Below are 72,089 nucleotides of genomic sequence, written 5' to 3' on the forward strand. Positions count from 1 at the left end.
GCGCTATGCGACAAACACAATGATACAGCGCAAACATGATAGCCGAAAGCCAGATGCTGCAATTCATCTTCGAGAAATAAAAAAAAAATGTCTGTTTGAAAATTCTATCTAAAAGATATCTGAAATTATGTTCCGTGACAATGGAACAGAATTGTAAACCAATGCCGTACACAACTACCCGTTAGCAGACGATACCAGGACCAATCCACACTAAGCGTGGGGACGACGGTGACTTCGCTCGATTTCGCAGGAAATAATGTTCTTGGAACATTTCTTGCATATTGTTATACAAACCTGAAACTCGCATTTCAAAACCTGGAGTAGCGCAGGTCGGCTGTAAGCATCAAGTTGCCTTCACGTAGCGAGCGCGCGCGCGGCGTCGCAGCGGTGTCTCCCAGCTGACGTCAGACCCGAAGGGGGGCTACTCAAACATCTCGGGGCCTTATAGGAAGCAGTCATGCCTGTACAACGAACAATGAAAAGCCCGCACATAGGCTCCGCGATGGCAAGCGGCCATATGACCTACCCGTGTGTATAGCGTAAAGTCCGGTGAGGAGGGCGCTTCTGGTGGCCGTGCTCGAGGACTGTGTGTAGTGTTGGGCCAGCGCCAGTCCATCGGCGGCCAGCGAATCGAGGTTGGGCGTCAGCAGCTGCCGTGAACCGTGGTGGCCCACGTCCGCCCAGCCCTGCGAGGCCGACGGCATCGCTCAAGTGGAACTACAAAAACGGTGGTGTACTGCCAGCCTGCTCTTAAGAGTGTAGAGCTGCTAAGAACGTAGAAAAAGAAAGCTTACGGCACCGATGTCCTAGCTGCAGCTCGGTAGCCAGGGGCCACATCCACAATGTTATCTCTTTTGAACGCGATTATTAGCAATAAGTTTCCGGTACCAAGAAGATTGTCATATAATTTGTGCGCCTTAACTGAGAGCAAGAAGCAATCGTCAGTTAGGATATAATGTCAAGGAAATACAGAAGTGTTGTCGCATACTAAATTGGCATTTCGCTCGCCTCCTGTCTGGGCTATGTGCCAGATGCACGCTGGACGGAAGAGCTGGGTCATGCCGCGGCCGAGCATAACGTGGCTGAGCAAGTTGCGGTGCGAGCCACAATCCTCCGGCGCGCTTCGGGTGGTACTTCGTGATTTAGTTGCATTGAGCTACGTCAGTGTCGTCAGCGGAGTGGACCAACAATTCAGCAAAAAGTGCGGGAAGTTAGGCCGGTTAGGCTAGACGGTTGAACGCTATTGCTACAGGAGTGCAGAAAGGAGAGCGACACAGACGCTGGCTATCAAGTGGTGGTTTATTCGTAGTGAAATATGTATGTGCAGTCTGTTTCACACTTCAGGGAAATCTCGGAGCGCATTGCATCGCGATGCCGCGCGCGCTGGTGTCGGTTGCCGGAAGTAGCTCGCGCAGGCGCAGATGATAGAGGCCCGTTATCTTGCACCGCATCGACTGCTACGCTGGGCGCGCTGGCCGCATCGTCGGGAAGTGTGCTACTGTCAAGGGAAGTTCATCGTTACGGCGGGCACTGAGCCGATAATGTTAACTAAACGTTGTGCGACGCCAACCTCTGAGCCTTCATTGGCAAAAATGGGGTTCTACACACTTCTTTTGACAGCCCGCTTCGTTTGTTCTTTCGAAAGGCCGAGGTACTGAGTGCGTGCACGCATATTTCTTCACTGCGTGTGCTACCGTAATACGCAGCGACAAGAAGGAGACACAAAAATGTGCGCACAACGTTTAATTAACATTAGAGGCTCAGTGCCCGCAGTAACGATGAACTGCCCTTCACACTTCCCGACGATGCGGCCAGCGCCCGCCGCCGTAGCAGTCGACGTGGTTCAAGATAACGTGCCTCGACCGTCTGCGCCTGCGCGAGCTACTTCCGGCACCCGACTCCAGCGCTCGCCGCATCGCGATGCAATGCGCTCCGAGATTTGCCCTAAGTGTGAAACAGACTGTATGTACATACATGAAAATAGGCGGGAAGGTGTTTAATCCACACATTTCTTCTCTATAAATAAAGCACCAATTGATAGCTTCAACGTTCTCCATCTTCCTGTGGTGCTGTAGCTATAGCGCTATTTTTATTGCGATAGCAATTATATGAACACTTCAACCGGATTTCTGCCGTCGGCGTCGCCGTCGCCGTGAGGTTCCCTATAGATAAAATCTTCGCCGCGCGTCGTATGCCCGAGCGGAAGCGTGCGGGGACGCGCGCTATCACTGAGAGCGAACGCACTCATCTCCCACGCGCAAGCAAGGAAGCAGAAAGCCAGCGCCGGAGGGAGCGGGGGGGGGGGGGCACTTCTACTCTGCCAACAACCGCGCTCGTCGCTCGTCCGCATCGTCTCTTATCTCCACACGGCTCTGACCTTTATGCGCCGTGCATTCGCCGCTCAGTTTCCGTTGAAGCGATAGACCGCACGTATACTTCGCCCGCTGCGGCGTATGCTTGCTGCCAGCGTTTTGACAGTCGTTGTCTGCAGTCATTCAGTGTGATCTATTCGTGTTTGTTTGTGCGCGCTCACACCACGCTTGTTCATTCAGTTAGTAATAGTCGGGCGACATTTTCCAACGCACGCTACACATGCAATGCTGCCCGGATCGGCAGTGCAGCGCTACAGGTGTGTCCCTTCGCACGCGCTGCCCACGGGAAGCGCTTCTCATCAACACCACCGTTTCACACGCGCCTTCTCGTGCTCATCGAGTCTCTCTTCATGTCGGTCTACTTACGCCGCAGCACACCTGCTTACTTAATCAGCTCATGTTTACTACAATTCAAAAAAAATTAAATTATGGGGTTTTACGTGCCAAAACCAGTTCTGATTATGAGGCACGCCGTAGTGGGGGACTCCGGAAATTTGGACCACCTGGGGTTCTTTAACGTGCACCTAAATCTAAGTACACGGGTGTTTTCGCATTTCGCCCCCATCGAAATGCGGCCGCCGTGACCGGGATTCGATCCCGCGACCTCGGGCTCAGCAGCCCAACACCATAGCCACTGAGCAACCACGGCGGGTACTACAATTCATATTGCTACCAAAGCCGCTCACCTTACTTCGTATGACATTGCTGTGTTGCTACGCATTCATTGCGTCGCCCTTAGGGCGAAACTGTGACATTTTTTTTAGTATGTTGATGCATGCATCAATCCAGTTTGTCACGTGAATTCGTTTTTGGAAAACTGCCTTTGCCAACAGTTTGGCGCTTTCCCCTTGCTGGCGCATGTTGCCGCGTGAACGGTCTCTGTGAGGAGTCCGACAGTGCGCAAAGCAAGGAACAGTGAACATGAACGCAACACTTTTTTCCGGATCACAACAGTAGGCGCGCTTGCTCTCTTTGTTGCTGCATACTGCACTTGCCGCGCCTGCACTGCTACACCTGTGCGTTTGACTACCTACTGATTTTATTGCCATTTGATCAACAGCAATGTTATAAACGAATCAGCACAGGAGGGCAACCAAAACAACAAAGCACAAAAGGTAAGACATTCCTTTATGTTACAGCGCGCATGTACAGCTGCAACTGAAAAAGATTACCACAAGTACGCAACGCTCTTCTTCCCGTGCACACTGGTATCTAAAGTACCACATGATTCATGTTTCAAAGAGCTCGTTTTCGGCATGCTAGGGAACAACAGCGTCACGTACCACAATTTATCTTATCGGGTGATCGGTCACTTGCGCTAATCTTTTTCCGCTGCAGCTTCTTCTTCTTTCTGGGGTTTTACGTGCCAAAACCAGTTCTGATTATGAGGCACGCCGTAGTGGAGGTCTCCGGATTAATTTTGACCACCTGGGAATCTCTAACGTGCACTACAATGTAAGCACACGGGCGTTTTTGCATTTCGCCTCCATCGAAATGCGGCCGCTGCGGCCGGGATTCGATCCCGCGATCTCGTGCTCAGCAGCGCAACGCTTTAGCTGGCTGAGCCACCGCGGCGGGTCCGCGGCAGCTGTACATCATTTCCTTGTCTTGTCGAACTATAGGCATATCACTAATGAACCTATTTGCCATTTCCTTGATGAAGTATGCTTCCTACAATTCCTCATGTCATAAAAGCAACAAAAACAGGCCGCTACGTAACAGAGAGCCACCGAACATGAAAGGTCGACAGAGACCCAGTTAGGATAGCATGTGGTAGCACATTGCCAATCTTGCAAATGTGAACCCCCCAAGGCTATAAAAGAAATCATAATACGAAGCAAAAGCAGGACTTCCGTGGCCAGAGCATTGTTCGAGGCTTACGTTATCAAGGAAATGAGAAACCGGAGCATTACTGCTAGTTCTGCAGTTTTATTTACAAAGAAGATGCGGTTGATGTGCTCTGCAATTTAAAGAATGGCTTCCTATCGTGCTTGTTTTGCTTCCCCTTCAGTGTGAATTCTTGTATACCAGTTGTTCCTACGAAGACTGCCGAAATTCCTAATCGATCACTCAAGATAAAAATGCGGTTTTCACAAGCCTGATTACCGGCAAAGGCGGACATCTGGAACAAATGAAGTGTTCTAATTTTCTCAATAATTAGTTAACCATTTCACCGACGATTACGATACTCCCTAATACAAAATTTTAGCGCAGTTCTATACACGTTTTCATTTCGCGGTACATTGGCTGGCGCGGACAATGTCTCGTGCGACACGTTGCAAACTGAACAAAGTATGGAGCGACTGCCTCACTGATCAGGGGCGCGATCGGAGATCTTGTTCGAAACGCATTCTGTTCAGTTGCTGAACGTCACAACGTAGCAGTATGCAAAATTTGTGCTAAAGGGAGGGAGAGAGCAGCCCATCGGCAAGCGGTGAACCATTCGGTAGCTGCAGCCACCGTTTGGATCTAATCTAATCCACCAGACGTGTCATGCGAAGCCGGTCTTGTAGCGAGCGGATGACCGCTTGAAGGGTTCGAACTTCACATCTCTCGTCGCGTTCTGCTCCTAGCAGACGACGTGCTCGTAATCAAAATGATTGACAGGAGCGTGTCGTCATTTTTACGTCACCAAAAACAACGAGCTCCACAGACGTTTGTCGTCCGGGGAGTTCACCGCTTGCCGATTGGCTGCTCTCTCCCTCCTGTTGTCACAAATTTTGCATACTGCCACATTGTGACGTTGCAGCAACTGAACAGAACGCCAAACGAACAAAGATTTTAGAGCACTTTTTTTTAGAGCACTCCTATCTCCTAGGGTATCTCCTATCTCCACGCTATCTCCTGGGGCAGATCATGCCCCAGGAGATAGCGAGAAGCAGCGCGTGGGTAACGCGTGGGCGCGATTCACAGCAGCCGCCGCAGACAGACCTCCAAGAAGACGCGCGCTACTCTGGTGCCATCAGTAGCCATCGTGGCCGCAGTGAGCGTCTTGCGCGGCACTACGCTTCTCATGCTTTCGCCATACCCTCCTCTTTCACTCATGCTTCTGCTGCACCCTCCTCCTCCGCTTTCCTGCTCGCGCTCTTCGCTCTCGCCGTTTTTACAGCGAAGCTGTATATGGTTAGGGCATGTCCGTTGTCCGCGAACAAAAACTATCATCAGCAATGGCTCGAGCGTCGTCGTGTTCCACAATTCGTTGGCGCCCCTCGTGCCACTGCTCACGCGTTCGTCGTCTCCTTCTTCCACAGCTGGCTCCGTTGTGCAAAAAACTGTCATCATCGCATCTGTTTCCATCGCATCAAAGCTAATCGAAACACGCTTTAGCTACCACCTGTGTCCTTGAAACGACATCTGCTCGAACGTATTTCCCCGTATAGCACACACGCGCATGCACGTGTGTGCTATAGAAGGTAGATACGCTGCACAGCACGTCGCCCCCCCTGGTCGATCGACAGTACTACGCATCAGGAACGACCTTTTTAGAGCACTTGAAAACATCCGGTCCACAATGCAGTGAAGAGGGGTGGCACATAGAAACTGGAGTTAGCAGACGACGCTGGATGGGTTGCAAACATGTCGAACGTGGCGGAGGTTATAGAAGTCGGTCTTATTGCAAAGAGACGATAACACATTTGCAGGAAACGATGGTTGCTGGCGGGGGTTGTGACGCTTCGAGTTGGCAGAGGCACAGTAGTGCGCGCAATGAGATACAACGACCTTCACAGATGTGGGCGTAGGGTTGAAGCATGGTAAGCGAACAACGGGCTGAATTCAGGGGCTTGGTAGGACTTCGGTACAACGGGAGTATGGTCCAAAGTTATTTGTTAAAAGGCCGGCTCTTGAAGGAAGGCGAGCTTAACGATGAAAGGAGAGGTAGGTTTACCAGGGCCAAGGTAGCAACGTGGTTTTCGATTAAGGGCTTGAAGCTTCGAAAGGGAAGGCTGTGGACCCGCCACTACCTGCCAGTAGTTACAGTAGGCCCCGGAGGCTGGAGCATGACATTGCGGTCGTCCAAATTGCCGAAGCCATTCTTTTTCTTGGGACGCAGGCTGTCGATGGGAAAGCGAACGCTGCTTCCGGCCGGCGCACCGCCTTTGTCAGTCTTCTTGACGCGAGCCTTGAGGTTGCCTCACTTGCGGTCCAGCTTGTAGCCGAAGACGGTCGGGAAGCGCTTGAACGAGTTGGTCATATCGGCCAGGGTAGCGGCGGATGGACCTCGCGCGGCGAGGACTACGACGAGGGCTGCTGCAGTCTTGACGGAGAAAAGCCGGTAGGGCGCGCTTTCGTCGCACTCATGGCATGTTTTCCTCGGCGCAACAAGTATACTCTATAATCGTCGTTTTATGAGTCTGCAGCAACCTGACGAGCTTGCTGCGGCGCCGGCGGTTGCGGTTGCTGCTGGCGTCCCACCAGGCTGGAACAGAAGGCCAGACTTCACGTGACGGCGCGCAGATGACCAGAGGAGCGGTCAGAGGAGTTTCTTTCATTGTGTCCTTGGGCCTGCACATGAACAGCAGGTTCTGCATGTCCGTCTTACTCTTGGTCTAGGTGCCACGATGGCTTCCGCTGGTAAATTGGCGCGGCGGTACACGGTAGGTCATGTCAGTACCGGTGGAGTTGGACACTTTTTGTGGTTTTGTAGTTGTCAAGCTTGTAGTCTGTAGGCACATCTGGCGGTGGCGGACTCTGCGGTGTCGTTGGCGGGAAATAGTGTGGTCGGTCGATGAATGCGAGCCCTCTGGTGGGAGACGTCAGCGCTTTCATGTAGCGGCAGTCCCCATGGCTGCGAATTTTTATTTCATCATTCTGCGTGCCTGAAAAAAGAAATGGGTCGCTGGACGCTGTGCATATGCTGGTCTTGGGGGCTACGGTTTCGAGACCTGATTTGGCGGTCATGGTCGGTCTCCACGTTGTGGTGGCGGTCGAGCGATGAGCAAGAGTGGTGTCGATTCGGTTCGCTGTTTTGTATTTGACCACCTTGCTCAAGGCTGAACAGCTTGGTTAGTAGGCCTGAATAACAGCGGTTTTATGAGGAACGACGCCGAGAGCAGCGGTGGGAATCTGACCCTCGGCGCCGCGCCGCCGGCTCGAGAAAAAGAACGTGCTCGCCACGTGAAGAGTAAGCGTCTACGTCGCGCCGCCGACCCATCGGTGCGGGAAGAGCGCACCCGCGCCACGGAATATCGTCATCGCAGCGACTCGGGGACCCGAGAAGAGGAACGTGCCCGAGATGCGTGCGGCGCGCTAGAGACGGCGCAGAGCCGACGACGCTGGCCGCAACGAATGCACACAAGGATTTTACGGCGCCTACGCGAGGTTGAGGCGAGACTTTCTCGACTGTAACTTCGGATCGAGTTGTACAGTTTGCGATCGGCTATGGTTCGACAACGACCTCTCGGAACTCAGCGGGATACGGTCTGTGGACGTGTTGACTCGGTGCTTTCTCGGCGAGGAGGATGTTGCGAGGGTTTAAGTGTGCAGTACGTGCAAGGACGCTCTCGTAAAGGGTAACGTGTCTCGTTTGAGCCCTACGAACGGGTACCTGTATTCTGCCTGGCCTCCGCACTTAACTAGAAAGAGTGGCGTGTTGTGCCGACGTGTGTGGCGTAAAGACCACCGGCGGGACGGTCCTTTCCAATCTGTACGTTCGACCTGCCTCATCCAAGCGCAACGTAGAGGACTTTATGAACGACCACTTTGTATGGCTGCTCTATCCGGCCGACGACGATCAAACTCCAGTCCTTGTCATTGGCGACTTGTCGTTGGCGTGGACGTGTCGCGGCCTGGTGGCAATTGGCTGCCCTCGTTTATGCTCGAACGGTTAGGGATATTGTGCTACACCTATCTCAAGGTGCCAGTGACCATCAGGCCCTCGTGTTCGGACTTAATCTTCGCCGAGAACCAGTCCATCGTCGTCACCGAACCCTTGGCCGTCTACCACCGGGACCACAAAGCAATAGCTTGCGTGAAAAAATAAAGAACACCGAAACATTTATGTATATCTGTATATTTAGATAAACCTTCTATACAGACCTTGACAGAGTGCCCATGAATTCTCTTAATCCCCCGCTTCGTGTTCGCTCTTTCCTCCTTTGCTGCACTCGGTTCTGCCGACGCTCGCGGGAGGAACGGGCGCCCTAACATGCTTAACATTCGAATTAGTTACGTGCCTGCTGAAAATGTAAAGCTTTCAGCTACTGACGATACCATCTTGTACGTTTTGAAATCGCGCCAAAGGTTCTTCCCCTGCACTACGAGAAATTTTATCACTTTTTCGCAGGGAAACTGAAGCCGCTTGAGGAGCGCAGGCAAACACGTCTACGAGAAACTTCAGCTGGCTGTTGACATCTTCTGGCGTGTCCCGGTCTGCGCCACTTGAGACGAACCGTTTTTCTTATTTCGACATGCTGATTAAAGCACGTGGCGTGCTTTTCGTTTATGTCGGCAGCACAGAACACTGGCTATCAGATATCATTCGCAAGCTAGGCGTTAAATTAAGCGGCCACAAAGGGCACGATTATCAATTTAGCAGAAGCGGCAGGCACGAGCGCTAGAAAAGAAGAAAAAACAAGAAAAAGTACAACATACGACTTTATACGTTATCTACCAGAAAAAAAGAAAACGCCCAGATACCACGGGCGCTACCAGGCAAATGTATTATCGGTAGCCGCGCAACTGCGTAAATAATTAGATTTAGTATATTTAACTAATTAGCGAGAAATTTGGAACGCTTAACCTGCTTTGAGATGTCCGCCATTCCCGCTAAGTGAGTGTGCAAAAATTGCATTTTTATTTTGAGCGCTCTCCTTTAGCATGTTAGGCAGTCTTTGCAGACACATGGAGTATATTGGCAATGTTGAAGTGGCAATAAAATCAGACGGTAGCTGCGATGTGTTGTTGTCTGTCTTCTTAGTGGCGCCCCTTCCGCGACCAACATGTTCGATTATGAACTTCACCCACTACCCGAACGCCATATCGAATTGGAAGCCATTTTTAGAAGAAAGCCTGTGGCGGCCATCTTTTTTTCTAAATTATTGATGTTTCTTGTTTTGGCCTGACTCCTGATGATGCTTCAGGAGGTGTATTGTAGATGGACGGCTTTACGAGAAGCATTCGACCATAGTAGGCCCGAGAAAAAAAAGTGGGATGATTCTGGCCCTGAGGGTGCATTTAAGCGAGATGGCAAATCATATACATACACTTGCAACAAATGTGAGCCTGCTATTGCAAGCTTAAGCTAGGTTGCTGGTGATCTTTCGCCGCACGTTTTCTGAGTGTTCGCATTTGTCCATAGCCATCAGCTTCTTGGTCGTGTGATTTTTCTTGTATTATCTTGATTTAGTCGTGAAGTATTCACACGATATGGATGCAATATTCGAGACGCACTACCCACCAAGTCATCGGCGACAATAATGACGATGTGAGGTCTCTGCGAAGCACGGGCTGTCGCTCCGAATGCCACAAACGCGAGCAGGCCTGGAAGATGCATTTCACTGAACCGAAGACAGGAGAGAGGAAAAACGTCAATGTTAGCGATGCATTCAATAAGCAGTGGGAATGAAATATAGACACAACAGTGAGGTTCAGTGTATAAGGCTTGATATTCTGAGAAAAAAAAAGAAAAAAAGAATAGATCTCCGCCTTTAGAACAAGTGTATTTACGGATGTTGTATAAAATGCAATATTATAAGTAACATTGCAAGTTTATTGTCTCATGACCCATCAGTAGAAATTTCAAATTTCTTAAGGTACTTTCTAAGATATTCCAATGATAAAGCTTCTTTAGTAAATTAACTGGTACCATCAAGCAATAAAGAATAACCAATGGGCCGACAACAGTTGTTACAATGGTATATGATATCACGGCTGCCTGTACAGAGGAGTAATGATCATGCCAAGGACAGTTGTCAAGGCAACCTCCTGAGACCTGTGTATCACGGCATTCGGCTCCGTAAAGAAGTGTTTCACTATTCTATCAACTTCAGTTTCCCTGTTTCACTCTTAGATAAATTTCAACCTATTCTGGGACGATACGTACAGAAAAAAATTGTCGCAGTTTCACCCGAAAGGCGAAGCATCAATTGTAATAGCAAATTAGTAGAGAGCTATATGGAGTAAGGATAGTATTTTTATCAGCTGTATAAACTTGGACATGCAGCAGCACCAGCAACGCGCAGAACTGTTGTCCACGCCGTCGGCGTTTTGCCCGTGTTCTCACCGAACGCGGAAGGAGGAAGCCAAGCCAAGCCAATCAACTTGCATGAGCGCAATTCAGCTCCGTGTTTCTTTTGAAATTTACGACGAGGCAGGGACTCAGGACCCAGAGGAACCTCCAAAACAGCCACCGGAAGTCTAGAGGCAGCTAACGAGACTATCTGTGCCCCCAAGGGGGCATGGAGAATCGACCAGGCGCTCTGGATATCACCACCAGCGATGCGGCAGGTAGCAGCCATGTTGGGCCTACAATCCCTGACCCAACATCGACGACTCAGTGGCCCCCGCTCACGCCGCGTTCCTGGGCTGACGCTGTCGAAATGACTCAACTGCAAAGGCAAGCAGAAAACCCTTTTTCTATTCTCGCTGATGACTCCAACGACCCTGCCGATTGGGACATGGAACAGCAAACGCGGAGGCAAGGAAAACGGCCGCGACCGCGGGACGCTGATAAGCACGTGCGCGATCGGCACTGGAAGCGTGGCTTTGCAGAGGACGCTCTGCAATGCGGCTCAGATTCGGATCAAGAAATTGAGATTACCAGCCAAACGCGCACTGAAAAGGACCCTGCGCAGGCCAAGAAAGCCACAGAAACAGCGAACCTTTATCCGAATGAAGTTTTGCAGGACACCACCACTATAATAGTTAGACCTAAGACCGCAGCGTCTATTTTGTCGATTCCAGACACAGTGCTAAACGCCTGGCTCAAAGAACGCCTCCGTAGTGAAACGCCGGCCACCATCCGCAAACAGCTTCGCGCAAACGTCATTGCCGTGGATATTCCTGCAGATGTAGAAACGCAACCATTTCTAAAGATAGAGAAACTCGGCCCTGTTCCAGTGCAAGCCTACGTCACTCCTCCGAGAGACGCGATCAAAGGCGTCATATATGGCGTAAGCACAGAATTTACTGACGAAGACATTCGAGCTATAATTCGCCCCCTGCAAGGTGGGCCAAAAATTTTGAATGCCTACCGACTTGGTAAAACAAAGCAGACTGTTCTCGTGGTGTTTGCCGGAAATAAGCTCCCGCGTCACGTACGCATGGAGTATATTGCGCATCAAGTCCAACCTTTTCGCCCGACACCTATCTTGTGTTCGCACTGTCAAAGGATTGGTCACAAGGCGAACATTTGCCCACATGAAGCACGATGTGGCAGATGCGGAGGAACACACACTGCAGGCGAAATCTGCACCGCTACGAAACCACGCTGTCTACATTGCCAAGGTGAACATGTTACGGGCGATCCCAGCTGCCCACACTACAAACGCGAACTACTCATTTGTCGCAAACAAGCTGTGCAGCCGTCACTCACACGCCGCCAGGCAATTGCCAGAACTAAGACTGAGACACACGCTAACAAATCTACGTCATTCGAAGTCGCGGAACCCAAGAAAAAAGATAATACAGACGTTCAGAAATTACCAAAGGAAGTTCTTGATGCGCAGGCACACTCGAAAGTGCGCCAAAACGCCTCTACAAGGCAACCTTTGCCCAAAGGCACCTTGACACAGCTGAGAAGGAAAGATACCGAGGTCAAATGCCAGGGCACGACTAATTCACCACAGATAAAGAAAACTTTCGTCCAAGAGAACCGTATGAAAGAGCTGCAAAACACGGGGCTGCACAATAATTTGCCCACTGCCAGCTTATCACAGCTAGTGAGAGATGTTAGCGAAGCTAAGCAACAACGCGAAGCTGGATTACGCGACTCATTCGATATTCAATGGCGGCGGTTCGAAGTACTGCTGGAGCGGATGCAGAGCGCTATCATGACTATGCAGCAAACGATGGGCCAACTGGCAGCTCGTATTCTTGCACTAGAGAGACAGACACAACCTCGCATGTCTACTGTAGCGAGACTCGAAGAACAGGAGGTGAACCAGGGTTAGCGGCTTCTCGGTAATCATAGCACAAGCTCAAAAATGAATCAGCCCTATGATATAATCCATCACCCAACGCATTTGTTGCAGTGGAACTGTCGGAACTTCACTCTCGCACATGCAGAACTCTCCTTACGTCTACAACGTAACCGAATTCCAGTGATCCTCCTTCAAGAAATGGACGCCCCACCAACACTGCAGTTGACTGGCTACAACAAATACCTCCAACCTTGTATACCACGCAAGCTGAAGGGCCGCCACATGGGCTCAGACCTCACCGCTAGAGGCTTAGCTGGCGTGTTCGTCGACAAACGCCTTCCGCAAGTTCAGATCGACACTCAAGATTTGTGCACACCCCACCGCGAGATCGTTCTAGTTGCTATGACATTAGAAAATTTCCGACTTACAGTTGCTTCAGTTTATATACGACCTGGTTGTCAGCCCGGAGACGACATGAGTTGGGTGTCGAGTCTAAAGCAGAGATGTCCTACTAGACATATCATTATAGCTGGCGATTTCAACGCGCCACATACCCAGTGGGGCTACCGAATAGACACACCACGCGGCCGAGCACTTATAGATGCTATGGAGAAAAGCGACTTCAACATCGCCAATGTCCTTGGAGTCTACACGAGAGCAGCGCTACATGCAGGTCAGCAAGACAGCACGCCAGATTTGACGTGGATGTCGCAAGACTTGCGCTTACGTTGGCAACGACAAGAAAATAGAGACGGGTCTGACCATCATCCGATTCTACTTAGCATAGAGAATATCAGTCGAACCTGCGCAAAGACTAGAACGACTTACACGACAAACTGGGACCGTTTCCGCAAGTTGTACGTGGATGGCACGGGTTCCTTCCTGGACAGACTAAAAATAGCAAAGCAGAGGGCTACAAAGGCGACGCGCACGCGTTGGAAAGATCCTGCTCCGGACTTGCACATGCTGAACCTCATAGCTTCGAGGCTTAGGGCACAACAGCAAGCCAAACGTCACCCAAAAAATGTTGCATTTCGCATCATTCATAATCGTGCAAAGGCTGCAGCCCGAAGGTACGCGAAGGAGCTACGCCGTTCGCGATGGCATCGTACATGCAGTGGACTAAACCATCGTACTAATCCTTCTCGTTTATGGCACCTGGCATCTATGCTTGATCAACCCGCCCAAGCAAAACAGCCCGCGCGCAGCATTGCCCTCAAACAGGGACTATCAGAGCAAGATTTCGCCACTCAACTCGTTACCCAGTTTTTCCCTCTCGCCGTTCAAACTGCAACAGTCAACGGATCAACTGTGGAGGGCCAGCAGAATACCGATGCAACGCATATGCTTGATCATCCATTCACTATTGCCGAACTACGGTACGCACTCATGAAAGTGAATTGCAGAAGTTCACCTGGACCTGATGGTTTGACATATACGACTCTCCGCAATCTCCCAGATGAAGGAATGTCAGACCTCCTCGACCTTATTAATGAAGTATGGGAAACCGGAATTGTACCGGAAGGGTGGAAGGATTCCCTGGTCATTCCTATCCCCAAACCAGGCAAGCCAGCTACGATAGCAACGAACCTTCGCCCTATTTCCTTAACATCACATTTGGGCAAAGTCATGGAAAAAATGGTGGCCGAAAGACTTCACTGGTTCCTCGAAGTTGAACGAAAGCTCCATCACACACAAACAGGCTTCCGTGCTCGCTTGTCGGCGCAAGACAGCCTCCTTATGATACATGAAGATCTAACCTCTGAGCGCTTGCAAGGCCCTCGAATACTAGCCACTGTTGATATACATAAGGCGTTTGACAACGTAGGAGTAGATGCTATGTTGCAAGAAATGCACGCAGTAGGACTAGAAGGTCGCATAGTGACATACATCATGTCACTATTGACAAACCGCACTCTTCGAGTCAAGATAGGAGATCGATTCTCGCCGCTTCATTACATCACACATGGCCTTCCGCAAGGCTCAGTTTTGTCCCCTGTGCTGTTTAATATAGCCATGCACCGTCTCCCGTATCACCTCGCAAAGATAGACAGGTTGCATCACTCAATATACGCCGACGACATCACAGTATGGACCACGGGAGGGTCACTTGGTGAGCAGCAAGATGCCATCCAAGCAGCTCTAGATGCAATACAGTGTCATCTTTCGGCACTCAGACTCTCTCCTTCCCCGTCAAAATCACAGTATATTGTGCTTGGTCCAAAGAAGATGAGGGAAGAAGCAGTAGCCTTAATGAATGTGCCGCAAATACAAGGAAGCCCGATCGAAAAAGTACAGGACCTCAGAATTCTTGGACTCACTATATCGGACACAGGAAACCACACGGCGTGGCTTCAGCAGACACTGAGCCGCTGCCGAGCAACACAAGGGCTCCTCCGAAGACTCACAAGTCGTAAGTGGGGCCTCAGAGAAGATACCCTGGTTATAATGACGAAAAATCTCATCACATCGAGAATTCTGTACGGCTTCCCTTACACACGAACCACGGTAACGATGCGTCGTCGCCTCGAAGCAGCTCATCGTCAAAGTATACGTATAGCGTATGGTTTGCCGAAGCATACCCCAACCCATGTGCTTTACTCAGAGGCACAAATTAACACACTTGAAGAACTAAGGGAGGACGCAAGATGTGCCCAGGTGCTGAGGCTAGCCGCTACGTCTTCAGGCCGAAGAATACTCGCCCAGGTCGGTCGGAAGCCACAAGCTCCTCTTCTCCCGACACCTTCGGCGCCGTGGCTGCCCGTGATGTCCGCCATTGTTCACCCCCTTCCAAGCAACGTGGGAGTAAATGAAATAAGTCGGAGGCGTTACCATCACCGCAGAGCCATCCTCAACGATAGTACAGCTCCATGCATTTACACAGATGCTGCTGTTTCACATAATCACGTCAGTACTGCCTGGACGAACAGCGACGGCAGCAACACAGCAACAACTACTCATAGCACACAATTAAGTACGACCGGTGCAGAACTACAAGCGATTCTAGAGGTTGCTCAGGCAGCCAGATATGGCCGCCTCAAGCATCACCGCCCTCTACACATTTACACGGATTCGCAAGACGCCATACGTGAACTTAACAAGATTGACGCACACCCACTGGCAACCGCCATCCACGAAGAAGCAACACTTCTGCGGCACAAGGGAACTGAGCTGCACATTTATTGGACACCGAGTCATATGGGCGCAGGAGGGAATGAGCGAGCGGATGCGCTCGCGCGGGGAGCATATTTACCCACCCCCTATTCTCCTTGCCCCGTTTCCGTCACAGCTCGATCGGCAGAAGATGTCGACGCTGTCGATGCTCACCTGCAGCTCCGACAGCATAGAAAGCTTGCTCTACAAGCGCTTCTGCCCGAAGGCCATGACCCCCTCCCTCCTGGGCTTCCACGCCGGGAACGCGTGGCACTCCGCCGTCTACGCACCGGCACGGCAGTCACGCCTGCGTTCAAAGCCCAATACATCGACAAGTCGCTTGACCCCACCTGCGGAACTTGCACCACGGGTGCGCCAGCCACAGCCCACCACTTGCTATGGACATGTCCTGGCCTGTCATCACTGCGAAGAATCTGCCTTGCTGGGCTGCAGAGCTCAGTCGCCACTCTCAATGACTGGATCCTTCCTAGAGGGACCCCTCAACACCGCAAAGCTATATATGACAGCTTGCTCACCTACCTTATAAGAAGCGAAACCATTAACTTAATCTAGGCACCTCACCGGAAAGACCACTGGGGTTGCCTTTTCATACAAGTACAATTTTCTATTTTTTTATGACTGAATAAACGTATTTCTCTCTCTCTCTCTCTCGTTTAAGGGAAGCCAAATAAGAAACATCTTTAAAAGCAAGCACAAATGCGAATTTTGGCGCACTATGATACTTAGGGCAAAGAATACGTACTAGCAATCACAAAGGTGAACTCCCGTTTCATGTGCAAAGAAGTTCATATAACCAAAATAAAATTATGCTGTGCCAGACTGCAAGAAACACAAGAATTGTCAGCAACTAAAGTTCCATTATCACTAGGGTTCCTGTGCGACTCACGGCCATAAAAGGTGCATCTAACAGACTATTTTCGCACTGTTTTACGTCGCCCCAATCAAACCTAGTTTTTATACCCTTCATTTTAGCCCAGCGATGAAGTACCTCAGCGAGGAGTGTTAACCTGAGTTTTTACTGCTGGAAATTTTTTAAATTTGTTTCTCAAAAAGTGCTAAAATATTTGCAATGTGCGGAATTTGTTGCCGGAAGAATGTGTTTCAGTGTCTGATAATCATGCTTTTTTTTCGCGCCTGTGTTTGTGACAATGCATTACTGCCTTAACTTTTTTTAAGTTTTCTATTTCTATTAAGCTTGAAAATGTTGACTCATTGTATGTTCCACCTTGATGTTTCTGTGCATTGTGCATTTATTCTTTATTTCTGTGAATGATTTAACATATACTTATCTACCTGCCCCCCCCCCTCCCCCCCCCCCTGCGATATGCCTTCGAGGCGACGCAGGTATTCTGTAAATAAAATAAATAAATGTAGAGACTGCTCATTCGTGGTACTATATAGCAAGTCATTGCACTCTTGGTTGTCATCCAACCTTACATTGGCTAAAGCACAAAAGGCTTCTACTACTTATGGATAGCTATCCCTCCCTTGCACCCATCGGCTCCGGCTTATGCTTCTAAGTTTTCCAATCTCATCTCACCTAATCCTCTGTCACGTAAAGCAGTGGGGTTGGCAGTCGCCTCGGAGTAAGACATACCATACCTTGGCATTTCTCCGCCTTGCTAAATAAACTATAACACACATGTCGGATCTGCAACATATACATACGCTAAATGAGCATGTCAGCACACACTAAATGCCCATATTTTAAAACGTTTGGAACTTCATCGTGTTGAGCTACGTTCGTATCTTCAAAGGGCATCGGAAATTTGTTCCTTCGCAATGTCGAATAAGTTATAGATTTTGTAATCAGGACATATACATCTTCATGACACAGATATATGCATATACATGCCTAGAAATATCAAGTTATTTCCAGAAAGCGGTTAACAGAATTCAATGCAGGGCATAGTGTACAGCATAAATTTTGACGGGACATCTTTCATGTTCGTATTTATTGTTTTGCCACTAAGTTGTTGATTCATTGTTGATTCTGTAGATAAATTACAGGCTTTATCGCGTGAAATTGCAGTGAAACATTTCAAGAACATTTCTTTCGCAAGCCCCCGCAGGGGCGTCTGCGAAAGCAGGCGTTTGGTGTGTTGCGACACCACGGATCCGAGCACATGGGGGTTGGACCCTCCCGCGTGTAGCCGTGCGCGGCTTAGCCGTGTCTGGGGAAAGGGGGATCCTGGGGGTTGAGCCGAGGCCGGGTGTTTGGACCTTTAAGGCCCCCCGGCGGAGGCAACACACCTCTTCGGCCTCTGCTTCACATAGACGGCACCCCTGGGCTGACCCACCCAGGGGAAATGTGCAGTTGCCTTTTCCTGTCCTCCTTTTTAATCTTCGTCTTTCTCTCTCACTTTCAATCTATCCTGTCTTCTGTTCACTTCCATTACTTCCAATTTCCCAGGCAGCTAGGGTTAACCTTGTGTGGGTACCCAACCTCGGATACTCCATATTTGGTTATAGTGGTGACGTACAGCTGGTGTCTGCAGGTCTTGTGTTTACAGGCCCTCCAGCGTCCCCTTGTTGGACTCCATGGTGGGTGGCTGGCGTTGCTGCCGAAAAATCCATATATACTTATGGCAAGTTCATTCCCCCCACTATCCGATCGCCGTCTGAAACGAGGGCGCACCGATGAAGTCTTCCAGTTTTTTGGTCGCCAAAGAGAAACTTTTCCCCGATTCCATGTGATTCACTCAGAAAAAAACAGACATCTGTACGAGCAATCTCACCTTTCCTTGTGTCAAAGACTTTGACTGATATTTTTGGACCAGGCTATAAAGCATCCAGGATGGCGAGCGGTGATCTCCTCTTGGAGCTCCGAGACCAGAAACAGTACGAAAAACTGCCCAATCTAGTATCATTTGGAGATGCGCAATTAACAGTAACCCCGCACCGTACAATGAATACCACCCGTGGCGTTGTCTCAGATGACGATCTGTTGCAGCTGAGTGAGGCTGAACTCCTGGAGGGTTTCAGTGAGCAGAATGTCATCAATGTAAAACGGATTAAAATGAGGCGAGACGGCAAAGAACTCCAGACCAGGCATCTGATACTTACTTTCAACTCAAGTGTTCTGCCCGAGTCTATCGAGGCCGGGTACATCAAGCTTCGTGTTAGGCCATACGTGCCAAATCCTCTTCGATGTTTCAAATGCCAGCGGTTCGGCCATAGTTCCCAGAACTGCAGAGGCCGCCAAACTTGTGCGAAATGCAGTAGTCATGAACACTCCTCTGAGTCATGTGAAACCTCTCTACATTGTGTGAACTGTGATGGGGAGCACGCCGCATACTCGCGGTCGTGCCCATCCTGGAAAAAAGAAAAGGAAATAGTGACAATTAAGGTAAAAGAAAACATAACTTTCAAGGAGGCACGCAGGCGGGTATTGCACCTGCCGAAAACCAGCTTTGCCGAAGTGGCGCGTCAGGGGGCAGCGCCACAGCGGCTTCCGGCGGCTGTCCGGCTCACACACAGTGAGCTGCCAGCGACGCCATCCGCCCCCTCGGCGGCTGCAGCTAGCGCTGCTCCGCCACCCCAGCAGAAGGGGCCATCAACCACCGGGCTAGTGGCCTCCAAGGCCTTGTCCCTCGAGACGAGGCCTTCACCGCGAACAAACCGCTCTCAAGAGCGGGTGTCCAGCGCTCCGCAAGAGCCAATGGACACATCTTCCAGCCAGACGGCGCTGCCAGCGCCAAAGGAGCGGCGAGAATCTCTCGACCGCTCCAAAAAAGAAAAAGCCCGCATCACAGGGCCCGACAAGGGCTCTGTAAGTTAAATTAGTCTCTTTTTTAAACACACAGCACAAAAAAAACACTTCCAACATGAATACACAAATACTACAATGGAACGTCAGAGGACTCCTACACAACCTCGATGACGTCAAAGAAATCCTACACAGGTTTAATCCTAAGGTGCTGTGTGTTCAAGAGACACACCTTAACCCTACACAATCAAACTTTCTCCGGCAATACGCCATTTTTCGTAAAGACCGCGATGACACAGTCGTGTCTTCCGGTGGTGTGGCTATTGTAGTCGATAGAGGTATTGCCTGCCGGGAATTAAAACTTCGTACGCCCCTAGAGGCAGTTGCTGTCCGAGGGGTGTTGTTTGACAAGCTGATCACTATCAGCTCTATATACATCCCTCCCAATTATCAACTACATAAAACTGAATTTCAAAACTACATAAATGAACTTCCGGAGCCATACATAGTTCTCGGAGATTTCAATGCACATAACACCTTGTGGGGAGACTCGCGTTGTGATGGAAGAGGTCGCCTAATTGAAAACTTTCTTTTTTCCTCGGGAGCATGTTTACTTAATAAGAAAGAGCCAACGTACTACAGCGTGGCGCATAATTCATACTCCTCCATAGATTTGAGTATCGTGTCGAGTACACTAATTCCGTACCTGCAGTGGTCCGTTCTGAAGAACCCCTTTGGGAGCGACCACTTTCCAATTATACGAAGCTTAACAAAACAAGATGGTTGCTCGCCACATGTTCCCCGATGGAAGGTTAGCTCTGCTAACTGGCAACTTTTTAAAGAAATAACATATTTAGGCCGGGATGACATTGCCTCTCTTAACATAGACGATGCTGTGGCGTATATAACACGTTTTATCACTGACGCTGCAGAAAGGTGCATACAACAAACTAATGGACTAGCTAATAAGCGTCGCCTGCCTTGGTGGAACGAGGAATGCCAAAAAGCACGTAAAAAGCGAAACAAGGCCTCGGGATTGTTTCGCAACTCCCCAACAGCCGAAAACTTGATTAATTTTAAACAAGCAAAATCGCAGGGCAGGAGAACGCGCAGACGTGCTAAAAGAGAGAGCTGGGAAAAGTACATCTCCAGCATAAACTCGTATACAGATGAAACGAAAGTCTGGAATAGGGCAAATAAATTAATAGGTCGGGAATCACATCCCCTACCCTTAGTAAATAGCCAAGGTGATAGCCTGGAAGACCAGGCGGATAGTCTAGGCAAACACTTCGAACATGTATCGAGTGAATCGCACTATACACAATCTTTCCTGAAGTTGAAAGAACGCGAAGAGCGGCACCCCTTAGTCGCAAAGGTTCATCAAATGAGGCTTACAACCGACCATTCAGCTTAGCCGAACTTAAAGCATCTCTCGCTTGTTGCAACAACTCAGCGCCAGGTGGCGACCGTATCATCTACGAAATGATTAGGTACTTACACCCCGAAACACTGACAACACTCCTCTCTCTCTTTAATGCCATGTGGGCGGCTGGATATATTCCTTCCTTGTGGAAAGAAGCCATAGTCATCCCGATTCTTAAACAAGGCAAGGACCCGTCTTTAGCTAGCAGCTACAGGCCAATAGCGCTAACAAGCTCCCTGTGCAAGTTGTATGAAAAAATTATAAACCGGCGCCTAATCTGTTTCCTAGAAAATGACAAAATACTAGACCCCTTCCAGTGTGGCTTCCGAGAAGGTAGGTCAACAATAGACCACCTTGTTCGCATCGAGGCAAACATCAGAGATGCGTTTATACACAAACAGTTTTTACTTTCGGTCTTTCTAGATCTAGAGAAAGCGTACGACACGACATGGCGCTTCGGAATTCTGCGAGATCTTTCTGCGATGGGGGTCCGCGGAAATATGTTAAACACAGTCGAAAGCTACTTGTCTAACCGCACGTTTCGCGTAAGAGTGGGCAAGGTTTAATCTAGAACATTCACCCAGGAGGCTGGCGTGCCACAAGGGGGTGTGCTTAGTTGCACACTCTTTATTGTAAAAATAAAGATCCTAAAATAAAGATCATACAGTTATTCCACGCAGCATGTTTTATTCTGTGTATGTCGATGATGTACAGATAGGTTTCAAATCATGCAACATTGCTATCTGCGAACGACAGGTACAGCTTGGATTAAACAAACTGTCTAAATGGGCTGATGTAAATGGATTTAAAATAAATGCAAAGAAAAGTACGTGCATACTTTTCTCAAACAAAAGAGGCATGACACCAGTGCCAAATCTCACGATTAATCAAGAGGAACTATCCGTGAGCAGTGAACATAAATTCCTGGGAATAATTCTAGACTAAAGCTTACCTTTATCCCCCATCTTAAATATTTGAAGGCAAGGTGTCTGAAGACGATGAACCTTTTAAAAATTTTGTCGCGCGCAACATGGGGTAGTGACCGAAAATGCCTACTGATCTTGTACAACAGTCTTGTCCGCTCACGCCTTGATTACGGAGCTGTAATTTATAATTCCGCAACGCCAAGTGCATTAAAAATTCTAGACCCCGTTCATCATCTGGGCATCCGCCTCGCGACCGGTGCTTTTCGAACAAATCCGATCCACAGCCTCTACGTAGAGTCGAATCAGTGGTCACTTCATCTGCAGCGTTCATATAATAGTTTTACATATTTTCTTAGAGTACACGCGAACATTGAACATCCCTCTTATTCAACCATAAACGACATGACCACTGCCACACTCTTCCAAAATCGACCGGCATCGAGAAAACCGTTCTCTTTGCGTGTGCGGAATCTTAGTGAGGAAAGGGGTGTTCCGTTGCTTGAACACTGTCTTATGGCTCTAGCGAAACTGTTACCGCCGTGGCAGTGGCAGCTCATAGAGTGTGACACATCATTCGTGGAGGTCACTAAGCACGCACCAGAGGCACATATCAAAATGCATTTCCTTGAACTCCAGTCCAAGTACACATGCACAGAGTTTTATACAGACGCTTATAAGTCACGTGACGGAGTGTCGTATGCAGCCGTCGGCCCATCCTTCTCGGAATCCGGTGTACTCCACCCGGAAGCAAGTATCTTTACGGCTGAGGCCTATGCGCTATTGTCAGCTGTGAGGCATATCAGGAAATCTAAACTTCAAAAATCAATCATATTTACAGACTCTCTAAGTGTCGTAAACGCTTTAAAGTCACCCTGTAAACAGAAAAACCCTATACTCATTGAGCTCTATTGCGTACTGTGTAGAGCGTATGTATATAACCAGCATATCATTATATGCTGGGTGCCTGGCCTTGGAAGCATTGAGGGTAATGTGCTAGCTGACCGAATGGCTACGTCAATAACATCGAACGCTACTAATCCTACAGCTGCTGTTTCTGCAACAGATTTGAAACATTTCTTCCGTAAGAAATTGCGAAGCCATTGGCAACGTCTGTGGGATGCACAAACAAATAATAAGCTTCACTTGATTAAGCCACAGTTAGGTTTCTGGCCCTCCGCAACGAGAACACGGCGAACTGATGTCCTGTTCTGCCGTCTCAGAATAGGTCATACATTTGGCACCCATAGTTTTTTGTTGACCGGGGATGAACCACCAACCTGTGGTAGATGTGGTGAGAGGCTAACCGTCCTCCACGTTCTCCTGGAGTGTTGGGATGCCGAAGCAGATAGAAAAAAAACATTTCCCTTTAGCTTACCGCTATCATGTCCCTCTGCATCCCGGTATGTTTCTTGGTGAGGAACCGCTGTTTAGCACTAAAGCAGTCCTCGCTTTCTTAAATGACGTGGTACTGCATGTTATAAGCCCAATAAATTCATAGCGCATCCTCTCTCCAGAGGATGCTGCTGTGATGGTAGTTTTGTATAAGCACATGCCTCCAGGCCCTTGTGGTTCAAGGGCTCTGTTTAGGCAGTAGTGCTTCTTTCCAACTACTACATCTTAAATATTTTAAACATCGTGTCATTCTTTCTCAGTGCATTCTTCATTTCATAGTACACCTCATTAGTCATTGCCATGATTTTAGTGCATGTATATTTTACGCATTTTACAGCGATTATTTTTAGGCCCCTTTACAGCCACACTTCATCTACTTCTCGGAATTCATCGCTCCACTGCACACTCACAAACACTGGCATGGCGCTCTTTGGCAATAACTGGCCCTTGCGCCATAAAACACCACACATCATCACTGGCCCGGCGCTCTTTGGCCATTATTGGCCCTTGCGCCGTTAAACCCCGTATATCATCATCATTTCTTTCGCAAGCAAAGTTCTATTTTTTGTAACAGTGAAAAGAATTTGGGAAATACAGTACAGGAGATGCAATACTCACCTAAAGACAGCAAGATTGTCACTGTAGTGACCAGGCAGTCAGAAAACTAAGCCTAACAGTCAGCTTCCAGGTCGTGACTTTATCTGTTAACTTCAGGGTGCTGACATATTTTCTATTTATGCTTGTCTTTTTTTATGTTCGGGAAGTCTATGAATGACAAGAAATATACAGTAATGGGCCTTTTGTGAGCCTGTTGTTCTGCGTGGTCACAGACGTGGGACAGACGTAAAGCACTCAAAAGCTACAAAAGTATTTTTGAACTCTTCTCTGAGATCACCAAACGTTCTTTACGTCAAATACACGTTTTGTTTAATAGTAGAAAAAAACAGTGGGAATTTAAATGTCGTTGGAGCTGAAAGAACACTTTGAAAATTCTTCATTAATTTTGACATTCTATTTGCACTGGAATAAAGTCGTAGTGACGTATGTGCTTCAGTGATATTCTTCAAGATGGTTGACACTCAGAATTTAGAAAAAAAAAACAAGACAGGACTTGAATGTCATAACATTAAAATATTGGCGTGCAAAACGCCACTAGAATTTCATATCAAAGTGAACATCTAATAAAATGATCATAAAATAAATGCATGCGAGTATATATAGACACGTGCGTTGATGCGATGCGCTTCAATTTCAGTCAGCAAAGAAGCAATGCGTTTGCATCTAATGTTTTGTGTGCTGCATTTGTCAATATCTATGCCCACGGAGGGCGGCTACAATGGAGATGTTGACAGATACAAGACAGATTACGACGACTACGACACTACAGAGGCTGTAGCTCTACCTACCAAAAAAGGAACCACGCGAAGGTTAAACCACCGTAGAAAAAATAAAAAGGAAAAGGAATATACTGATATACTACAGGTAAAGATCGTTCCTATTGTTCTTCCTAATTATTGTGCCACGCTATCAGATCAGTAATGTTACAGATATCTAACACCAAACTCAACTACGCATGTTTTTAAACAGCCATTTATATATTATCCTTATATCATATATTGTAGAAACTCGTATACCTGATAACGATATATATTATTTCTACAGCCTCGTGCAATTAAACAATCATTTCTGTTGTCTCACATGAAAAATTGTGATTTTCAAGAATGTCACATAACCTTTATTAAAATTAAAAAAGGGCTGACAGATGGAGTAGCACACGTGGTGTACTCGGAAGGTTAGATTGAACGGGTTAGTCAGTCTATGCCTTTACACCAGCGTTAGTAGAGTGACGTCAATATACTAACGCGGTAAAAGTAACCTACCGAGGATGAGGAGGCCACCTTTGACGAAGATAGGTCCTCCTATCAAAACCTTGACCAGCTTTTCTGAGGTACCTTCTCCCTGTTTATAACCTTTACTAGGCGCTCGTCAGCATTCTTAATATATCCGCTGCGTTTTTGTAGGCATTATCCACATTTTCTCCACTGTTGCTTCTAAAGATATTGTTATAATAATTGTAAACTTATTTTTATTTCCGTCATAAATGTTTTATTGACGAATTGGATAAAAGTATGTAGGGCGCCTATATTAGTAGATTGGATGAAATGGTAAAAAACAGGTGGAACTTGGGATTCAAGATTTGGTTCTTCTCTTCATAAGATCAATATCTCTTTAGCACAGTTTCAAGTTTTTATCTTTGGTAGCCTTCACGGCCCTAAATTTTTACTGTAATCGACAAAAATGCTTCTGTTAGAGGCAAGGCTTTTACTGTAATATCAAACTGCTGGTATCGCTAGGCCTACAAACCTGTAGTAGGGCGGTCTGGTAGTTATTTAGAAAAGTCATCAACTCCTAAGATTCTCATAGTTCAGTGGCATGACTCTCCATACTTTCACAAATGCTTAATCTAAAATATTCACGCCACATAAAAAGCATGATGGACGATATTGGGCGATCAACATTTGTTATAATGCAAATTATCATAGGCCGTCATTCAGCTGCAGTTATGTGAGATTTACGGCAATGTTGGTACGACTACACTTGTTCGAAGACATAGTCTGCCTGTTCGCAAGGTGTCGTAAAATAATCATTATTGACTAAAATTATTTTTAAACTCAATAGGGAGCTGCTATGGGCTGATAAACGTAATAATTGGCTAGGGCTTGAACACACAACTTTTATGCAGGGGAAACAATTTAAAGTTTGTGGTATAATTTCAGGGAACTAAAACAGCTTCGTTCAACATTGTGCTGTGATTTTGCAAGGCCGAAGAAGTGTGCAGTTTGTTTTTTAATCTAATGCTCGTTTTCTTCTTGCACTAATACTTCATTGACCGGACCTTGTATTCTGAAAATGAGACTGTACGCTTTATTCTACTACTTTCACTCGCCGAAGAAAGTGTTGGAAAGCAGTGTTTGAACAAGTACGTCAAACCTGACGTACTAGTCAACATCAAACCTGACGTTCAAGTCAACGGCATCTCCGTGACAAAAATTCACTCACCCGTGTAGTTTACGCTCTACCGGAAAGTTGGAAAAGCACATCGGGTCATTATAATAAAGTAACCAGCTCGCAATGTACTAAAAAACGTAAGTGCAGCAAACCCGATTCAAATATTACTGAAATAAAACTGATATCTAAAACTGTAAGGTCCGCCAGCACTTCAGAAGACACTGCCAGTTCCCGGGTCGAAACTATCGCAGCGAACAAGTTGTACAGGAATGCCGACTGGAAAAGCTTGGCAGAATTATGATTTGCGGTTATGAGAAGCAAGAACGAATCTAGGAGGTGGGCGTAGATATCCTGACCTCCCTTGGAATTTTATGTCTTGGCAACACCAGTCATTTCATTAAGTGAGTTGGCTATATTTTATGCCCTTTTACTAGGCATTGACGGTAAATAATTTATATTTATTGAAATAACGCCGGAACTGCCGTACAAGTTCAATTTCATATTCTTAGACCACCATAGTTTTCAGCCCACGGCGTTGGAGAACGGTTTCACGATGTTCATGGTGGCAACACTGTATAGGCTGCATGTAGCATGCAGCTTATGTCGCTATGTAGATTATGTCAAACGTTTAAATTAGTTAATGATACTGTTTTCATTTACGCTGCACGTGTATCACGCAGTTCTTACCAATGTATTAGAATGCATTTCCTTCTTTGGTATGTCTGTCGCAACTCCCTGCCCTTTCCAACTGCACAGGGGGGATTGTCGAGCGGTTTATCGCTTTTATTGCAGCCCCCTCCGTCAATTCTAAATGCATTAATTGAAAATAAACCAATATTATAAATATTAAAATGGTAATATCGTAACATAACGGAGCACAATACCAAACACATGGAAAGAGAGAAAGCAACTATTCGCAATACATACATTGTAGTTACCACGCTAGTTACCCTGACTTGAGCTTCCCAAGCAGGGAATAGCGTATGAATGCGTGTATATTAATGCGCCATTGAGCCAACATTTCTAGTTAGAAGGAGAAGAAAAAAATTTGCTGCCCCCCCCCCCCCCCCCCCTCTTTGTTCAGTGGCCAGTGTCGAAGTGTTCGTTTTTCTCAGTTTTTTTTTTTTTGAGGCGAACATGAAACTTTTTAAACTCCACGCCCTCCAACTACCAACCAACATGCACTTTCGACCATATTTAATTAACAATATCTGGCAATATCGCGCTGTTTTAGACAGTTGCGCGTTGTTGTGAAGTCAGAGGGTCCGAGCGGCCACGAAAGTTCCACGTTTGATCCGTGCCAGGTGCCGGAAGAAGGAGAGATCCAGAGAGATCAAAAAAAGGTATTGTTTACAACGGTACATCGTATTTTACATCGTATTTTACATTGTTGGAGCCGTCTACATGCTAACGTCTTTGCATGTGCTCGTGTTTTGCATCTCCGAGCATTCACAAGACTCAAGTCCCGCTTTTTATCCTTTTTTCTTCCCTCTTTCACTCGACGAGGGAATACACTTTAGTTCTTATTAGCCAATGACAATCTTCGACACGTTTTCAATATCCCGTCATGATGTGTACCCGTTCCGCCGGGCTCCACCTCTAATGTTGCCTGATCTCCCCCACACAGAAGGCAAAGGGAACTAAATGTTGATGTGGTTCCCATGGGAATTCTCGACGCTGGCCCCTTGTAAGATTTAGTCGCCTCTCTGTGACAGTCACTTTGACAGGTTAAGGAGACTGGCCTTCGCGGAAGCCATCGTTTCCAGGGAGGGCGGCGGCTGTTGTCGTCTCGGAAAGGGGCTCCTGGTTTGCGCGTCACCGTCGGCGCGGGGCCTCGTCGAAGTTCGGGCGGGCGCTGGTGCTTCAAGGAAACACATCAAGAGCGACGTTGCCGTTTTAGCGACGCTCTAGACCGATGAGCCATTTAAGCACGTGTCATCAGTTCCAGGTGATAGTGACGCTCCCCGGCCGCGAGAAACGACAAGCGTGAACAGCACTCCATAGCGGCACGTCTGTCGCTGAGGCCTCCTTTGTCCCGAAGGACCACCAGGCACAACAGCAACCCTGCCGCCAGATGATGCATCGGGAGATCGAGTTGTTTGATTTATCTCGGCCGGTTTGATGCCTGCTTTGCTAAAAGCCATGAGGCCGCAGCTTCCAGGAATGATGTTCCAGCCAATGAAATCTTTATACGTAACCTCTTACTGGACTGCAGAAATGCAAGATGACAAGCTCCAGGGAGCGACATTTGTCAGCTCACACAATGTCGCGCCACTGCAAGCCACTCTCATCGCCAGACTCTACCAATTGCAATAATCTCACAACACCCTATCACAAGAAAACCCTAAAACGCTAGGTGCGCGTTGATCCTGACAAGTACCAAGAAACTTCCGATTATGTGTCTTCGCACACAGACACCAACTGGGTTTATGTAATGAAGCTAAGTAATTGTCAATTAAAGCTTTCATATATCAGGAAGGCGAAGGGAGAACTGACCTTCAGTAATTCATAATCCGTAACACTTAGCACACGAGAGCTACATAAACATTACGCAATGCAGAAAATGCCAAATAAACAAACGGAAAACCATCTACGACTTACCACGTACCCCAATTGGCTCAGAAGGCCTGACTTATTCTGCATTTCCTCTAGCGCAAATCTAAATTGTGCTTTCTTAATGCTATGCTCCATCTGAGCAGGTGGCCGTATTTATTTGACATACCCTAACGTTATTCGTTGAAGAGAAAATAAATCTATCGCTAAAGGGCGATCCGCGCAACCAAGTTCTAAGGCGTGGTCCTCTCCACGTGCGTGCGGGAACAACCATCCGATGCTTTCCAAAATCAGCTGAAGTAGACTGGAGAATAACCAATATCTAACCTGATACAGCGTTATCTTTAGATATTGCGAAATCCGAAAAGAAAACCTTATCCTAACGAAAGCTCACGCCAAGTTTCTAAAACTACTCGCAATCAAAACTACACTGATGCTCTTTATCTTCCGCCTACATCTCCGAAAGAAAATGAAGAAACGGAAACACCGACGTCTTCCTTTCTCGAGCGTTCAGCTGTCGCGTTTCCAAGAAGGCAAACATCAAATTAACTCCCAAAAACATGTGCCTCTACCACAATGCGGAGAGACAAACTTTTCTCGTTACTTAACCAAGGTTCTTCAAAAAAAAAAAAAAAACGTCGCTCAAAACATATCCTCGAACAAATGAAAGATAATGAAAGCAAAACTACAAAACGTTCCTCCAAAAAGCATTGCTGTCAAACAAAATGGGACTCGTTATTAGCGCGCGTAAAAGTCATGGCTCATCAACTTGTGCAACTTGCGCAACTTGCGTTTGACCTTTCATACCGTATGCAACCCTAACACTGTTTGCATTCCAAGTCTATACCTGTCGACGCGTAAACCTTCCACATGAAATTGTCTGTCTAGCGTGAGTCTCAAAGGCTTACAACATAACAAAACAAATTGAGGTATTTGTTACGCCTGTCAAATGTTCAGCTCGCTACCAATCTCCCGCCAAGTCAATGCAAAAAAAGAAAACAACTTGCAACGCGTCTTCCAGATTTCATTCGGGGGCCTAAAACGCACCCGGTTCTTTCAGGCGAGTGTGAGAGGGTCGCGTATTTCGGAGTTATCGCAAGGTCCGGTCGCGCAGAAGGCAAAGGCCACTAATGCGCCTCACGCACCTCGTGGCTGCGACTCTAGAACAGCAGCCTCCAAGTTCTGGGAGGGGGATACATTCACAGACCCGCGCGAGCACTGTCCCCTTCTTTCCTATGCAGTCGCCTTACTTTGCCCCCGCGGGTGATCAGCTACTGTGGCGACATACCGGGCTCTTCCCTTTGCCCCTCTGCTTACAATGCGCTGTACGGGATGCGGTTAGGCGACATTTACCACGCCTGAATCTTCGCGAAACTCTCTTTGATGCTGCTCTGTATGACAACTGGACTCCGCCGAAGAGAGGCCACTCTGCTTTATCGCTTATGGCTAGGGGTGGCATTCACGAAATCTTATGCATTTCTCATTGGAATGGCCGACAACGCACTTTGCAATACCAGTCTCTGCGAGGAGATGCTAAAACACATTTTATGCGACTGTCCTGAATATAATGTTGAGAGGCAGTCCCTGTCGTCTGTTGTAGCGCACCATGACAATATACCAATGTCAATTGAAACGATTTTCACATGTCGTCGACAGAAGACGTCGCAGCTGAAGGCGACGAAAGGACTGCTTAAGTTTTTGAAAGAAACGGGGTTGAACCAGTGGCTGTGACATTGATGTCACGTACCACGCAAGAATGACGAACTGTAACTGACGATGTGTGTGCTGTGCTATGTGCTCTCTCTTTCTCATCCCCATCTTTCATTCTCCCCCATCCCGCTCCCAAGTGTTGGGTAGGAAACCGGTTGTGCTAAACTGGTTAACCTCCCTGCCTTTCCTTCTCCACTCGTTCTCAACTTCAGTTTCCTTCTCCTTTTCGCGACCTCCATCACGCCGATCCTCGATCTCAGCAAACGTCTAAGCTTGGGATTTATCCTCCTTCGCCTTTTCACAGCCTCTGACTGGATCTTGACCTTCGCTTATTAGCTCCTGTAGTCTTTTCGCTTCGCAGGTTTGGTTCTAGACGCTTCGACAGCGTCCCCTTTTCTCATTATGCGCCTATGCCTTTTCTGTTTGGCATGCTTCGTAGATCCTGCGGCATCGGCACACGCACTTAAAAATTCGTTGCCCTCTCGGGTTTCGCAGTGTGACTGCCATTATAATAGGGCATGACCGTAGTTACCCTTTCAGCAAGTTAGCTCGTCATGTAGTCTCTCATCAGCTGGCCTTGCTCCATTAGTGCCATCGACAGCGTACAAAACTTGTCGCTGGCCTACGAAGTCGGCCTTTGCTTCAAAAACAGCCTCACTAAATGGCGACAGAAGTTTTTGTTCGCGCTTTTCACTGTCTCCGTTAACTACTGGTATCACAGCCCTCTCAGCGCTGTCTGAACAAGCTTTGTTACTGCCATCTTGGCTTTCGCAGTTGGCCACAAATTCTAAGGCGGGAAAACCCCCGTTCTCTTCGGTGGCCACATTCATCTCACTTCCGGCTACTAACACATCTGACTAGTCAATGCTTGCAGCTGCCTCTGGAATCGTATCTTGGTCCTTTGATCGCTGTTCAATAGGGTACACTCCTATCAGTTTCTGAGTTTCCTAACGTGTTTTTGTCTTGAAAGCTCCTTTACTGGAGAAAGAGGTCTCCCTGTTCCTCCTTAGAGAAAAACTATTCTTGTTCCTCTTTGGAGAAATCACTCGTCTTTCCTTCAGCATTTGCTCTGACCTATTGGAAAATAAATAGGGGAACTTATCGGGCAGGCCGGCTGAAATTGCCGCCGCCATATGCAGCTGACCTAAAGAGCCTACTGTTACTCAAGCGGGCAAACCCCCGTTATCTTTGCTTTGTGTATGCGTCCCTTGCATCACACCCTTTTCAAAGCTTTTTACACTAGCCATGTCAGTGTTAACGGTACCATCTACAGGGCTGGCTTTTTCTCTATCATTTTGGCTTTCGAAGTCGGCCTTCCATGCCACACCAAAGCACCCGAACAAGGCCCTCTTAGGCCTGTCGTAGACGCGGGCTTTCTCATCGGACAAGCAATACATGAAACACGCAACGACACTACAAGTGAGCAGTGCTCCTAATCGCTCGGCCCACGAGTACCGACTGACACTCTCTTTCTCACAAACTCCTTCAAAACCGGCGAGGAAATTAACTATACCTTCGTCTGTCCTGAAAGTGTGGAGCTGGCATCGTGCTGTCCGCCATCTGAGCATCTGACTTCCCCTAACAAGCTATTTCATCCTCAGAACGTGCCGTTGCGCTGCCTCTTGATCGCGCCTCTTGCACTCTTCTGCTTTCTGCTTTCTTTCGACGATGGTTTCCCAAGCCTCGTTAGCTTGCTCGACCGTCACATCTGCTGTCTTCGTGACGACGAGAACTGCATCTTTCGTTTTGGTGAAGTCGGCCGAAAGGCCTAATTCCTGGTAAATGTAAAAGAGGAACTGCACTCTGAATTTCTCCATAGCGTTCTCGTTTGCCTTCCAAATTCCCCCTTCCTTGAAACTACACTTCGCTATTTAAAGAAGGTGAATTTCCAAAACCGTGCCCGCCAGAAAACTCAACGTTACTTTCCTAGCAACTACGTACTTTTACTACAGAATGTTCTGGCGACATGAATAGCAAACTCAGACACTACCTAGCCCGTCCTTATTGCTATCAGATAGGGAGATTACAGAATTCCTCGCTCTTCCCTCCTTCCTAAAGAAACAATTTTCCTGGCCTCACCGGCCTTCTCCAAACTCCCCTCCTCATTCTGCAAACGCTCTAATTGTTGCATTTTGCGTTTCGCAAAGCAGGCCGTAATGCCCATACTGCTCACAAACTTCGAGGAGTTCTTGGATTTGTGTTATACGTGTTTACAGTGCACCCTGTGTTTCTTCCCCCAAGTAACTCAGCACCCGAGACCCTATATTCTTGGTCTGCGAGACAAAATGACTAACAATACCAAACACGACTACCAACTACCTGTGCTAATGAGTCTGGCGAAAACTTGGCTTAAGCTTCGCCTTTAAGAGTAGAACGCGATAGCCTTATCGGGACCCGTTCGCATTGCATCGTTCACATACGGCAAGTAGGCTTGATTTTCTGCAACGCTGAACGTGGGAAAGCCAGCATAAAAAGAACAAGCTTACACCGATCCCCTTAAAGTCGGCTACACTTTTAAAGTGAACGTTTTTCCCGGGGCAGTGTAAATGGTCATATTATTACCTTTTTATTATTTTATTAATTGTTTGCTATTGTCCCGACGTGCGCAGGTCTGGTAGAAATGTTTGAGTTTCCTCGTAGCAAAATTCTGTTTTCTCGTACATTCAAATTACAATCCGACGCCAATTGGTAAACAATCCGACGGCGAATCCAACGCCGAATGGTTGAGTCATACTTTAGCATTTTTCTGACGGCTTTCACTGTGATAAATTCAATTTTTGTTCACCAAATACTTGCACCACGTGAGGAACCTGCGCGGTCAATGTGGTTGGATGTTTTTCTCCGCCATCCGCGATCACACGCCTGTTGCCGACGCCGGATTTTCTGCGACACGAGGCCTTAAACGCTATCGTGTTAAAGGAGAAGCAAAGACTTAGCACTCACCACACCGATGTAGCCAACGCCGGTGAATCCCATGAGCCGCCAGCCACTGTTGCGAAGTCCGAGGGTCAGAGCGGCCACAAAGGTTCCATGTCTGGTGCCATGCCAGGTGCCAGGAGAAGAAGAGATTCAGAGAGATCAGAAAATAATTTTATATCTAACTGTACATGATATTTTACACGAAGGGCTTCATGATTCTTCGAGCCGTGGCAGAGGTACCGTGGCAGAGGCAAGGGCTCTCCTGGTTTGCGCATCACCATCGGCGCCGGGCCTCGTTGTAGTTCGGGCGGGTGCTGGTGCTTCACGGAAACATACCGTGATGTTTCAGCGAGGGAGCGACATTGCCGTTTTAGCGACATACAAGGCCGATGACCCATTGCAGCCTGGGGTCTGATTGCTCGTCCATCAATCCCAGGTGACGGCGAAGCTCCCCAGCCGCGAGAAATGACAAGCGTGAACAGCACTCCACAGTCGCACGTCTGTCAATGAGGCCTCGCTTGTCCCAAAGGACCGAAGGTATGAAGTGGTTTGTGTCTCTGAGGCTCTGGGTCTTATACCATGGAAATTTAACATATTATAAGAAGTTTGTTAGCGGTGTCCTTCAATAACGCTACGAGTTCAAGGAACGGCGAAGCAGCGTGTGGCACCGTCTCGAAAGACGCCAGCGACCAGCAGCGCGAGCAGAGCGAGTCGAGAATTGGCGATGCTGCTGGACGGAGGCGCGTCTTAAAGATCAATCGCCCCCGCAGAGAAAGAGCGACAATGGCGACCTGAGAGGTTAGAGGCGGAGGGTCGTGGTAGGGCATGAGATGCGCCACGTGAACGAGGTCAAGTTCACGCCGGCGCATGTCATCAGATGGACAAAGTTGTTCGATGAGAAAATTCACCGGGAACGTTCGCTCCAAGACGCGGCAAAGCCTTTCGCACTTTGGGACGCATTTCGAGGAAAGCCTGGGAGTCTGCCAAGGAACAGCCGGCCATACAAGAGAAACAGGGGCATAAGGAGGATTTGGAAGTCAGTTGGCGCGGCCGTCTTCGGGCGCTGTTGTTCTTGTGACGTAAAGGTGGGCGCGAGCTCGCGGCACTCTTCGGCTTGTCGGTCAGTTTCGTACACAGGTGGGCACTCGGAAGCGTCAGGATGGTATGGAAGGAAAGTGTCAATGTATGCAAAGGCTCTGGTCCATAGAGGATGAACAAAGGTGAAAATCCCGTTGTAGCTTGTATGGCGGTGTTGTATGCGAACGTTACAAAAGGAAGTACGCGCTCCCAGTTACCATGATTAGATGCCACGTACATCGCGAGCATATCAGCGAGTGTGCGGTTAAGCCAATAAGTGAGCGCGTTGGCTTCTGGATGGTATGCCCTGCTCATTGGATGAAAATGTGGCATTCCGAAAGTAGAGCTTCGACGACGTCGGAGAGGAAGGCGCAACCTCTATCACTGAGGAGTTCTCGAGGTGCGCCATGTCGAATGATGGAGCGATGTAGGACGAAATGGGCTATATCACGCGCGTAGCATTCGATATAGCAGCAATTTAGGCGTAGCGTGTCAGATGGTCCACAGCAATTATGATCCACCGATTGCCATCCTGCGTGTAGAGAAGTGGACCGAAGAGGTCAATGCCGACGCGATCTAAGGGTTTGGCAGGGCTCGGATGCGACTGCAAGGCGCCAGATGCACGTAAAAGTGGTAATTTGCAACGCTTACAATCAAGGCAGCACTGAACAAATTTTTGTACAAAAGTGTACATTACCTGCCAGTAGTAGCGATGAGAAATGCGTTCGTATGTCCTAAATAATCCAGCGTGCCACATTGCGCATCGTCCTGAAAAGAGGCACAGATTATCTTAAGCTGAGGGGAATGACCAGTAGTCATCTACGGCTTTCGGAAGCGTAGTTGTGTCGGTGGAGCAGCTGAACACGAATGGCGAAGTGAACAGCTTGGCGTCGGAGGGATCGCGATACAAAGGTGGTCGATGATCCAGAAATATATCCAAAAGGAGAAGCAATCTGCTGTTCACGGCGTTGTTCGGTGCCAATCGAGTCAAGGTCAACAGATGACATGGAGTGTGCACAAGTGGTTCCGCAGACCGAGTCTGGAGGCAGAGGTGAACTGTACAGGGCGTCTAAGTCAGTGTGCTTGCGTGCGTAGAGGTATACGACGCGAATATCTTACTCCTGAACTCGGAGTTCCCAGTGCCCTAATTGCCGGATGGATCGTTTAAGTCGGCGAGCCAACCATGCGCGTTGTGATTCGTTACTAGGGCAAATGGGCGGCCGTATAAATATTGGCAGAACTTGCCAAGTACCCATGCTAGAGCCAAGCACTCTTTCTCTGTCACAGTGTAATTGGCCAAATTCAACGTAATGCCCAATGGGCATTACGTTCAATTCGTATAGTCCGTCAGGTGTAATAAATGCAGTTTTCTGGCGATCGACTTAGGACATGGAGACCTGCCAGAAGTCGGAAAGCAAGTCAAGGGATGAAATTAATTCTGCTCCCTGAAGGCTGTCAAGAGCATCGTCGGATGAACTTCTTTGCGCGTTACCTTATTTAATCGACGGTAGTCAAAGCAAAAACGACTAGGCCCGTTCTTGTTGCGAACGAGAATGACAGGAAAGGCACATGGACCGTAGGATGGTTGAATAATGCCACGGCGTAGAATATCGTCGACTTGGTTGTTAATCACACTACGATCTTTGGCAGAGACGCGGTGCGGTTGTTGACGCAACGGGTGGTGTAATCCGGTGTTAATGCAGTGCTGCAATTCCGACGTTTGGCCCAGTTGCGGCTGAGAAACATCCAAAACATTTCTAAAGTGATCTGGAATCTGAAGAAGCTCTGAGTGTTCGGCACGGGTTAGTGTAGTAGCGATGGAACTCGTGAACATGTCACTCGACGGCTCTTCAAGCATTGAAACGGCATGGAGTTCGTTGCAGTAAAGATGGCAAGATTCATCTGGCATGGTAACAAACAACGAAGACTCAAGGTGTTCCACGCGGCCTCAGGTCGTTCCAGGTGGTCCAAAGAACCCCAGGTGGTCCCAATTTTCGCAGTTCTCCATTACGGCGTGCCTCATATTCAGATCGTGGTATTGGCACGTAAACCCCATAATTTAAATTTTAAGGTTTCTGTGTTATTTTGCATGGCCTGGATTAGCCATCCAGGGTACTTAGGATCATTCCTAACCCCACTGTGGGTATGCAGGTGGAGCGAACAGAAGCACCAGAAAGCACGTCACATCAACCGAATAGATAACCTTACACATGCTCACATACGAAGTCTGCATCGTCACAGCTGCAGTAGTTGCTTGTGGTGATGTAATAAACGCGCCTAATTGTTCTATTGGATTTCTACGTGCGAAATAAACTATGCCACGGCTCTATATTGGCGGTGCCCTTGGCGGTGACCTTTTCGAAACTGCACTGTGACGAAAAGTGGCCGACGCCGCAAGAAGTGCTCGCATTGACGTCACATTTATCAAGGAGGTTCCAGTAAACAAAGTAAATTAGTGGCTTTGAAAAGGAAATTGTGGCACATTTCGGTCTGTCTGGTAATCGAACCCGGGTGCGAGACGAGCACGCTTCTACTAGCCACGGCTGCTCCGCGGTGCTGGCTTACTAAAGGAGTGCCGCACGTACGTTAGCACCCGTCACATCGTAGCCATATCGCTGACTAAAGTTGTGGCCTAGTGCGTGCACTAACGTGCTGCACTTTAGGTACTACATTAAGTGTTCATGTGTGGCGTTAAGAAGGTCGCCTTAGTGCCACACGTGTACTTCCCATTGCGGCTCGTTATGTCTTGCAAGAAGTCTAGCCAAGCTTGTATAGATTGATGCATTACTTATATGTCTTACAAACAAGCCTAACCCCAATTGTATAACTTCATGTATTACCAAATGTGCAGCAGGCTTTTGACTTCCTGTGTTAGAAGGGTGCAACACCTGCCGAACTTTTTGGGCCCACGTCAATCGTGTTCTCAAAAACATACCCACTATGACGAACCGCGGTAGGATCACAAGAGTCTCCGCCATGACAGCAAGTCGGGCTTACAGTCATGGTCGGCTGTATTTAGATAGCGGCGAAATGCAAAGCACCCGTGTAATGTGCATTGGGTGCACGTTATAAAAATGTGGGGCAGCTTGCAATAGTTGTGCAAGGCTGGAGTAAACAGCGGACCTGGTTCTCGACCTAGCTTATGTCAGGTTTTACTGGGCTTGGCTCAGTTTTGCTAGGAATTACAAGTGCTCCTAGGGACGGTATTCCGAATCGGCTCACCGCCGACGTGCAGATCCTAGAGCGGCTGAGCGACGCGCTACAAGATGAGCGGCTTCTTCTTCGAGTGTCTGGATCTTCTTTGGTCGGCCCATGTTAAGGCTACATGTACTCGCCATAAAGTCAACGAGAGTTATGCCGCCGCGGTGGCTCCAAGTTTTATCTTCCCGCTGACGTCACGGCCAAGCTGCATATCCACACTTACCGGCGCGAGGCTGGTCGAAACCTGCGGAGTCGACGCCAGAGGCGCGTGCTGCAATCACGGACACCGCGCGCGTATGGCGCGAACGCTGGGAAACGGCGAAATGTGAACGGCGTCGGCAGCAGCTCCCCGTGTTGCCTCGTTGGTGCTGCTACAATTTCTGTAACTTCTTGACTACAACTTTATTTACCGTAAAGAGTTGATGATATGAAATGCGAAGTTTCTGTTTGCTCATCACGAACTTACTTTCAGTTCCTTAACACAACTGAGAAAATATGGGTATACCAAAGCACTGAAAGAACTAAGGAAACATGCAAGGTGGACGATATTGTTTATGTATATGAGCTCGGTGCCTGCATAACCAGGTATCACACGTCTAAAGGATCTGTGTAAGTTTTTCACGAGGAAGAGAACTATATCTCTATATATAACACGAATTTCCCCTTCCGACTAGGAATAAAACTTCTGCTGAGGTCCAGTTCACATTTCATCGGGCTACTAAAGATTCCAGCCACCCTTACAATGAAATGACAGTTCTAAAGGAAGGCAAGTAAATATACGTCGATCTTTGAATTCCTTGGATAACTGATGTATTTTGGCTAACATTTTCACCTCATCGAAGCTAAAGGCAGATCAGACAGTTATAGTTTTTGTCAAAGTTTGAAATTTACACATAAAAATTGTCAAGGAACAAACTAGCCTTTTCACCTAGTGAAGTTCCATTTTTAGATGGCTTATAGTGAATGATGCTCTCAAAAATTAATGTAATGGTGTGGATATAATGAAACAAATTGTAATATAGTGAGTGCTTTTATGTTACCCCTGCCGCCATTCAGTTTCTTTGAAGAAACAATTTCAGTAATATGCTTAATGCATATTGACGGGATAGTTGGGTAATCATGATGGAATATGGCAGCGCCCTTCAAAACAATGACGTAACACAGTGGAAAAAGACGAGCGCTATACAGCGCTCGTATTTGTTCACTTTGTTACGTGCTTGTTTTGATGTGCGCTGCCATATTCCATCTTCAATAATAGAAAGCCTTACTAAGCTGTCTATTTTGCGTAGCCTGCATGCAAATAGAACAAACCTTTATAGAGTATCGAAATCACACTATCACTGATGTTTCACGTCACTTCAGTTGAGCTTGAAGAGGGAAACTGATGGGCCCGTTTTTATTGCGATGGAAATTTTATGAACACTCCAAGTGGATTCCTGCAGTCGCCGTCGCCGTGAGGTTCCGTATAAAGCCCAAGGGCGATATAATCGTCGCCGCGCGCCGCATGCTGTATATGCGAGTGACAGCGCGCGCGGATGCTCGCTTTCGCGGAGAGTCTGTGGGGTGATGGGAGAGAGAAGGGGGCGGCGTTATGCTCCAGCACCAACTTCATATTTCGCGACCGGGCGCCAGGGGAATTGGAGACTTTACCTCGCGCGCGAAAGAAGTAAAGTGGGAAGGCAGCGAGGGAGGGAGTGGGTGCGACTTATACTCTACCAGCAAGTGCGCGCGTACTTCTTTGCGCGGCCCTGCGCGGTCGTGCGCGCTGTATCTTGAAAGCGATCTGCAGACGGCTCGTACCTTTGTGTGCGCAGTCCTTTCGCCGCCCAGTTTCTGTTCAAGGGATAGACTTCGCTCGCGGCTGCTGCCACGCTTGCTCATGCCTGAGTTTTCACAATGAGTGTCCGGGGTCATGGAGTGTGATGTGTTCATGTTTGCTTGTGCACGCTGAAATAATGCTTGGCAACTCAGTTGGTGAACGAAAGCTTCCAAGTTTATACGGTCAATAAAACTACTATTCTTACTTACTATAGCTGTCTACTAATTTGCTATCGCAATTGATGCTTCGAGTTTCGTGCGAAACTGCACCTTTTTTTGTTACTCTCGTCACAACGTGACACGAACCGCCATTTGCACATGTCCCATGCTAAGCGTAATGCAAGGGCTGCTAATACAAACATATTGTGAGCCCTGTAGCGTTTCCAGGGTTTTGAAAAGAATAGATACAGTGTGGTAAAGCTCGGCGCCTGAATTCACGAATACGTTCTTACGCTAAAGCTATTCGTAAGAACCGATGCCGGCCAATGACAGTGTTGGAAATATTAGCTACAGCGGCCGACCAATTACAACGAGCACATACGAACAAAAGCTTTGTGAAATCAGCCCCGCGTTTGTAGCAATTTAGAGTTCTCTTCTCAGTATAGCTGCAAATATTGTCCATGCAGCTCGCAGCGTTTCTATGCAGCAAACATTAATGAAGCTATGCAAGAAACTAATCAGCATCAATATTCTCGTACTCAAAAAAATCGCAGTTTCACCCGAAAGGCGAAGCATCACTTGCGATACCAAACTTTGTACAGAACTATACGGAGTAAGGATAGTAGTTTTTTATCGGCTGCATAAACTTGGATATATTCGCTTACTAACTGAAATAATAAGAATGGTTGCAGCGCACACAAGCAAACATGAAGAGAACATACTCGATTACCGCAGACAAGCGCTCTCAAAACACTGCGTGCGCAAGTGCCGTAGCAGCAGCGAGTGAAGGTTCGTGCGGTCTATCGCTTCAACGGAAACTGAGCGGCGAAAGCACAGCGCATGCAAATGTTAGAGCCGTGTGGAGATCACTTCCAAGATACGGTGCGCACGACAGCCCGCCGCCGCGCAAATACCAGTACGCAGTTGCGTGCAGAGTAGAAGCCGCGCCCCCATCCTTTCCGCGCTGCCTTCCCGCTTTCCTCCTTTCGCGTGGGAGATGGAGTCTCCAGTTCCCCTTGCGCCCGCTCGCAAGATAGGCATTTGGTGCCGCAGCTAAACGCCACCTCTCCTCTCTCGCTCCCATCCCCCCACGGCCTTTCGCACGACAGAAGACGTCGCGTTTGCTCTTCGCCGTGCGTTCGTTCTCCGTGAAAGCGCGCGTCCCTCGCGCGCTTTCACTCGCACATACAGCATACGGCACACGGCGACAGTTGTATCGCCGTTGGACTTTATAGAATATTTTATATTCGATTCATGGGTGCCGTCATGTTGAGCTGGTACATAAATAATTTCTTAGTTTTTTGAGAAGTTAGGTCACGTAACATGGCCGTGAAACGCTGAACGCATTTCTACAACTGTTTTCATGCTTGTGAATCGACTGTAGTACCGTAAACTTCGTTGTTAATTGCAGAAAACAGAAGTATTATTAGCCCAACATGGCGGCATCTAAACGTTTCCCTAATATAGTCTATACGGAACCTCACGGCGACGACGACGGCAGAAGGGCTGCAGGGGGTGGTTTTAATGATGGAAAAATAAGCAGAAACAATTATGCGGATTCCTCGCAATGTATACAGGAATCGATGGAAGCTCAGTTTTCGGGAATTTCTCCCGTTGATTAAGATAATTGGCTGTGATGTTCACGGCGAATGGTTAAGTGCATCGTCATTTCATACAATACTTGAGCGGTGACTGGATGTTAGATGTTTGTAGAGTGCGGCACCTTGTGTTTGTGTAGTACACAGAATACACAACGGGATGTGCTTGATTGAGGCGTTGTTGGGCATTATTGTTCATAGCCTGCGAGAAGGTTAGCCCTGTCATTGCCTCAACCGACGCAATGCATCGTGGAATAAGTGTTAAACTTCAATAAAAGCATTCATTTTACGTGCCAAGGTCACAATCAGATTATGGGACACATGAGATTATCGGACTCCGTTTTCACTTTGATCCCCGGGATTTTAAAATATGAGTGCAAGAGCGTTTATGCATTTCGCCCCCATAAAAATAAGGCTGCCACGATTGGGATGGAACCCACGACCTTGAGCAACGCCATTGCCACAAGATTACCATGGCGGGTACTAAATTGTTTATTCGATGCGTGACCGCTTCTATAGTGCCGCCTAGATACTATGGTCCTTTTATGCGGCTTCTGTCGGTATTCTCTGCGTCCATTGTCCGCTTGACAAACTTGCGGGGTGTTTATTTTCCAGGCATTGTAGAAACGTACCGTCGCGTACCTTTAATTTTAATTCAACTAGCTTGTCCGAAGCTGCGGCCTTTTCCATTTGTAGCGCTTCCTTGCCTTCTTACGTGGCCTTGTCCTTTTCCAGCGCTCTTCCCATGTATGCGAGCTGCGAGCAAAGAGTGACAAGGCTATTTTTCACTCAATTGGTGACTGCTGAGGTTCTACCAATCCTCGGCCTCTTCATATTGCTTCCTCTCTACTATTCTATCTACCTCGCCTATGGGCTATTCCTCGTTAGTACAGCCTTGTAGGTCAGCAATACTTTTCCGAGAGTCACGGATGTTTATTGGAGTCGAGAGGGTATTGTGGCAACGCCCAGGGATCTCCAGGAGGCATTGTAGCGACGCGATGTAAAGGCCGAATTGAGCTTCTCGCGCAGCCTTTTGTCTCTGCCGCACACTGCCACGTATATACACGCTCTGAATTACCTCGCGACGCAGGGTGGAAGACAGCGGCAGCAGCAGCAGTGTAAAAGTCAAAGTAACAGGCAAAGACAGATTCGCTTTGAAAAAAAAAAAAAGCTGTGGGGAAAATCACTCTCGTAAGAAACCGATAATTAGGTAAGCACATAAATGCAAAACGAGCTGCTTTACGTGGTTTATGTGTTAGTGCATCACCATCACTAAACCCAATGGCTACACTTACAAATTCGTTACAGCTGATGAGCTAATATAGCTGCTAAACTCAAACATCCCTGCGTCACCGGCATAAAGGACTCTGAGGCGCGCACATCTCTTCCCCCCCCCCCCCCTCCTTTGTGTGTGTGTGTGTGTGTATTGCTTTTTCACTTACTTGAAATGTACCGGCCGCATTCTGGTGGATCATGCGTTCTGGGTATTCGGCGGATCAGGTTAGGATTGTGGAAACCCGCGCTTGCAACGCCGGTACAAGCGCTGATTTCAAGCTCCCGGCAGAGCCAAACAGAGCCATTATGATCCACGAAATCGCCAGAAGAAAGAGTACAGGATCAATGTACCGCACAATAAATTGTGGCGTCCGCGAGCAGTTTTGGAGATATGACAGTCACGGTATGACAAAAGAAAGTCTGAGAGATGGCGTATATGGCAGGACAGAGGTTTGAAGAATAGAAAGCAGGGAGGGACAAGGTCACTCAATACGATTCGCAGCTGTAAATTTCGCGCTAGCTTAAAGACTTTCACCGTTGGTTTTATTTTGCCACACCCACGACGTACTCGAGCACGTTTATTTGTTTCTTTCCTCTTTTCATGATTGGGATAATTGTAATCTCTAAATAACATGGGTTTACACATGCCGGTGAATACAATCACCGCCTAGGTTTCACTTCCTCCTTCTTATAGGCAATACCTTGGATTGACAGAGAGACAGAGGGACAATGAACTTTTATTGAGGTCCTGAGGGACTAGCCGGCGGAGACCCGTTGGGGCCCCTGGCTCGCCGCTGGCTGCTCCCATGTCGGAATCGGGCAGCCAAGGCTCTCCGCTGTTTCACGGGCCCTATGGACGGCCATGGACTGGAGCTTGAGTTCCGTACTAGAGATGGCCTTGTCCCAGTCCTGTTCGCTGGTGAGTGACGTTTCCCGTAACGCATGACACGGCCAGAGCATACGTGATTGAGTGCTAAACTCCACCCAAAATCTGGGCACTGTGGATCAATTTCTGTGTTTATGCTGCTTAGGAAACCTCGCGAGGGATATGACCTCGTCTGAAGCATCCTAAGCGGGATTGACTGAGCTCGACATAGATTTGGGTGTGGAGGCGGGAAGCGCCTCCGTTCCTCATTATAGTGGGAGGCGATCTCATGGAATGTTAATAAGGGGTCGCTGTGGCCGACCTCCTCCGGATCCAATGAAGCCTCACCGCCGTCATGGCGCGTGAATTCTCGCGCACGGCGGTGAGCAATCTCATTGGGGCTCGGGCGGCCCGGCAGCACGTTTTCACCTATGTGAGCGGGGAACCACGTAATGTAATGCACGGGGTCAGAATTAGTTCTGGACTTGCTCTTCAGAAGCGCCTCCACCTGTCTCGCAACCATTCCCGAAGCGAAAGCCCCGACGGCCGCACGTGAGTCAGTGTAGACATACGGCCTTTTAAAATCCTGCATCGCCGGTGCAACCGCCACCTGCTCTGCCACGTCGGCCGTGACAGCGCCTACCGTGGCCGCAGATAGGAGCTCGCCCTTCTCGCTGAGCGCCGTGACCGCGAATTTACCGGAGCGCCCATATTGAGCTGCGTCCACGAAGGTTTCCGTGCCGACCATTGTCTTTAAAATCGTCCTGGCACGAGCTGCTCGCCTGCCCGCATTATGCTGTGGGTGAACGTTTCCAGGGAAGGGACCGACGACGTAGGTCCCTCTGGAGTTCTCGTCCAGCTGATCCGCCTCACTGTGACTGTAACGCGGCCGCAAGCCCACCGCCTCCAACAGGCGCCCACCCGCACTGGAGATCAAAAGCCTCGTTATCTGCGCCGCTTGTGGCGCCTCTATTAGTTAGAGGGTGGTGTTATGAACGCCGAGCTGCATTAGCCTCTCCGTGCTCGCCGTGACAGGAATACCCAGTACCTTCTTAACGCTTTTCCGCAACAACGTGTCAAGCTTGTCCCTTTCCGTCTTAGTCCACTGCAGGGCCGAGACCACATAGTTGATGTGGCTCATAAGAAAAGCGTGATGCGCTCTAAGTAGGTTGTCCTCGCCTAGGCCACCCTACTTAATGGAGACTCTCACGATTAATCTGAGGATATTCTCGGTTTTGGCGGTCAGATGCGCAATGGTTTTGGCATTAAAGCCCCTGGCATCGAGCAACAATCCTAGCATTCTGATCGAATTCACCCTGGGGATCTTCTGGCCATCCCGCGTGTACACATCTATGGGGATCTGCTCGAGCGGCACGAGCCCCCGAACACCCTGCCTTGCCGGTCTGTATAACATTAGCTCTGACTTGGTCGGGGAGAGTCGGAGACCCGTGCCATCCAGGAAGGACTCGGTCACGTCCAAGGCCTGCTGGAGCGCCTGTTCCACGGCCGCCTCCGAGCCTCCCGGGCACCAGATCGTCATGTCATCGCCGTACAGCGCGTGTCCCACATTTGGCACGGCGGCCAGCTGCTTCGAGAGCCTGTGCATTGCAATGTTAAACAGGAGGGGCGAGATCACCGCCCCTTGTGGCGTGACTCTGTTTCCTAGCGCGAATGGTTCTGATTTGACCTGCCCCACCTTGACGACCGCCGTCCTGCCCCTCAGGAAGGACTCCACAAACGCGAAAAATCTGCCTCCCAAGTTCAATGCCGAAATTGCATTTAATATGAAGTCATGCGACACGGTGTCGAAGGCTTTGGACAAATCTAGTGCAAGCATTCCCCGGACGTCTCTAGTCCTGTTGTCAATAACCTGTCTTTTAAGCAGTAGCATGACGTCCTGCGTAGAAAGTGATGGTCTAAACCCTACCATATAGTACAGGAACAACCCCTCGCGCCCTATGTGTTTTGAGATCATGTTGTGTATAACGGGCTCGGCAACCTTACCTAAACATGACGTGAGGGAAATGGGCCGGAGGTTGTCCAGGCTTGGGGGCTTTCCAGGCTTAGGAACCAGTACCACCATCGCCTGCTTCCACGAGTCCGGAACATTACCTTCCTCCCATACCTTGTTGATTGCCTTCGCAATGGTGCTAATGGACCGGTCGCCTACGTTCCTCAAGACCCGGTTGGTTATGCCACCCGGCCCAGGGGCCGACTTGCCATTAGATTGTGGAGGACCTCACTGATATGTGCCTCCGAAAAGGGATCATCAAGCTTTGGTGCGTCCTTCCCCACGTATTGAGGGCTTTCCCGTAATTCCTCCTTCCCTATCGGAAGATGCTTCCGTGCAAGATCTCGGAGAAGGCACGCATCAGAATGACACCCCTCTTTTTGCTTATGCACTAGCCTATCTACGGCGAGCCTCTGGTTACCCTTGGTCTGTTTATCATCGAGCGGGTGCTCAAGAAGGTTCCATTCCCCCCCCCCCCCCCCCCGTACACATTCGCCCGTCTGCTGCCGAGCAGGCTTCGTTCCATTGTTGTCTGTTGAGCTCCAGACAGTGTGCCTCTATGCTGCGATTAAGCTCTGCGATCTTCTTTCTCAGCCTGCTGTTTAGCCTTTGCGTTTTCCACCTCTCCAGCATATACCTCTTGACCTCCAGGAGATGCGCCAGGCGTGCGTCCATCCTGGGGGTCTCGAGGTCCGTGGATATTTTCTTGGTGGCCCTTTCAACGTCTCTCTTGACCTGCGCGAGTAGATCTTCCAGTGCACTGTACTCCCACTCATGCTCGTCCCGTATCTTTCGGAAGAGATCCCAGTCAACGTACTTTGATATCCTAAGTGGGGCAGCTTTGATCCTGATTGATTTTCCTGCAAGTTAGTCCAGGCTGCGTCAATGTTTCTGACAAAGGCCAAATCTGGCATTGTGTCCCTCGACACCAAGGTACCTATCCTCGTCGGAAAGCGGAGGTCCGCCACTAGGGTCAAGGCGCAGTCTTCTGCGGTGCTGACTAAGTTCACTCCCTTCGCCGTTTGTCTATCATACCCTCAGGCCATGTGGGGGCCATTGAAGTCCCCTGTCACTATCAGAGGGCTGTCACCCGCTATGGCGACTGCCCTGCCTAGGAGTCCACGAAAACTTTGCCTCTGATCTGTGGGAGGGCTGTACACATTGAGGACGAATATGCTCTGTTTGATCCTGCCACTAGGGATTATCTCAACCAGCTGCGCCTCCAATCAAGTGCTGGCATCAGCTCTACCTATTGTGATCTCGTGCTCCTGGAAGGAAATTGCTTTCTTAACCATCGTAAGCTACTTTAGTCTCCATTATCCCCATTCTGCGGTTAAAGGTAGCAATGGCATCAGACTGTTTCTTGGTGGTCTCGGATTGTTGCTCGATAGCTCCGGACTGTGTCCTAATCGCCTCCGCTAATCGATCGAGGAGTTCCGCAAGCCATTCTTTCGCGATGGTCACGGTGGGGGTGGAAGCGGACGCGGGCGCTTCTTCCATCAGCTCCGCCGCAGCCTTGGTCGACTCGGGAGGGGGCGCTTTACGCTTTGCCTGACCTAGCACTGGTTTTAGTGTGGGTGCGGGCGACGTGCTGCCATGACCGCTCTGTGCTTTCCGAATCATTTCGAGGTCTGCCCTCAACTTACGCATTTCGGCCTTGAGCTGCGCGTTTTCCTGCTTTAAAGCCGGAAGATGCGGATCCTCCGCCTGTTCTGGCAGTGTACCGTGCATTACCTTCTTTCCAGTCGTCGTCGCCGTGACCTTTTCCACCCAGGTAGGCCCCTCCTGGATGCGAACACTGGAGCGCGAGCGCCCACTGTAACGGGAGCGCTCTCTGCTGACGGGGCGCCCCCTGGATCGGGAGCGCACTCTGCTGCAGGAGCGCTCCCTGGATCGGGAGCACCCTCTCATTGCCGACCGGCCCCGGGAATGGGCCACGCTTTCCACGCTGGCATCACGTGATGCTGCAGCTACTTGCGCCTCCCGGGCGCGTCGCCGGCGCCGCCGCCTCCGAGGCACAATGTACGGTACCTGGAAGCGCTGGCTGCACCGGCGGTCGCCCGTCGGGTGCGCGCCTGCGCAGATGGCGCACTTTGAGTCACACTGATGATCTTCTGGTGGGGAAACCATGCAGACGTCTGCTCTATGGCCGAGCTCTCCACACGTGCAGCAAACGTCTACTTGCCTGCGATACAGGGCGCAAGGCAACATGACCGTCCCGCAGACCACGTGATTCGGCACCCTTTGTCCTTCAAACAGCACAACGATCGTGGGGGCCTTCTTGATTCTGCGTACTTCCAATGCCTCGGGCTTTCGGTGGTTGACGATGAGCGCCTTTAGATCGGTGTCGCTTATCCCGGGGTCCACCCCCCGCACCACTCCCTTGCAGGTGCCATCCGATGCCGCAATGTATGCTGCCACGTCAAAGGGGCCCTCCTTCGTGTGGATCCTCTCGATCCTGGTGTAGGCGCGCGCATTCGCCTCATGCGACGTGGAAAGAACTAGAATGTTCTGGATGCCATTGGCGCACACCATGTCATCCCACACTTGTTCCGGCGCCAGGGCCGCCGCCATGGCCAGCACCCGTGCGAGTTGGATAAAATCCGACTTTGGACTGAAATGGACTGACAGTTTCATAATAATCACCTACCTACTCAAAGACCAGTCGTAATCCGCATGTAGTATGCCGCCTTGCATTTCTGTCTAAGAATAAAGGGGTGCTTTCCTGAAATATTTCATGGACATTGCTGCAGAACGCCTTCGTCTTTCCATTGCCTTTTCTTTTTAAAATAGCTAAGGTGGTACCTCACGGTCAAGCATCGCTTTCGTAATGGCGATGCTACGCCTATTCACCAACGACCATATCGCGCTTCTGCGTCAGACCGCCGCCTAATTTAATGCTCAATAAAAAAATCATTGAGCAATCAATCTTTGATGAAAATCATTGAATCATAAAAATAATAAAAGTAAATATAATAATATAATAAAATAATAATGAGTTTTATTTAAGTGTGACTTTTATTATTTTCAACGAGCAGCCTGCAACGCCGGGGTGTCTGTATCGGCTCATGTGTCGCTCCTATCTTATGCGACATTTTTTTTTGTCTTTTGTTGACCGATATTTGGAGAATGTTTTTAATGGGGGGCCAGTTTTAAAGGTTTTTAGGTATGTTGATGATTTTTTAGTGCTTTTAAACAAAAAGGGTGACCTTACATCCCCTGCTTTAATTTTAGAAGCTTTTAACAACGAAGGCCAAGGGCTCGTTTTTACGCATGAATTGCCTGACGCCACAGGCCTGCAGTTTTTGGATTTAAAGCTGGCCTTTGGTGTTGGCCACGTCTGCTGGGCGTATCAACCGCGTGCTTTGAAGCAATTACTGCCTTTTGATTCTGCTCATTCTAAGGTGGTGAAGCGAGCAGTAGGCAGTCTGTGCTTGGAATCAGCCTTGCGAAAATCGTGCGAGCACCAAATGCGGTCTAGTTTCGCAAACCAAGTAGGCCGCCTTTTGGCTGCTGGTTTCCCTTTCGCAGTCGTCAACGCCATAGCCGAGTCTTTGTTACAAATAGTAAAGCCTGGAGCACGTAGGGCAAGGGCAGAGGTCCTACAACCAAAGTTGAGGCCGGAGGTTATACCTTATGTGCACAAAGTGTCACACAACCTTAAAAAGGTTGCTAACCGACACGGTATACCTCTTGTTTTTTCTGCGCCCAACAAGCTTTCTAAGCTGTGCTCTCGAGTTTGCTGTGAGAGTAGGCGAGGCTGCCGTACTAGGCACGAGAAGCCCTTTGTGAAGTGCTCCAGAGGGGCTGTCTATGCCATCCCCTTGCATCCTTGTGGGCAGTTGTATATCGGCCTAAACTGAACGTTGCGTGAACGACCGCTTAAGCGAACATGCGCAAAAGATAAACAAAAAGGAGGATAAGGGCGCGCTTTTCGTGGCCCATGTTACCGCATGCGGTTGTGACGGTCGATTTCATGAGACTACCATTATGGGCAGGAGCGGCAATGCCTCTTCTCGTCTTGCACTGGAGGCCTTCTTTATCAAGCAGAACAGAGATCGGTGTGTAAGTGAGCCGTCTCTTTACTTGACGCCGAATTTGACTTCTTGCGCAACCGTCTTTAATCTACACGTGCCGTTCTTATCGTCTGGCCTGCGCATGCGTGACAAGAGGATATATATGTGTGTACAATCCTTCCTTTGCATTAAACAGTTGTGAGTAGCGCTTGTGCTTCTTTGTCCCTTTCTTGTTTCTGTCTTTTATATTGCGCTGAGTTACTTGTTCAGTTATGCAGAACCAACTAGCCCAACAATTAACTATTCTACTCTCCACGCGCCTTGAATATTTACCAGCACGGGTGATGGCGCTTTCGCCTCCGGGGGGGGGGGGGGGGGGAGGGTAATATTACGACAGCTTCGGCAGATGCTAAAGAGACGCGCCGCCGCGAAAACGACGATAAAGTCTCTGGGCTCTTGGCACGAGCTAGTCTGAGCTAGCCTGGCGGTCTGATTCCAGTGAAAATGGCGTGTCAATAACCTCTTTTGTCTGTTTCTTTCCACACGTGACAATATTATAACTTCGTACAACTATTTTTAACTCAAACTAAGGAAGGAGGAAGAAATAGAAAGAAGGCAGGGAGGTTAACTTGAATAACGTCCGGTTGGCTACGTTACGTTACACCGGGGGAATGTGAAAGGGAAACACCAGGACGGCAGGGAGAGACAGGAGGGAAGGAAATTAGCGGTGAATTCGCTAACGCGTGTGCTATTGCACTATCCGTGAAAGAGGTTCGCACAAGGGCCGTCGTCCCCAAGAAGCACAAAAGTGTCTTCAACACTTTGTGCGCCGACGAGCAATGGGGGCGGTGTTCTAGCAGCACCTGCACGGAAAGCGGCCGATTGTCCAGTTTTTGTAGCGCATTTAGCAAGTTTTCTCTTTCTGAGGCATATCGTCGACAGTGGCACAGGAGGTGGTCAATAGTTTCTTCAGTGCCGCAGTCCTCGCATGCCGCACTGCCGGTCCCTCCAATTAATGTAGAGTATGCCTTTGTGAAGGCAACTGCTAACCACGTCAAGGAAGAGCTTTACGTCGAGGAAGAGATTCAATAAAGCAGCATGTTGATTAAGAAATCTGTGGTGCCATCGCGACTGTCTTAAACTTATTTACGAGCCGGGATGTTCGTAGACATATCAGCAATATCAGGGTATTATCAACTGTAGGCACTGACGGCAATAAATAACCCTGCTCTCGCGCAATCCCAAATATTTAATCATCGCCCTTTTTCTTTCTGCTTTTAGGCGTTTTGACCCCTTACGAGACATTAGTATACCAAAGTAAAGACAACGAATGTGGAGTGTTTTACATAAATTTCGACCGTGATTACACTGGTATGTATGCATACGCTATCTCGGGCACTGCTGTATAGCGCCCCTCACAGCCATTTTTGTCTCTAGCCATCAACATTAATCATATTTCTCCTAAAATACTGACTTTTATTGGACCAGGGCGGGATGGTAAGCATACTTTGTCAGTTTATACTAGGGGGACAGCACATGTCCCCGTGTCTTGAGTGCAAAATAATATTTGAAAGAATTTAAAAGTTCACAAAAAAGGGAGGATAATTAAAATTTTAAATGATGTTCCAATATCATTATGGATAATAATAGCCAATGCTATCAGTATGACAACAAGGCAAAGGATAAATTTAAACGTTCGTTTACTGAGTTCTCCGTCTTGCGTCCAGCAAATGAAAATAGAGTAATCTCTTGGAATCTTTACAAGGTCAATCAAGAATTTAGGTATTCAGTCTACAATGGTTTGTTTTATGCATCATGTGAATGTTTTGCCGACATTTCCAGGCTACAAATACTTTTGGACGGGAAGAATACATAGAAAAACGCCAAGTAAAGCGACATAAAAAGACTACGCCTTGATTTGACTGATACTTGCTTTATTTTAGCTACATATAAATTAATTACGCTGTAAGATTCGTAAAAGTAGCTAGCTTCGTTAAAGGCACAAATAGAATGCAGCGTGGTCGCACGGTCATACGACTGCGGAAAGAAGTCCGAAGTTGCTACGGCCATACATGTATCGCGCCACCCAAACGTTTGATAAACGCGCCTTTTCAGAACGAAACGGCGCCGTGCCGGCCATGCGTCGCTCCGGAAGTGCTACAATATTTAGTGATTTCTAAAAAAAGTTATTGTACCCGCCGCGGTGGCTCAATGGCTAAGGCGTTGAGCTGCTGAACACGGGGTCGCGGGATCGAATCCCGGCCGCGGCCGCTACATTTCGATGGAGGCTTAATGCCAAAACGACCGTCTGATTGCATTGTAGTGCCCGTTATAGAACCCGATGTCGTCAAAATTAACCCGGAGCCCTCCACTATGGCGTGCTTCATAACCAGAACTGGTTTTCGAACGTAAAAATTCAGAAAGAAAAAGAAAAAAAGTTATTGTACGTCCGCGCTCTGGCTTCCGCGAAAACTGAGGTTTCGTTTTGCACTGTGATGGCTGCCACCATTCTAGTAGGGGATTATTGCGGCTTTACCTAGTTTACTGAGAAGTACTCAAGTCTGCGATGGCTTGCTTTTATTCCTAATTCTCGCATGTATCGTTCCGAGTTACGGGCGTCGAGAAAACTGGGGTCTATCTAGTTTCTTATCACTCAAAGCCTAGCTCTCACGTAGGCATGCGATGACATTGTTAACCGGTAGACGCTATGAAACCGGGATTACTTCCATGCGTACATATAGTTTTGCGAGGAGCGCCATAACTCATTGAATCACGTCTAGCTATCTTACAATAGATGTAGAGCCTAGGCGTAGATGTTACTGACTCATACCCACTCTGGGGAATGGGAAAATAACCAGGTAGTTCGATATAACTATGAGAAACAAAAATAATACGACCCAAATTTTTGAATAATTATGAGAAATAATTATAGATTATATCTTATAGTTTTAATTGAATGAAGGAGTAAATTAAAACAAAAATGCTGCTAATCTAAGCAATTTTGTAGAAAATAACGGTACTTTAAGTTCTGATTTTACAGTCGAAATCTTTGTGACCCTGCAGTAAAATCCTGAATGGCATCGTGAACTTTCCTGTCACTGTGCACGATGGTCGAGGCCTCCAAAGTTGGCAAATTTTCAATATTTAAGTATTATCTAAGAAGGCGGAACGGTGTTTCTAAAGTAACTTTTCACAACTCAGAATATCTTGGACAACCAATAAGAAAATGATCTACTGTTTCATGCTCCACGCAAGAGGGATAGTTCTGTGAGGGAACCAAACCAGCTCTGTGTAAATATAGAAATGTAATTCGGCAGCGCCCGCTTTTGACATGGTTTGCTATTGCAATAGTGGGACAAGTACAGCCCATCTGACGAGTTTGGTAAATAAGGGGCGTGAAATTCACGGAGTGCCATTTGTTTCCGAAATCTAGCCTATATGATGAAAGTTAAAGTTGGTCGGATTTGAATCACCGGACCATTCAGGGACGCTTTCGCTGCTTCTGAGAAGCAGTGAGGGAGGAGTGCAGAGAACGACATTACGTCAAAATCACTGTGCAACGTGTTGATGAATTTAGTTTATGGAGGGCTAAAATTCCAGCAAAAAAATATCTGCTAGAAAGAACGGCACGATGACTCGGAGGTGAAGAGGAAACGACCATTCAAGAAAAGCAGAAAATATTAAGTTCCACACTTCTCTGCGTATTTGGAAGCGTCAGTGGCAATAACTGTCTTGAATGGTATGCGCAAAAAGGAATAGTTTAATAGAGCTTAGAATACGGTAAAATGGTGCCTTTGCAATTTCAGGGAAAATATAATTGAATTGAACTTTATACTACTACAATTTTACCGATCGCTTTCCTTTTTGACGTGTTGACCACGGAGTTTATTTGCGGTGGCTATGGCATGGCACAGTTTTGCTATCACCGCGCGTCTCTGAGGCCGTATTCCCTAATGATGGACTTCATTCGCACGTATGAATAAAGTGACACGTGAAATGAAACGTTTTCAAATGAAGGATTCAGTTCGGCCTAATATATTTAAGATCACGAAAACACATTGTGTGAGTTTCATTACATTTGAAAAAAAAATAGTTCGCGCAAGTTTGCCCTTGTTTTCAATAATAAACAATTTATGAGACTGCACATGTTTTTAAAATGTCCCTATAATATCCCCTAAACATTTGTTTCCTTGCTTTTTCATGAAGGCACTGACAACGGTGAGGAGGCCCATCATAATAATCTATACACTATTATGACAGGCACCCCCATCCTAGGGTTGCTAAAGTGAGGGGGCGCCTTTTTATTTCACGGCATGCTATGGGCACAGATTCGCTGGGCATTGGTTTACACTTCTCGCAAGGGTGGCACCGTAACAACGTAGCGAAGCGTCATTGTTCTTCGGTCAGCATCTACCTAAGCCCCTCGCTATATCTCTCTGTGCTACGCAACGGGTCGCTTCGCTCCCCTTGGAAGGGCCATCCGTGTCTGGCGTGGTGGTGAAGCATATGAAAAAAACAAAAACAAGCATGGCAGAAGTAAAACAAAGAAAACAATAATGCAACAACGAAACAAAAATTTAAAAAATGCCACCACCGGACTCCACCAAGGACTCCACAGCCAAGAGCCCTACGCCTTTCCACGGCGCCAAGATACCAGACAAAAAGCTCCGATATTACAGAGGTTCCCATCGACTGCTTTTACCCCGTCACTATAGCGCTATAGCTATGGTGAAGGGCACCCTCACTATAGTGCATTAACTTGATGAAAGAAGACACCATAATTAAGTTAAAGTAGTCGTGAGCCACCCCTCGGGCTTAGTGCAAAAACAGTGCACGGATAGCATACGCTGCTGTGAACGTCCCCGCAAAGTTTTACAGTCATGCGCGGCGCATTGAGCTCGCACGAGGAGCGCGAGGTGACCTTGCTCTCCAACGCTATATTTTTAACACAAGCCTGCTCCTCACTCTTTTCTGGATGCTACATTACGTAATAAAGTATCCAAAAAACACGGCTGCTATTGGCTAATAGCTGATGCTAATCAAGAAGGTTGTTCGGTTCAGCGTGTTTCTTCCTACTGTTAGTGTGTATCTTTAGATGCCTCACTGGAGTGAGGCATTTCTCAAAGAAATGTGAACCCCGGGTGATTAAATGACAGGATTCTATTCTAGGGGTATTTGACAGCCGTTTTTTCCTACCGCTTCGCGCTTGTCACAATCGACCTCACTCCTTCCTAAACAAATAAACAGCTGCGCCTATAAGCATTGGTCTCTTTTGCCTACGTATACATTTGGAAAAGGTAATGAAATAGAGAAATATACTTTAGGGATAAAATGAACAAGCCAAGATTTATGTTCTCACTGCATGGTTTTTCGTGTTTCTGTGAACTCTTCGGTATATAGTCTCGACAACACGATTAGCGGGGCGACGGAAACTGATACATGTACACAGTAATATATACAATTCACGTTACGGCAACGGCTGCGAAACTAAAGTGTAGTTGATGATTTATTGTTAATTTCTTACTCATTGTCTCATTCCCTCGAATGCATTAGTTTTTGCTTTTATTCACCCTAGTTGCTGCGACTGATCTACGTGCATGCGACGAATACTCATGAGTCAATCTGGTGACGCTGCTGTTAGTTCTCTGTTCAACGACGTGTGGAACAGTGCATGGCGGACAAACAGGCTGATGTCACAATGGCTTCGCCAAAATAATGACAACATAACAAAAGCAATGCACAAACATATAAGTGTTATTGTAATGAGTGTAGGCGAGTCGTGAGTAAGACAAGTGCAAGGTGGTAGGGGAAAAAATCAGAGCACAATTATCAAGGAAATTATTCGAAACTACTTAAGACCACATTGTCAGAAACATGCGAAAGTGCACAATTTTTTTGTAACTGCTGAGCAAATGGGGCACTTTTCCTTAAGATGTGGCCACACGCACTTCCAAATCACAACACTGAACGAGACTGCCCAATATGTCTTTTTTATTATGCTTTGAGGCAATTTTTTAGCGCATAAAGATATTTGTCTGCCGTAACAATAAATCTATAATTTGTCAGCGAAGCGTGCTGCCCTTCTATGTGATTGCCTTCGTGCTCTATTTTGAGTTGTTCACACTTAAGAAAACTATCTAGCGTATGATTGCATGTAAATAACTAGTAGAGGTATGAGCGTATTCAAAATTTCATACAAATCGAGTAGTCTTTGCTATTCCATTCATGTTCACTTCGCGATTTCATTGTTAAAGATTGCTGAATATTCCCTTATTTCGAATAAATGAGGGAACACTTACTGCAGTCTGAAACGGCAGGTAATGATGGAAGTGAGCGTGGTTGCGAAAAGCTTCTGCTGCAGGGGAGCTGCACTTACTGCTATGTTGCGCCAGTTCATCAGTAAATGCACTGGGCACAATAACTTGTAGATATTTTTCATTCGTTCCTGACGAATTCCTCACTTATGGAGCCTGTATGAAAGTTTTCTGCCATACTTAGTATTTAATAGTAAACGCCATTTATCATTTTTGGTTTGCAACGTGTTTCTAAATCTTTAAAACAATGTTGATACTGTAGTGTCATACTTCCTTTATTTACCTCAACAATTCGTCTGCATCGACTGGTGACGCGCTGATTTGTTTTTCAATTTTTTTCTAATATTTTGACGTTTTAAAATTATTTAAACTATGGGGTTTTACGGGCCACTTTCACCATCTGAATATAGGGCACGCCGTAGTGGCGAAGTGCCGATTAATTTGGATCACCTGGGGTTCTTTAACGTGCACTTCAATCTGAGTGCACGGGTGTTTTCTGCAATATGGCCCTTATCGAAATGTGGCCGCCGTGGCCGGGATTCGATGCCGCGGCCTCGTGCTGAGCAGCCCAACATCATAACCACTGAGCAACCACGGCGGGTTGATTTTCGATATCATTTACAAGCTTCTCAGTTGACAAGAGGTTCAAATGCCTTTAATTATGCCTGTAAATAAGCCATAGAGATATTGTCAATATGGCTACTTTTTAATTGGAGGACGCTACCAAAACAATGCATTTCACTGTTTTTAAAAGTGAAATTTATCGCATTCAATTTATTATTCGCGGCTACTTTTTGTGTAATATTTGTATTTGATTTGAAACGTTCATTACTCGAACACCCTTACTATTTTATAGCTTTACTATTTTAGAGCTCATGTTAATTAATAGAACACATATGATGCTGCAAAACGATAATAAAATTATGAGCTTTTCATTAGTTAGGTTGTTTGTACTGACCTGTAAAGAGTACGAAGCTGCACAATAAATTATGCTAGTCGTCTGCCAGGAATCCTTCCTACTTAAAAACGAGACGCTCAATCGAGGGCTGATTTTGGCGACGTCATGTTTTCTTAGCATTTGCTTGCCTGATGGCCTAAGGACTCTCACAGAAGGTGGGGCTAGATCGAAGAATTTGACAAGCAGGAGGAGGAGAAGTTTCAATAAGAATAAGAGGCGAGCTGTCCCGTCTTTCTCCAGGTCTATATAAAGCAGTGCCTAATGGTAGCGTAAAACATAGAAAATCTATCTGCACGGTCACTGCTTGGTTTATCACTTATACTTCAATAATTTTTGTGACTTCACATCTGCTGTTGCACGAGTTTAGTACAGCGTTCTGAACTTCTTGACAAGTGTGAAATGTCGTAACTGCAGAGATAATTACACATGGTCGCAGTTGCTTATTTTGTATTACCCTATGAATCATGGGTTCATTTAGATCTGGAGCGGGATACCCTATATATTTTTGAAATATTTTAATCTAAAAATAACTTTTCTGTAGAGGAGCTGCACACATTATCGCCAGCGGCCTGGTGGCAACATTATGCTTTTGAATAAATAAGAGGCTTGCGTTTGTTACATCTAAAGTCATGATCATGTTTATCATTGCTGAAATATTTTTATTTTGGGTATTGCATCAGTGACCTGAACTCACGCCATAATTTGAACGAATGAATTTAGTACACAGGAAAGCTATCTGAAGCCGGTTAAGTACAATACGTCGTTACTGTCCTCTCATACGAAGGAATACTCGGCGGAGATAATTATCAGATTTGTGTGAGAATATTTCCGCAATAATTTCATTCTTTCGTGCGCTCTTGTTTTCTGATTTCAGATCCTGATGTTTGGTTTGAAATGAGATTAAGAAACACCTCATTGCTAACAGGACCAGATGAAGAATGCTTGAAGCATTTCCAAGACTATTCTCACACTCAAAATATAACATATAACTACACTTCTCAATGCCAATGCATATTCCTTCGCCAAACCTATTAAAGGAGTAACATGAAAACATACCCAAAACGAGTGCCTTGGGCTTTTACTGACCACGGCACCAGAGCGCAGCAGTTGCAGCCTACGAGGAGTATGTTTTTGTTGAAAATCCCAGAACTTCGTCGCGGAAGCATCTGCAACATCGTAGCTATTACTTAAGCCGCTCATAGAACCAAGTCGTGCACTCAACCTCTCCAAAGTATGTCTATATGTAACACTTCTTCGGCTATGTAAGTTATATATGGGTTGTAACATTTGTCTCGCATAGCTTACATGAATGTGCTGTGTCACGCTGCGAAGGTCTCTTTATTACATAAGGTATTTATTTTATCTGCAGATGCAGCAGTATCTTTTTGGACCCCTGCTTGAGTGCGGTACGCAATGAGTAGCTCAGCAATGACAAAAGACTAAATTTCGTCAATATTTATAGCAACTATAAACAAAGAAACATAACGAAATGCACAAAACTAGAAATAGTTGATATTCTTTACATTGCTACATGCATATTGCGGGTTTCTTGTGGACGATTCGCGCGGGCGCCTCGACGAAGAAGGCGAACTGTTGCTTGCTCTCGAGCTGTCGGCTGAACTGGCACCCGCTGCATTTGATTTTTGTAAATATACATTGTAAATAGTGTCTAGTGCATATTCCTTCGTTCGCGTCACATTTTGGTGGAGAGTGCCGTTCCCCGTCCTCGCCACGGGGCTCCGCAGTGGCTGTACCGTCCTTCGTTAGCGTAACAATATATTCGGTAAGATATTCCAGTGTGGAATAGTTTTACCAGATGCGTCAGGTAGTTTTCTTTTAAAAAATAGCCTAAGGAAACAAAAAAGTATTTCTGGAAGTTTGTATGACTAAATTGCTGGCGAAGGGTTTCCCTGTTCTTAAGCCTGGGGGCGATAATATGTTTCGGCACTCTTGCAAACTAAACATAATTATTAGCCTAAGACGTTTCAACGGCCTGCGACTTTGATTGCACTGCTATTTTGTACACCGAGAAACAGTTGATCAGAGAGAAGAGAAATGCATTTAACCACACTTTCGCGACACCCCGTACGCCCGCTACTCTTCAGGTGTCCTCAGTATACCTGACATTCCAACAGCAGTGTCACAACACAAATCGGTTAATAGGCGGGTTCTTCTTTTACATACGAAAGTGCAGTTACGTCACTCCCTTCCACGTACGCTACAGTTGCTGCTTCCCGGAAACTGCCTGCACTGCCAAGTCGCATTGCTCGCACAAAAAGTTTGTCACTCCTACTGCGCAACAGTGGATCGCCATGCGCCGACTGAGTGTGACGCGTTAGTCATGTCTTGCCAATTTGGGAGTGGCATGGTGCCTCCGGGGCTGGCAGGTCAGTAACGCCGCACAGCCATTTTGTTACCAATGAAACTACTTATGTATGAGGCAAGTACTGGATCGGGATTCTCCTTCGTGCTTCCATAGCAGCAGTCGGCATAATAAAGCGCCACCCTAAGCCTGACTTCTGAAATGCATGGGGCGCCAGTGCATGCGAACGCTGAGACTTGCGTCATGCGGCAACCGTGATACTCTGTCACGCTGTTTCCTGGAAATTCTGCGTCGTCTAGTAGTGGAGCCGAGGGCTCCAGGCTTGTCCTCCGAGACGATAAGCATGGCGTTCCGGTGCCTGTTAATACTGACAATTGTTCCCCTGCAGTGCCTGACACTCAGTAGCACATAATCAGTCACAAGTTTGCGAGATGTTCATGGAAGAGCGGCTCACTAAAGCGTTGGCGTTAAAGCAGATCATTGAAAGAAGGAAAAAAAGGCAGGGCAATGGTGGTGCAGCTTGCTAATGCGTCGTGTTGCGGTCCTTGAGGAACCTTTATGACGTGGGTTGGATTACAATAGCATTGAAATATCCGAGGGACATGTTTCGTCCTTGCAGAGCGGCGCATTCGCAGTGGTATATTATCAGCTATCCAAGTTAGCGTAGAAAGTGTTCATTGCGGAGCTGATCACACACACTGGGCCATACATAGCGTTCATAGTTAAATATTTAGCGCGCACAATAGGCTAGGACACAGTAAAGGGGGACGCACGAGCGCTTACTCACAACTGTTAATTTTCGGAAAGAAACAGAACAGAAATACACAGCTATCTGCACCAGCTATCTGCATATGAATACGTACCAACTCGCCCAACTATCAGTTCTGCTGCATACATAGCGACCCAAGTTAGCAATAAAGAGGTTCACTGAATACGAGGACAGACTCAGTGACTCATACCCAGTGTTTCAAATCGGCGTCAAAGAGTTTCTTCGAATAGCAGTGCCTACCCAGACTCGCTTCTACAGTGGCCCTTCTCGACGTGAGGGACCTTCGTCGAAAAGCAGCACGTATGTAAACATTTCCACATACTCACAGACCCAAGTTGGTGAATGATGCAGTGCTCTAGCCTACCCCACTCCCGCCCATGCAACCCAGGTGGATGTGGAAGAAGCGATTTCTCAAGAAGAGGCATGCGACCCGGGATCGAAGGTGGCGTACGGTCGCCGGCCGGGCAGGCGCAGGAAAGAATATTCTTCGGCTCAAGACGGTGGAAATACACGGGGCAGGCGTAGGGACGGCGGCCACGCCGCAGCACCGCGCGACGCGATACGACGTGTCACCGCTGCTTCGAGGCTCCCTCGACTTCCGAGGGACACCTTTCGCATCATTATCAGATCGAGGGACGGCCTGAATGTAAACAAGGTCAGCAGAATACGCTTTGAGCAAGCCTTGGCCATGGCGGCAGCCTTGGCTCCGGCCGAAATTGAAGAGGACACGATGTGTCCCAATGGAGTTCAGAATATTTTTATGGTGTGCCCACCGCACGAGAAAAACGCGGACGCGTACGCCAGAGTTCAGCAAATCAGGCTCGGTGAAGGCACGTTTGGGGTGGCGGCGTACCTGGCCCCACCCGAAAATACGTGTAAGGGTGTCATAAGATGAGTCGACGTGGAAGTCAGCGAAGTTCAACTCAGAGCGAGAACTGTAAATCATCGGAATCCGGGTGCTTTGGAGGCTAGGCGGATCAAGAACACCACGGCGGTGGTGGTGCTTTTCGAGGGCATGAAAGTGCCCAACTACGTGGCATGCGGCGCGAGCATCTTTCGCTGCACGCTCGACCGACGCCACACGGAAGTCTGCTACGAGTGTGGAGGACTGGGACACCAGGCTGACGTGTGTCCCAACCCGGGAAACAAGTGGTGTCGCTCCTGCGGCAAACGATCGCAGGAGGAAGATCACCGGTGCGATCCGAAGTGCACGTTGTGCTGTGGCCCGCACCCCACGGCGGCCAAGGAGTGCAGGGACAAATTTAAAGTTCCCTATATCGTCAGAAGACGACGGCGGCAGCGGCGCCGACGCGCCGAGCAGCTGCAGCTGGGGACCGACGTCAACACGGCCGGCGGCAGGAGCCGCTTGCGTACACCAGCTGTTCGGGAGCGCAGCGCCGAGCGAAGCCGCTCTCGCAGCGCGGCTCAACCGGGAACCGCTCTCGATCCAGGGGGCGCTCGGTGTCCAGCGTGAGGATACAGGAGGAGCCTACCTGGGCGGATCGTGTCAAAGGGAAGACGAAGAAAGAGCAGCAGAGACCCACGGACGTAACGCGGTCGACTTCGCTAGAGCATGGTAGTAGGTCGCACCTGGAGGCATTACTGAAGGAAGTTAAGGAGCTTAGAGAGGAGGTACGCCGACTCAAAGCCGCCAAGGCAAACCCCAAGCCCGGTGAAATAGAGGTGAGCAACCAGACGCCAGAGGTAGTCGAACAGATACCCCGTGTAGGACTCAGTAAAGCAAAGCGTGAGGACCCCCTTTCTGAGGAGCAAGAGAGCGACTCGGAAACGTCTGAGGGAGAGGCTCAGCAAAGAAAGATGTTGGAGGAACAACTCAGGATAAGTAGAGAAAATGGGGAAAGCGTAAGGCTTTTGCTGCAAAGAGTAACGGTGCTAGATGAAAAGGCGGCTATTAGGGTCAAAGCCAAGGTCCGAGCGCAAAGCAAAACAGTGAATCACTCCGAGGATGGTCCGGACGCGGAGCAAGCCATGGTAATCTAGCATCATGGCGGACGATCACAAAGTTCTGGTAATCTGGCAGTGGAACTGTGCCAGTTTTAAAAGGCGCAAGGCTCCACTACGGCAGTTTTTAACGAATCAGGTGGAAAAGCCGCAGATTTTATTATTACAAGAGACACTATGTGATGTCCCTACCCTCTCTGGCTTCAAAACTGTGTCGGTCAGGAACGATGGAGGAAGAGGATTAGCCACGCTGATAAAAATGTACCCTTCATTGAGCATCAAATTCATTCTGGACGGGGTAAGATGGAGGCCCTTTTCGTGGAGGTTATACCACACGGGTGGCTTAAGCAGAGCGTCTTTGTGGATAATGTTTATAGCCGGCCGTCAGACCAGAGACACACGTTTAAGTCTCTGCTAATGAAGGTGACGTCGATAGCCAAGCACTCTCCCCTGATAGTTGACGGGGACTTTAACGCCCCTCATATTGCGTGGGGCTACGTCAGACAGACGGTAAAAGGAGAGAATCTCGTGAGGATCTTCGATGATCTCGCGTTTACAGTAATCACGGACCCAGGGTTCCCCACTAGGCTGGGCACGTCGGTTGCGCTAGACACAACACCTGATTTGGCATGTGTAAAGAACGTAGGTAACGTCACGTGGGTCAATAAGCAGGAAAGCCTGGGCAGTGACCACTTCATAGCGGCAGTAACCTTAAAGGTGGACGCCCGACCGGCCAGGGCATTTCGAATGACGGACTGGAATGCGTTCAGAAAACTTAGGAAGGCGCAAACGAACACATTTTACTCATTTGGCGAGGCTATTGACTCGCTCACGGAAGACTTGGAGAGGGCTACTGCAATAGTAAAAACGGAAACGGAGGTCCCAAGAATTGACCCGCACTTAGCGCACCTGCTGGAGGCCAAATCCTCGATTCTGATGAGGTGGAAAACACAACGGCTAAACCGCAGGCTGAGGAAAAAGGTTGCGGAGCTTAATAGAGAGATCGAAAGATATTGCACGGAACTCAATAGGTTACCATGGCACGAGGTCTGTGCGGCAGTAGACGGGTTCATGCGCTCAGTAGGGAAGTGGAACCTCCTCAAGCACCTCCATGGGTGACGTGCAGGCTAAAGGGAATCAAAGGCAAACACTTAATGAATTCATACACAGGCACAAACAGGAGGGAGGTACTGAACAGTCGCTTTTGAATGCCCATATATAGGGCCGAGGCAGGAAGAGGATTATCCGTAGATCGAATGTGCGATGGTGGATGAGCTGGACGTGCCCTTCACAGAATCGGAGATCAGGGCGGTACTCCACAATTTAAATAGCAGATCGGCTCCGGGTCCGGATAAGGTTTCTAACAGGCTATTACATAACCTGGACGATAAGACAGTGGAACTACTAACTAAGCAGGTTAACAGGGTAAGGGAGGCAGGACAGGTGCCCGACGGATGGAAGGAGGCATCGGTGATACTCATCCCAAAAACTGGAAAGCCCCTTAATTTGGACAACATGAGACCAATAGCACTGACCTCGTGCATAGGCAAGGTAACGGAGCACGCAATTTTGAACAGGGTCATGGACCTCTTCCCACATAATATGGTGGGTTTTCGGCCCGGCCTATCGACACAGGAGGTTATGCTAATGCTGAAGAAGCAAATCTTTAATAGCGGCACTGGGGACGTGAGAGGGATTTTCGCCCTGGATCTCATAAAGGCGTTTGACACAGTATTACATCGATACATACAGCAGGCCACGGCCGGGATAGGCCTGGGGTCAAAGTCCTGGCCTTTGTCAGGTCCTTTCTCATGAATAGAACCGCTACTATTCAAGTGGGGCAGATTCGGTCGAGCGTGTACGAACTGGGGGCTCGGGATATATCCCCCAGGGATCAGTAATCTCACCACTGCTCTTCAATATAGTCATGAAGGGTTTTTCAGAAAGGCTGGGCGGCCTCCCGGGCGTAGGTCACGCTCTGTACGCAGATGACATCACTATCTGGTGCCCAAGGGGCTCCCTAGCGGAAATGTAGCAAGCTCTACAAGCGGCCTTGGACGAGACAGAGGCTTACCTCGCGGACACAGGTCTCAAGCTGCCTCCGAGTAAGTCGGAGCTGTTACTTTACAGACCGGCAAGGCAAGGAGTTAGGGGTCTGACACCGCTCAACCAGCTACCCGTGGCATTATTCGCGAATAATGGGCAGAAAATTCCTAGTGTCGACTCAGTCAAGATCCTAGGCCTGCTCATAGATGCGAGGGGCTGTAATGCTAGAACAATTACCCACGTTACAGCTAAGACGGAGAACATGTTGAGGTTAATCGCTAGGGTGTCCTGCGGAAAGAAGGGGTTAGGTGAGGACAATCTCCTTCGGATGTAGCATGCGTTTCTGATGAGCCATATTAACTGTGTGGCGTCAGCTCTAGTATGTACCAAAACGGTAAAGACCAAGATAAATACCTTCATGCGCAAGAGCATCAAGAAAGTGCTAGGCTTGCCGATTGCCACGAGCTCCGGCAGGCTAGATCAACTCGGAATGCACAATAACTAGAGAGTTAGGGATGACAGACTCTTCACTCTTTGTCGATGCGGTGCAATACGGCAACAGGAGAATGTTCGCGTTGTCGGTTATAGACGGGCCGGGAGGGCTTCGCTCATCCGCCTCGGTAAGGGTGGCCACCCCGGGTATAGCAGAGCAAATTGCAGTTGCGCTGGCCTTGTGTGACCCAGACAATTTCTACATTTACACCGACTAGAGAGACGCAATCAGAGCATTCGAATCGGGTAACCTCCCACGAGAGTCGGCCTCTATTCTAGAGAAGAAGGCTTGCCCCGGTTCTCATTATATTACGTGGTTCCCCGCACACATGGGGATGAACGTTCTCGACGGCTTGCCAAACCTCAACGAGGTGGCCCACGACCGTGCGCGAGAACTCACGCGCCGCGACGGTCTGGAGGCTCCGGAGGGGCAGGAAGGGACTCAGCAGAACGATCCACTTCTCACATTTAATGAAATTACTAAGCATTACCAACTTGGCAGGAGAGTTTATCCTCTTCCTCACCCGAAGCTCAGCAGAGGTCAGTCAGCTACTCTTGGAATGTTGCAGACGGGATCTTTCCCGTCGCGGGGCTTCCTTAGTAGGATATACTCAGACGTGGCCCCTGGTTGTCCCGACTGTTATGAAACATTTTGCTCTATGGCTCACATGCTCTGGCGATGTCCCGCGTTACCTAACGACCTACTGTCCAGCAAAGCCGAATGGGAGGAGGCCATCAGAAGCACGGCACTCCAAAAGTAAGTCCAGGCTATCCAGAGGGCCCAGGAAAGGGCGGAGGGTTACGGCGTTCTGTCTTCTACGTGGGCGCGGCCAGCGGTTACAACGGCCTCCCGTTAGGCGGTCCTGACAGTAGCTCCTCAGGATCAAATAAAGTTCGTTGTCTGTCTAAATGGTGCCGTTTTGCCATTATGTATTTTTTAAAGTGTGTCCACGCTAACAAGGGAGTCAGTAAGAGCGAAAAGTAGGGCTTTGTTATCATGAACCTGCGCCGCAGATGTTTACAGTTTCATAGCATACAGTTTCATGCCTTAAAACTACATATGTTTACATATGATCCCAAAATAAATATTGTAGTGGAATCTGCTCCCACCTAATGCACGTCTTGCTAAAATGAAGAAGGTTTGAACAAAAATTAGGGACCGGCAGCCCCTGCAGCTTGCCGCGACTTCGCCCCTGAGAGAGTGCCATGCCAGCTGGAGCGTGTTTATACTCAAAACTGTTGTTTTGCTGATGTAAATGCTATGGGGTTAGAAAAGAAAACATCGACGCTTCAAGCTCAAACGCTACATTCCTCAAATAATTGCTACAATGCGTTAGAAATCTCATGGTACTTTCCATACTTTCTGGGAGACAAGTACCTATCTATCTATCTATCTATCTATCTATTGATCTATCTGCGTTAAAAATGTTACGGTACTACCCACACAAATTTCTGGGAGAAAAGTACCCATCTATCTATCGATATGTTTTACAGCCTACCTGGGTTGTAAAACCCTGGCCACCCTCAGTGTATTAGTGACCCTTACTGGGTTCCTCGTGGTTGGATTGGCAGCGCATCGGGATGCTGTGCTGAGGGGACAGGGTTAAAAGCCAACCGTCGGACAAAAAAAAAAAGTCGCAGGCCTGCCGGGCACACGCCGCACAGTCACAGCGTAAGCTAGTGCAGCTGCTCAAAAGTAGCTCCAATTTCGGCACCACGCACACCAGGGTGTGCGGGACCGTCTCTTCGCCTCGTTTTGACGAGAACGATCTGAACTGTCCGCCCGACGTCGACGGCGAGCTGCGGCTTGTAATGCTCTCTGCACTGCAGTCTGCTGAGAGCGATGATGCCTGGTCGCAGCCGCGCATGTAGCTCTACGATTCGCCTCTTCAGCTGCGGTTCGTACCTTGCGAGGAGACGCCATAACGTGTACCGAAGAGGTATCCAGAATACGCGGCGCACATCTCACATCGAAATCGCGTTGATTGTGCGCCTCGTCTGAATCCCATCTCGTCTGCGCCTGCGCGCGCTGCGTTTGCAGGCACCTGAACTAGATGGCGCCACCATTCTGGCGGACGCTGGGGATCGCGTTTTTTTATTGTGCGCCTCGTCTGAAACTCATCTCGCCGTCTGCACGCTGCGTTTGCAGGCGCCCTACCTAGATGGCGCCACCATACTGGCGTGGGCTCAGGTCGTCTGCGCCTGTGTGCCTGCCTAGAGAGCGTTTAAACTGCATTGTTCCGCTGCCCGATAGCTTGCGCTTCCGTATCTCAGTGGTAGAGTATACGGTTCCCACGCAGCGGGCGCGGGTTCGATCCTAGCGGGAACCAGGCACTTTTTTCGAATTTACGGCGTTAGTGGTTACGTTCCCCGACGGCGGCGGCGGACACCATCGCGAACCGAAACGGCTATTAGAATGAGCGCATAACAGTCTACGCTGTAAAACCTTAGCGCCCTTCCAACTCTAGTGAAGAGGGAACACTAGCGAAGCTGTTGGGTCTGTACGTTTTGGGACTCAATTGGGGCTATATTTGCTATTTACGTCGCTCCGCAGCGATCTACAACGGCCCTAAACGCAAACTTCACATACAAAGGCACACACGCGATTGCAGAAGACACTAAGGTTTATTTTATTTATGAGTCCGGCTGCCCAATGGCAGCGCGCGTGCTACCGCGACACACGCGCTGCTGCCGGGGGAGAAGCTACGTCACGTAATACGAAGACCCTGCAGACTTCAGTGGGTACCACAAGGCGGCGCTATGCTTTGAAGCAATGCACATTTCAGCCGGCGCCGCAAGGGGTCGCGCCGCTCCGCAGCAATGTCTACTAACGCACACACAAGGAACCTACACACAACATACGAGAGACTATGACGTTTTGTAGCTGTAGCTACATTACGCCAGGTTTTCGCCTCTTTGCGTCGCCGCACTTTGAGCCGTGGTCACACTGTGACGTCTCACCACAGCACTCAATTTTCCTGCAATTCGGCTCATCGCGGTCGCCGCGCTGCCACCGCTCCTGCCGTTGTCAAGTCCCTATATTGACCCTTTGCGCGGAGCAGTTTGTTTTAGAGAAACGAGATGGCGCTCATGGCGGCGCGCCATACCTCTCCTCAGCGACCGCGCACGAATACGAAACCATTACCGCTTCTACCTTGCTTCTGTGCGATCGGCTGTCGGAAATGCAATTGAACTGAAATGAACTGAACTGAACTGAATTGAAATTGAACCTAATACACAGTGCTCTAATCATGGTAGATCGAATCATGTGGATTGAAGACGTGTGCAATAGTTGGCTGCAAAAATAGTGACTGGCATGTTAAGGAATAGAATGAATCTGTGTGGCCAAGTTCGCGGACCGCTGCTTCAACTGTCCGAACATGTTACCGGCACTTCGGGATGTACGGCTTTCCTCGAGGATACATAATTTATTTATTTATTTATTTATTTATTCAGTTACCTCTTAGGCTCCCGAAGGAGTATTGCGTGAGGGGAGGGTACAGGAAATTAGCAAAAAGGAAAAAGGAGTACAAAGAAATTATTCATGGTTAGCGGGTAAACATGAAAGAACAAATATCTAACAATATAAATAACGCGATAAATGAAATTTGCTCATTCGCCAGCCTTGTATCGCTAACATTCAAAGAAAGGGCTTCATCCCCAGAACGTCGTCAAGAGTAGGTACCACTCGTTAAACAATGACAAAGGGAGTAGCGCCGCTTTCTGTCATAGTAAGTTTCGCGCACGTTATCTATACACATCAATCCCAGCCACGGCGGCTGCATTTCGATCGGGGCGAAATGCGAAAACACCCGTGTACTTAGGTTTAAGTGCATGTTAAAGAACCCCAGGTGGTCCAAATTTCCGGAGTCCCCCACTACGGCGTGCCTCATAATCAGATCGCGGTTTTGGCACGTATAACCCCATGTATAACTTTTCTTTTATATGGACTTTAGCCGTTGGGCGCTCGCCACGCCCTCTGTGAGACGGCACACCACGGGCCTCGATTCTCCGGCGACTGGGCTCGTCGCTGTCGCCGCGCGACAACTGCTCCTACAGGCGCGCGTCCGCCGTTGCCTCGCAACCGCCACAGCTGGCTAAACTCCCTATATAAGAAAAGTACCGCCATCCTTTGATAAACGCCGCTTCTCTCTCTCCTGTATCTCTGATTGGACGATGATAGCGCGCGCTTTTCACTTCTTTATATTTTCTTTTTTTCCGCCTCAGCGCCATGTTGAAAGTCTTCTGCGCAGCCGCAGTCGCCGGCGGCGGCGGCGGGGCGAGCCCGGCCTGAAAGCTTCAACGTGGACTTTCTAGGTGCGCCACCGTCGACTTGGCTTTCGCACGCAAAAAGTAAATAAAAAAGCAAGCGCTTTAGGAGAGGAGGCGGCGGAGGAAAGAGTAGATGGCAGTACTTTTCTTATATAGGGATTTTACAGCGGGCGCACTCGCCGCGCCCTCTATGTGATGTCACACCACGCGCCTCTTTTCTCCGGCAACTCGCCTCGTCGCGGTGGCAGCGCGGCTACCGCTCCTGCCGTTGGGCACTCGCTGAGCCCTCTGTATGACGTCACACCCTGCGCTCCGCATCTGTGATAACCAGAAGTTTAGAAGGGTAGAGCTCGCGTCGCCGCAGACATAGTTCAGGCCGCAGCCTGAACTATGTCTTAAGGCCCTGCGAAAAGCGCGGTGTGGTGCAAACTTTGTTTTACGATGACGAAGTTTAAGAACGCCGCCATCCGGACGTTTTCACACGACGCCACAAAGGTGGCGCGACGCGTCTGAAATTGTTTATGTACTTCCGATCTATCTACTTCCCGTCTGTTGCAGGGCACGATCTCCTGGAACCTAGCCTATAATAGGTTCGCTGCAATAGAATTGTGTAGGAAAATATGTACATACGTGCCACTCTCCCACGAACCTTTTTCATGCCAACATGAGTCCCTGTAGATGCGAGATGGCAGGTACCGCTGCTCGAAGGAAATCTTTGACGCCGACTTGTTGCATTGGGTACGTGCTACCACTCGGTCTGTGACTATCTTCAATGAACCTCTTTGATGCCAACTTGCGTTACTGGGTATGTGCGGGTTAGTACGTGCCGCACTTCAATGAACGTCTTTGCCGCCATCTTGGGTTACTAAGTATGTGCGACAGGAAGTGTGTCAATGAGCGTCTTTATGCTAACTTGGGTAAATAGGTATGTGCCACTGAGAATGTGCTCTCTACAATGGAGAACAAGATCCCTTAATTTTCTAGGATGCTGAGTGTAACCGAACCCATATCACAGGGCCACCTCAAAGAAAGCAACCCGAAGCTTTAGCATGTTGCGCCAGAAATGCACGGGGTATCTGCCACTCTTCAATGAACCTCTGGCTAGCTCAGGTAACTGCGTATGTGTCCCAGAGATTGAGGCAAGTGAGGGGACATTGCTCAGCGTTGGCAGGCAACGGTGCGACACGCTTATCTTTTCGGAGGCCACGCGCAGACTTCTCAGCAGCGGTACTAGATAGCGCACCGGGCCCGAAAAGAAGCGCAAGAGATAATCCCGTTTGCCGCATGACGCATTTCTCGCCGTTGCCACGCGTCGGCTCGCCATACATTTCCGAGGTCACGCGCATGCTTCGCGGCGGCAGCGCAAGATTTCCCCGAGTGCGTCGACAGAAGCGCGAAAGCGGAATCCTGCTGCAGTGCACGCCTCATACAAAACTCGTTTCAACGGTTGCATTACGCTGTGGGGCTATAATAATTAAATGCTGCACGCATCACCGTCGACAGTTATCATGAAAATGGTTGAGACCAATCTTTGTTTATTTCCGACAAAATTTGCGACCACATTGGCTTTTTATTTCTGAAGCCAGTTCGACAAAGAAGGCCAATCACAAGGATCTCTAGGATGAAATTACGCTTTTTTAACACGAAGGAAGTGACATAAAAGACTTGTCGTTTTTTTCTCTCTTCCCTGATGCCACTTCGTGCCTGATAAGATGACACAAATATAAAGAAATTGTTTACACTCCAGAAGGTCTTCCTAAAGTATCTTTGTCTGGTATTATCATGGTAGTGCTTATGTCACAAGCGCAATTTTATGTATAGAATGACGGCGTGCTTTAGGGACTTACTGCAGGTCCTGTTACATGAGTATCTGAGAGGAATCTAGATGAGCACGATAATAATGTCTTTAACGATTCATGCGTACTTTGCGTGAGACACATAATTGAATTATGTAATTCGCCTGACCACTCAAGGAATAAATTACCCGCAGGAAGGAAAAAAAGGTAGTCACCAGAGTGCGTTCATTAGGATTTCTAATGTTTTCAGTAAACCGGTGTTTTTCTATATCAGCCACAAATCGCTATATGAGGTACGGTATGAACCGCGCAGCCATTTTGCCACCAATGTAACGAGCTATATATAAGGCATGTACTGGATCGGGATTCCACTTCGTGCTTCCATAGCAGCAGTCGGCGTAATAAAGCGCCAACCTGAGCTTGACCTCGGAAATCCATGGCTCGCCAGTGCATGCGAACGCTGAAACATGAGTCATGCGGCAACCGTGGCCCTCTGTCATGCTGCTTGAAAGACACTCTGCGCCGTCTAGTAGGTGAGCCGAGAGATCCAGTCTTGGCCTCCAGGACGAGAAGCGTGGCGTTGCGGTACCTGGTAATACTGACAATTGTTCCCCTGCCTTGCCTGACACTCGGTGGCGCACAATTAGTCACAAGTTGTTGAGAGGCTGACTGAAGAGTGGCTGACGAAAGCGCTGGAGTGAAAGGAGTTTGTTGAAAGAAGTAATAAACCAGGGAAATGGTGGCGCAGCTTGCTAATGCATCGGGTTTCGGTCCTTGAGGAACCTTTATGACGTGCTTTCGATTACACTCAGCATTGAGATACCTGAAGGATATGTTGCGGCTTTGTAGAGCGGCGCATTCGCAGTGGTATATTATTCAGTTACAAAAGTTAGCGTCGAAAATGTTCATTGCGGAGTTGATCACACCCACTAGCACCTAGCGACCGAAGTTGACAATAAAGAGGTCCATTCAACACAAGGACTGACGAAGTGACACATACACAGTGTTTAAAATGGGCGTCAAATAGTTTGTTCGAATAACAGTGCCTACCCAGACCCGCATCTATCGTGGCCCTAGTCGGCGTGAAGAACCTTCGTCGAAAATCAGGACGTATGTAAACATTTCCACATACTCAGAACCCCATGTTGGTGAATGCTTGCATACGAACCTCGTCACCTCAGCATAACAGCCCAATCTGGTAGCCATTCCATAATGGACTACTCAGTGACCAATGTAGAAGGAAAAATCGTGAGGTGCAGACATAGATTATGGATAGATATCTCTCGGAAATCACATGAAGCACCTGAAGGACGCTAAGATATGAAATGAAATGATATGATGAGCAAATATCCTAAATAACACAAGCGTCCTATGTTTGCGTACGTCGTCATCGCCTTTGTTTTATTACTTTCGTGTGTTCGGTAGCATCAAATTCCAAGAAAAAATACTTGCGCAGGACGCATCTCTTATGAAGCACATTTAGAAACAAATAAATTCAATACATTCCTTCAGCAGGCGAACTTAAGACAGCCTGTAGTTAAAGGTGGTCGTGCACATGTATTCGAAAACAAATGACGCTCACAATTCCGTGAAGGTTCAGTGAACTAAGTGAACTTCGAATTGACAATTATATTTTCTAAATGTTCATGAAGGCTTTCGCTAGGGCTACAATATAGTACACACATTAAGAATGACGCTAATATTTGTGTGCACAACGCTAACCCCGTAGCAAAAATCAGATCACTGCTCAACCTTGGCCGCAGCCAGGGCAGCGCTGGAAGACACACCCTTCCCCTTTGCCCCAACACAGCGTAACATGAGGCAGCGTATTGATGCCGGCATCGCTTCTGCAGCGAAACCTACTGCACATA

At 48.2% G+C, this 72,089-nt stretch overlaps 1 long non-coding RNA gene across 2 annotated transcripts; it reads left to right on the forward strand.

The window, feature by feature from the left end:
- Positions 1–24,419: 24,419 nt before the first annotated feature.
- Positions 24,420–57,555, forward strand: LOC125947090 (uncharacterized). 2 transcript variants are annotated; one of them, XR_007468129.1, is made up of 3 exons: positions 24,420–24,557; positions 38,017–38,153; positions 38,219–38,313. It is a non-coding gene; the product is annotated as an uncharacterized LOC125947090 (long non-coding RNA). The 2 variants fall into 2 exon arrangements; XR_007468128.1 differs by lacking the exons at positions 38,017–38,153; positions 38,219–38,313 and adding exons at positions 50,568–50,657; positions 57,433–57,555 and having other exon boundaries at positions 24,427–24,557.
- Positions 57,556–72,089: the final 14,534 nt, after the last annotated feature.

Source organism: Dermacentor silvarum, chromosome 7 (assembly GCF_013339745.2).
Source record: "Dermacentor silvarum isolate Dsil-2018 chromosome 7, BIME_Dsil_1.4, whole genome shotgun sequence".
In the NCBI taxonomy this organism is placed as follows: domain Eukaryota; kingdom Metazoa; phylum Arthropoda; class Arachnida; order Ixodida; family Ixodidae; genus Dermacentor; species Dermacentor silvarum.